Genomic DNA, 72,089 nt, shown 5'->3' with positions numbered 1-72,089 from the left:
TCCGAAACGCATTGAGTCTTTTAATAAATTTTATATATACAATTTATACAAATTTTTTAGTTTTATTATTTTTTGTTGGACCTGCGCCCTCACACCCATGTGTTTGTGGGTGGAGGAATCGTTGCTCTGTTGATCCCTGGAGGATATCGGGAGTGGCTGCGGTCTGTCTCACATGTGCTTCTGAGTATTGTGCCACCTAGCTAGCACAACCTTACCAGGTGAGGGTTACCTTGTTTTTTCCTCCCCTTCGTTTTATCTGGTTGATCCTTGCCATGGAGCGCTGTCTCCTTCTTCTTCTTTTTTATCTTTTTAAACAGGCTTATAGAGTTCTTTAATTTGGTCAACATCTCCCATACCCCTTTCCGTCAAGCATTTAGACCTGCAGCATGCAGGCATTGGTTGGTGACTAGTTCACCCACCACTACCTGCACTGTCCTAATATGGCTGAACCAAAGTAACAATGAAGCATTTTTGCCCCTCTGCCTTTCGTCTCCACTCTCTCCTCATGGTCTGTAAACTCTTGTGAGCAGGGCCCTTACTCTTCATGGATGGTTTTATCAATGCATGTGTATGTCTGTAATGTCTGATTTTTGTCTATGTATGTCCCCCCAGAAAAGTGCTACAGAATCTGTTGGCGCTATATAAATAAAAAATATTATGATGATGATGATGATAATTATTATTATAGCAGCCTGAGGCAAAGATTCAGAGCTAAGTAGGAGAGGCTCCATATCACTGTCACATTGCCTGACTGCCAAGTCTGAGTATACTGTCCCAAGACCAGGATAAAATAATAATAATAATAATAATAATAATAATAATAATAATAATAATAATAATAATAATAATAATAATAATAGTTCGGCTGTCCTCCCATTTCTTTCAGCCCTAATAATCCATCTTTGGGGTGGTAGGGTCTTCCCAATAATTATTCCCCACTCTGTTATTCAGAACCATGGCTAAAGATCCGAGAGAATGTGAAGATCAGTATGTGGTGTTCTACTGGTAACGGTGACGCCTTTTCTGTGGTGGTTGGTAGTGTGGTACAGCTCTGCCAGTGATGGCAATGTTGTGATGCCAGTGCTAGTTTAGCACACAGGTTGGGTAGTATACCTGCTTTTATGTTGTGGCTGGCTGTACTGTTCCCCAATGGTCGTGACCTGCCGGTCTGTGATGGGTCCCTTGGCCTCTTGTCACTGTGGTCCGAAGTGGGGAGATGACCTACCCGGACTGTAGGTACTGCCACCGACAGAAAGGGGAAAATGACCCAAGGAGAATATAGCCGATAGGTGTAGGTGCTGGTGCAATGCTGACCGAGTTCCAGTTAAAATAAATATAATGGCTTTACTAGACAGTCTGTTAGGATACAAGATAGGTTGGCAATAGATTAGGTAGAGACCTGTGATTAGGTAGAGACTTGTGTTCGCTGGATCTGTGTTGGGAGATATGTTAAGTGCTGAGGTAGAAGAATAGTAGATATAGCGGTGCTTGCGTAGCTTAGTGTTGAGCAGTAAAGTGAAGAGTATAGGAGTTTGTTGGGGGGGTCCTAACCAAAGGTAGTTTTGTGCTCTGCTGGAACTTTGGAATAAAGAATACTTGAGAGATACCTGAGGGATACTTGTGCCCGTGTTTCGACTATACTGTTGCTGAACCACCTTCTGCCCTGCAGTGTCAGGGTACCCATCCTGTCAGGGTGACACAAGCCGCAGTCTTGGTTACCTGAGAGAAGCTAAGTGTCCTAAATTATCCAGTGTCACCTGCCAGGCCCTGGCTAGCTTCAGCAGGGATGCCTCTTCTGTGTGTGTCCTCTTCCCCAGAGAATCAGAAGGAAACTAAACTTACACTTCCCCCTGTGTTTGAATGGTGGTTTAACCTCATGGAGAAAATACAAAAGTATGAAAAAATATTAGCTGGGGCAAGGGATAAACCCAGGAAAAAATATTTGAAAACCTGGGGGAAATGGTCTGAGGACTAAAGGAGTTGTATGTTTTTTTTTGTTTTTTTTCCCCTCTCTTGCCAGTCTCAGGGGTGGGGGGGATTTATAGTACTTTGGATTAGTAGGTATTTGTACTCCCTGCGAAAAAAACAAAAAAACCCCCAAAAACTTACACTTCCTACCAGGGTGTGTAAGAACCATTGTGAGTGGTGGAGAAGAAAGTGTGCCAAGAGAAAAGTATTGGAGTATCCTCATTGGTCCACAAGATCACATAAGACAAGAAAACAGTAACCCTGTGTTCACTACAGCTGTGCAACATATATATACAGGATCACATACAAAATACTGACATTTGGTGGTGACACCACTAATTGCCTTCATCACCACCTTACTTTTGAGCGGAGGGCTATTGCGACAGGTGCCATATAAGAAACACCTTGGGTGCGACACTACAAGTGCATTAATACCCTTTGATGTCAATGTCATGTTTTACAAGTGTTCAGTGAGTTGTGCCCAGGTAATAGTGCAGGGGTCCCAGCAGATTGCACATGCCCCTTAGGATCTACCCACTGAAAAGGTGATATTATTAAATAGCACCTGGCCGGGCTGAAACATTGAACACGGGCCAGCCCACCCCCCTAGTGGGAGGAAACCCCTTCCGCTCTATGACGCGGCTCTATTAGGATCAATGGAGCTGCACCATAGAGAGGCGGGGTTTGCTCCCACTGGAGTACTAGTGCTTTTGCCTGGGCCAGTGCTCTATAATACAACGGCTGCGTGCTCAGGAATTGGGCCGCCATACAAAAACTGGCTTCCCGGCATTGGCGCTGTTCTATCCATGTGCAATAGTTAAAGCGAATGTACTTCATGGTACATTCGCTTTAAAATCTTAATAGAGAAGAAACTGGTAAATTGACCTTATATACAGAATGGTCTTCTCTGCACCTATTGTACCATATTACAGTCTGTAGTGAGCGGCCCCACCCCAGCCATGTCCCGTTTCGCAGTCCATTAATACTGTACTATTTCTCCGTTGTTAGAAATGAATCCAATGGGAACAATTTCAACTTTTGGCCATTTTCACACATTTCACCATAAAAGGAGTGAGCGCGGTTTACGAGCACTGTTCACACTGAGCCCAATTAAACTTACTGTTTCCAATCACTTCTCACACTGAGTGCAGCCGTCTCTACAAGAGAACAGGGAAATTTGTCAGTAGTAATGAGGGAGACAAACAGGATGTTCTACTAATGCAAAACAAATGCACCAGACAAAGCTCAGCCTGAAGATGCCATTGTGGAGTCTGTGGGAGTTGGGGGAATATATGGGATGGGGGGGGGGACTTTCACTATCAGACTCAACCTTTTCCAGTAGATGATGTAAAACTGTAAAACAAGAGTTTCTTTTATTATTTAAAAGCTGCCAGAACGTCTGTGTACACCAGGGGAGATTGTCATCTCCAGACCACCCAGCGGACAAGACCACTCTGCAGCGATTCTGCTCCGAGATAAAAGCGCCACAGGGAATTATGAAGATGATTTTCTTATAATGGGTCAAGATGTTAGATGACGTCTCTGAGGAGCTGGAGTAATAAGAATCTTACATTCCTCTATACGACTGCTTCGTCTTATTGAACTTCTGCCAGATACTGTCACTGAAGTTCTGCAACTTCATAACAGACTTTGTATTTCATTTATTCCCCATTTTTAAGATTTCTGCTTGCTGTCATTGAGTGGGAACATGCTGCCTTACACCCAGACTCCGCTTAGGACTTATTTTAACCTTTGCATATAGGCAAGAATGTTTCCATTTGCAGAAGCCCAGTGGGAGTGCAAATGTAAGGAGAATAGGGTGGACTTGTAGGTGGATGATGAGGGCTGTAGTCCTCAGCAGACATGGTCTGGTCACAGTAAGGGCCCTATTACACCAACATGTACATGTTTGACAGATTTTTTCAGCCAAAGCCAGGAATGGATTTGAAAGGAGAAAAAATCTCAGTCTTTCCTTTACAACCTGTTCTCTGTTTATAGTCTATTCCTGGCTTTGGCTCCAAAAATCTGTCAGATAATCTGCCAAACATCTGTTGGTGTAATAGTGCCCTAAGGCACACAGTAGTCAGAGTGGTTGTAGTGATGCCACAAAACCTTGCAAACTCCTTGGTCTGGTGCAGTAACAAAGGGGGTACGCTAAGATAATGCTGTTAGTAGTTCACTGGGGCACTTCTGGTATGTATGAGACTCCTAGCTTATGTAGGTTGGGGTGCCCTTGATGGTAACATGGAGATAACTAGCCATAGACAGGGGTAAACTCATCTCTACTATCAGACTATGTTCACACTGTAAAATCAAAACATGCTCATTAGGTACCACCTGCTTTTGCAAAATACAGATTTTTTTTATTTATTTCTTTACATCAACTGGTTTCATGAAGTTATATAGATTTGTAGTTTACTTCTATTTAAAAATCTCCAGTCTTCCCAAAGTTATCAGCTGCTGTATGTCCTGCAGGAAAAGTTGCTCTCTGCTGACATCTCTGACATGAACTCTCCAGAGCAGCAGAAAATTCCCATAGAAAACCTTTTCTACTCTGGACGGTTCCTGTCTTGGGCAGAAATGTAAGCAGAGAGCACAGTGTCAAACTAAAAAGAAAAAAAAAATCCTGAGGACATACAGCAGCTGATAAGTATGGGAAGACTTGAGATTTCTAAATAGTAGTAAAGTACTAAGCAGTAAAAAGTAGAAGTAAATTACAAATCTATATAACTTTCTGAAACCACTTGATTTGAAAGGAAAAGATTTTCGCGGGGCAAGCCCTTTAATTGCAAACCACACCTGAACTGGAAACAAGAGTTGTGTTATTACTACTATGTTATCATAGACAGCAACATTTCCAGAATGGGGCAATGTTAGGCTTACTTATTTATTTTGTAGGTTTCAAGTGTCAAAATAAAAGCTACATGAATTGGGTATCATTGTAATAGTACTGAAGAATGCACAGAAAATATGAATTGTCAAACGTTTTTCTTTTGTTTTTTTTCAGTATATTTTATGGATAAATTGTGTGTGATTACAAGTAGTGATAAGCGAACATCCTGATGTTCGGTTCGGATCCCAAACATGAACATAAAAAAAAATGATCGTGATCGGTTTGTGTTCGTGTTCACCGAACATTCACGAACAAAAGCGAATGTACAGTAGAAGCGTATGTTTCTGTCTACGCACATGCATACAGCTTCTCAGACGCAAAGCGAAAATTACGCAGTTGCGTATGTTCGCAAGTTCAAATATGTTTGAAAATGAACTTTATAACCATTCCGATCATCTAACAAATTCGTAAAATGTTCGTACGAACATACAAACCTACGAACATGTTCGCTCATCACTAATTATAAGTACAATTGGTGTTGCAAAGCAAACAAACGCATACGGGTTTGTAGATAAAAGAAATTCCAAAAAAACTAAAATTGGCTGCGACATGAAGGGGTTAAAATCAACTGGGTGATCAGACAGGGGAAAGGCAGTGGGGCCAGGTCATAGCTGTGAGAGGGCAGGGATCCAGGGAAGACAGGATAGAATTCTCCAGTCTTCCCTCCTGAGAATGGGAGATGTAGGGAGTGAATGCAGGAAGTGTTGGAAGAACAATACACCAGGGAGATAAGTCCAGGTCTGAGGATGAGGTCTGATGTGCTGGGAATGACAGGACAAGAAGCCAGATCTCTGATCTGGATCATTAATTCAGAGGAATGTGCCAGACATTACAGGTAGAGGGTGTGTAAAAAGAGTTTTATTACCACTGCCTCCTATAACCCTGGGTATAATATCCTCACATACCCTTGCTAAAATCTTTGCAATCCCTATCTATCTTGGTGAAGGTTTATGTAGACTGCAGTGAGAACTTCCCAAATCCTATAAACCGAAGGGTAAAAGGGGGCCCAGCCATTATCAATAACCACACACAAAATTCTTACTTTTGATGGACGGGGTCGGCCACAGCTATATTAACCGTAACTGTGCATAACATCACCGACCCTGGAGGTGATACCACGGGGGGGGGGGGGGGGGGGGGGTGCCGGCAGCGGCCATCAACAGGCACTTCTGTAATGGCCCAGAACGGTATTTATTGTCAGGCGTCTGGAAATGTATTGTTGCTATTGGCAACCTTAGACAGTCTGTATTAGGATCTATGTATTTGCTGCTCTTCCTTAGCTTTCTTCTAGTGGTATTGTTTTCTGCTATGTTGAGCTTGATCAGTGCTCCTCCCCTGCAACCTATCACACTCTAGTGATTGGCCAGGGGAAAGTTGGCTCCGCCCACCTCCTACCCAGAGGGGCTGTGCGGTCTCCTTAGTGACAGTTGGTAGTCTGGCATTGCCAGAGTCACATCTAACCTCCCTACATCACCTCACTAATCCTGTCAGACTCCATCTTCAACCCCCTAACCTGTTTCCAGTCAGCCATAAGGACTAATACATGTCTTCAAAGTCTCAGCAGGACATCCTCTGTATTTATTAGTGCCTGCTGTCAGATTGGTGAAGTGATAGAGGGTCTCCCATTCACCGTCCACATCTTCCTGGCTTCCAAGTCAGTGTGTCCATGCGTCTTCCTTCTACATGATAGCGAGCGTCGACAGCATCAAGTCTCTTCAGTAACTTCAAGTATCTATTCAACGTACCTTATAAAGGAGGAAAGCTATAAAGTCTCTGGAACAGGTCTGTCTCTTTGAAATCCTATTTATTCACCAAGTCTAAGCTATAGTAACCAAGGTAACCCTCCCCCTGAAGCAAAGGACTCTGATCAAGCCAACAGTTTGCCATCATCAGATGCCCCTGTATTGGATTGTATATAATTATCCTTCAAGTAAAGTCTTGATATACTTTCACCGTTATTGTGTGAAGACTTTTATTAAAAATTATATGTCCCTGCATGTATGCTGAAGAAGACAAGGGCCCCAGCAGCCTCGGACCCCACCGTGACAGGAAGGTTTCAGAAGGTGAGCCCTAAGGTTGCACTACACCACCCAGCAACACAATACCCTCAGCATATTACAATAATACCACCAAAGGGACATTGTAATTTTTCTTGGCGTCATGCAAAGGACACTGTACTTCCACCTACCATCCTCCTGATAAATTCCTTGTCCACCGTCAGCTGTGATTAAAACAATGAAGTAAATGAACAAATAGCAACAAACAAGGGAGGGAGGGAAGAAGGGACCGTTCCTGTCTGAAAGAGCGGGCTGAAAGAACTAGCCCGCCAAAGCCACTGCTTTAGGTACTGGTAGGCGGAGCTACCAACCCTGACCACCAATGATATCCCAACACCACCCCTACAGCTATACTAATGTCATGAAACAGGGGTGGGGAACATACCACTTTGCTGAGCCCACACCTAGAGTGTTAACCCCTTCCTACCCCCCCCCCCCTCCAGTCAGGAACACCAGTCCTTATACAGGCTGGTGTTCACCATTCTGAATGGAGAGTTTGTGAGAGCACAATGATTGGGCAGTAGCAGTTAAAAAAAAAGTCTGCGGCCCCGGCATCCCTGTGCCGATCTTTTCATGTAAAAGAAAAAGTGGTACATTCGCTTTAAGTTGTTTTTGTAGGATGTGATGGTGGATGCAGGGTTGCTTCATCCATGAGGCAGGATGAAGTCCCTACCTCAGGTGGTGCTTCCCCTCAGGAAGAGAGGAAAACTGAGAGATATAAGTGCTGTATCTATTTGTGTGTTTATGTACTATACTCGTGTGTGTGAGTGTGTGTATGTAGTGTATATATGCGTGTTTTAATATGTGTGTGTGTGTGTGTGTGTGTATGTATATATCTGTGTGTGTGCATGTATGTACTATATCTATGTAAGTGTCAATGTGTGTGGGTGGGTGTAGAGGTGCAGGGTGTAGCAAAAGTTGAAAATGTTTGCACAAACCGCAGGAAAGGAGAAAATGTTTGAGCAAGTGAGCGATTGTTAAGAAAATTGCAACAATTTTACACCAAAACATACACAAATAAACATAAGGGGTGATTTATCAGACTAGCAACCTATCAGATTCCACCTTTCATTTTCCAAACAGTCTGTGAGGAAGGAAAAGTGGAATCTGATTGGTTGCTAGGGGCAACTGAGTCAGCTTCATTTTACATCATGTTTGATAAATCTCCCCCATAGTGTCTACATTGTTAGTACAGTTAACGTATGTACAGCTGCTTTTATGGGTTCAAACTCATAGCATTGTTAAAGGGGTCCTTTTGCGGTGCCTTCAGGTCCTCCTCTAAAAGCTACCACTGCCACTTCTGAGATGGACTCATATCTGCAGTTACAGCCACTGTACTCTCAATCAAATGGCTGTCACTGCAGAGATGAATTTAACTTTAGCGGGGACCCAAAGACACTACAGGAGGACCCTGGGCTAGCACATTGAGGTAAAATTAGCATGTTTATGATATTGTATACAAGGGCAGCATTATATAAAATGTTAAAGTGCCAGAGTACCCCTTTAAGTACCCCATTTAAGTATTCAAAATTATGCATTGAGTAATAACACTTAACACTTTCCTAATTGAAAAATACCACGTGCAACAGCTAGGAATAACAATGCAGATACAACTACAATAAAATATACAGACAAGGCAACAATTAAAATTAAGTCGAAAAATTGTCATATTACAGAAGAGGAGCAAACTTGTTAAGACCAGCTGGAGTCATCCTCAACATTACAATCCAATGGTCTTCCTTTTAGGCAAGAATCCTCCTTACATTGCCCCTGCTAATGCCACTGAAGGCAATAGAATGCTGTCTATTTCCCTCACCTTAAGTCTACGTTCACACGTAGCAAAACTAGCGGAAATCCGTGGGGAATTGTCCGCCGCGGAATGCTGTTAGCCTCCCTCTCATAATTGGAGTCTGTAGGAGGCGCGTGCTGCTGTTCATTCTTCAGCGCGGAGAGACGCTGCGAGAACAGCAGTGCGCGCCTCACATAGATTCCCATTATGAGAGGGAGGCTAACGGCATTCCGCAGCGGAATTCCGCTAGTTTTGCTACGTGTGAATGTAGCCTTAAGGGGTTATCCAGTTAGGTAAAATATATATTGAATCCCCCCCCCACTAACAATTGAATCCATTTATGTTATTATCTTTTCAGTCTTCTTCTTCCGGTTCAGAGCTGCTGCTTTGTGCTGAAGACACAAAAAGCTGTATGTGAGCTGCTCTCTCTGTCTCCCTCTCTCCCCCCCCCCCTTCTAAGACTGCTCATGTAAACAACATCCCTGGCTAGCTGAATATACTCTGTGTGAAGATGGGAGGGTAATGCAAGGTCAAGTTACTTGTGACCTTAGGCCAGTTTTACACGTACAGTATCGCAACAGATTTCACGCTGTGAGTTCTGCAGCGAAATTCACTGTGATACCCGGTACTGCGAGGATGTAAAGAATGATGTAAAGCCATAGAAAACTACAGTACTGGGTATTGCAGCAGATTTTGCTGCGCACCTTGCAGCATGAAATCTGCTGCGATATGGTACGTGTAAAACTGCCCTTAGGGTGCGTTCACACAATGGAATCCAGGAGGATAACCCACCGTGGATTCCACCGCTTTCCCCTGCGCATTTATACCCGTGCCATAGGCTCCATTCTATGCACAGGCGGATTCCGCCGTCACTACATTGTGCATTACAGTGCATTACATTGAAGTCAGTTAAACTGTAGCAATAAAGGACGTTTTTTAAATAGAAAAAGCATTAGGGAGCTTACAGTCTACCGAATCAGGGCTGAGAAGCTCCTACAGATTCTGCAGCTCGTCCCCGCGTGCTCCTGCTCGCATCTCACCCTATGCCATAGACTCCATTGTATGGTTGGACGGATTCCGCTGGCCGCCCAAAGCATTGACATGTCTAGCGATGTTAGTTGCAGAATAACAGCTGTTGTTATGAAAGATGGACATTAGAGATGAGCGAGTAGTGAAATATTCGACTTTCGAGAATTTGAATCGAATAGTGACCAAGATTTGATTATTCGAACGAATAATAGTCTATGGGAAAAAAATTCTCAGCACTTGGAAATCCAAATTCGACCACTTGGAGGTCACCAAGTCCCTCATAAAACCTCCCTAAACGATGCCAACACTTAAGGAATGACACTGGGACATTAGGGGGAGCATGTCTGGGTGCACCCAACACTCAAAAATTGCAGTATAATGCCACTCTCGCAGTTGTGAAGGAAAAATATTTGCGAACGCTTTACGAACGTTTACGGCAATGTTCACACATTTCCTTCGTATTTCTTGCGCAGCGTTACATACATGATTCCAATGTGCGTCCGTAGAGTGTCATGTTATTCGCGCATATCACGCGTCATGCTATACGAACATTACTGGAACAGTATGTATCACATGCCCTTAGTGGGCTACTGGAACAGTATGTATCACGTGCCCTTAGTGGGCTACTGGAACAGTATGTATCACGTGCCCTTAGTGGGCTACTGGAACAGTATGTATCACGTGCCTTTTACTGGGCTACTGGAACAGTATATATCAGGTGCCCTTAGTGGGCTACTGGAACAGTATATATCTGGTGCCCTCAGTGGGCTACTGTAACAGTATATATAACGTGCCCTTAGTGGGCTAAACCAGGGACACTATAAGTCACTTGTACACACAGGGTACTGGAATGAATACACCTGCTGATGATGCTGATGCTGATGTTATATCATCTATTTCTTAGCACTGAGAAGTGCTTTGGATTCAGAGATGACTGGATCTTAGCCCTGAAAAGGACTTTTGGGTTCTGTAGTAAGCCTGCCTAACCAAAACACTACTAAAACCTCTCTCTCCCTGCTCCAAGATCACTCCCTGGCTAGGTTGAAAGCGCATCTGTGATCGAGAAGCGGGAGCCAAGTATTAAAGATTCGAGGTCATGTGGTTCAGCCATCCAATGAGGGTAGACGCCGTTTTCGCGCTGCGTGCGTACTCCAAGGATCCCTCATCACCTCCCTGCCTGGTGATTGGATTAAAAAAAGCGCCAAGTGCGATGGGAGGGCTTTTGAATGTTTCCAGCGTATTCGCCTCACTATTCAATTGAATTTTAATCTTTCGAATACCGCAATATTCGATCGAGTATTCGCTCATCTCTAATGGACATCATTTTTACATAGCATGATTGTACAGGCAGCTGCTTTTTCATTGACTTTAATGTAGCACACTATTAGATTCAGAATGTTTTATACCTTTTTTACTGTATTTATTTTAGTGTCTGAACTAAGAAGTTGTTCACCAAAAAATGATTTCTTTTAAATCAACTGGTGCCAGAAAGTGACAGAAATTTGTAATTTACTTCTATTAGAAAATCCAAAGTCTTCAATTACTTATCAACTGCTGTATGTCCTACAGGAAGTGGTGTATTCTTCCAGTCTGACACAGTGCTCTCTGCTGCCACCTCTGTCAGGAACTGTCCAGACCAGTAGCAAATCCCCATAGAAAACCTCTGCTCTCCAGACTGGAAAGAATACACCACTTCCTGCAGGACATCAAGCAGCTGATAAGAACTGGAAGACTTGAGATTTTTTAATAGAAGTAAATTACAAATTTCTGGCACCAGTTGATTTGAAAGAATATTTTTTGTGTACTATTGCTTTAAGTAGTGTGATTGACAGATCCATAATTATTTTATTTAGAGATTTTATACAGACAGGAGGATCTGTTCCTCTAGACTGATGCATAGCAAATGTCCTGATCATATTCAAAAATGGATCAAAAACTGATACCTACTCTGTTTTATTCACTGTTACTTGTGTTTCACAACGGGGGCAGTATTTGGCTGTATTATCTTTAATATATTTATTAATAACCATGGAGGGATCAGCAATTGTTGCAGATGATACTAAACTGTGTATGGAAGGTAACAAGATAGATGACAAAGACAATTCTCTCCATTCTATTGGTAGCATATTTGAATATCTGACATTTATACCATGTTTTAAGGTGATATTATAAATTACTGTTTTTCTACCTATGTTTTTGGTAAGACTATGTTGTATTGTATATGATAATATGTCTTTTAAGGTTATTACAAAGGCTCATAGTATCTGTATGATATTGTAAACATACAACCCTTTGTTGCCTGTGAGCGACTTTCTTTTTGAATATGTAATGAATTTTCAATATGTATGTTCAAATATTACATAAGCCACTAATAAAATATTGTTTAAAAAAAAAAAAACAAGATAGATGACTTTATACAAGATTGCAAATGGGCTTGGGCTGACAAGTGACAAATGAGGTTTAGCACTGATAAATGTAAGGTTGGGCACATGAGAAGGAAAATCTATGGCACGGGGCTGCCAGTTTAAAAGTTGTTTTTTAGGACAATAACTGCATCACCCGCCGAACAGACCCCAGGACAGATCTTGGATTAAAATCAGCTATCCGAAGGTAAAAGTGGTTCGGGGGGGGGGGGGGGGGGGGGGTTGGGGGGGGGGGCAGATTGTGGGTACAGAGTCACTTTAAAGGGTTATATAGGGAGCAGAAAATGGCCTATGCCTTCTACTCACTAACACTTTGATTCTCCCCATATACCTTCCAAGACATAAGGGGGAAGGTGTTCTATATTCTTGCTGATCTTACAGTAAACAATCCCTTTTATATCCTTGAATCTCTTGTTTCCTTCTTACAAATAAAGCCCTGGACAAAAATACCATGAGAGACATCTTTGATATACAGATTTAACCAAATAAAATTTACCCCTCTGGTCCCCTAACTAGAGTGAAAAGTGAAAAAGGGGACGCTTCAGATGGTGCACATGCCCTCATGCTCCAAATGTTAAATATGTGCCCCATGGTTTTCAACAAGGTTCTCCATTTGCAAAACCAGTGAGTCAGCTTTATTTAATAAAAGATTTCAACAAATGCTGGCCTTTAGATGTGACACTAAAGCAGGTCGGTCACGGCAGACCTGGTCCATCGAAAGCCTTATAACTCATATCCTCGTGAGATCAGGTGAGAAAAGAGGCCAAGCTGTTAAGAAATAACAGCTGATCATCAAGTGCGTGGTTTTGGCTGCATGCAATGATCAGGACTTACACCCACCCCCTTAAATGTCAAAAGGTATATTACCAAGAGAGACCAGTGGCAGTAACCCTCTTGGAACAAAAGGCATGAGCTGTTTTCTGTTCCCTGTAAACACAACTAGTCTAACTGCACATGGAATATTGTGTACAGTCGTACAAATGGAATGAATAGACTAAAATACTAAAATGTAATAAATAGACTAAAATGTAATAAATCGAATGGATCGACTACAATACCCAGAAAGATGGTCAAAATTTAGTATTTAGTGTAGAAAAAAGAAGCCTTATGGGTGACCTAATAACCAAGTATAGGTATGGGTTTAAATAAAATTCCCCAATTCAGAGTACTTTGGGGGACATTCTTATGCTCTCAAAGAGAAGAAAATTAGTGTCACTTTGGATAATGTGCTCACCATTTATTAAATTAAAAAAATTGTTAAAAAAGCTGCTGATAGTTGGCTCTGGAGCAGTAACATGATTTTAATTTCATATATTGAGACTTTCATACAGGTGATCAGCTGTTATTTCCCAACAGCGTGGCCTTCAGGTTATAAGTTCTGAGGTTTCTTGAAGGACCAGGTCTGCCATGACAGATCCGCTTTAGTGTCAGATCTAAAGGCCAGCATTTGTCGTAATCTTTTATTAAATACAGCTGACTCACTGGTTTTGCAAATAGAGAACCTTGTTGAAAACCAAGGGGCACACATTTAACATTTGGAGCATGAGGGCATGTGCGCCACCTGAAGTGCCCCTTTATCACTTTTCACTCTATTTGGGGGACCAGAGAGGTAAATTTTATTTGGTTATATCAAAATCTAATATATCAAAGATGTCTCTCATGGTATTTTTGCCCAGGGCTTTATCTGTAATAAAAGGACAAGAGATTCAAGGATATAAAAGGAATTCTTTTCTGTAAGAGCAGCAAGAATATAGAACACTCTATCAGAGGAAGTTCAAAATTGGCCTGGATACATTTCTGGAGTGTAGTAATATTACAGGTTGTAGTTCCAGATTCTAGAGAACAGTGTTTAACAGACGCAACTGGAGCATGATAGAATCTGATGGTTCGGCAATTGAATGCCGGTGGCTAAAGAAGTTGGATGCAGTCCTAAGCAGTCCTAAAAAACATGGATACAGCCATAGGCCATAGATAGACTGGCTGTAGATAGGTCATGTTTTTTAGGACTCCCTAGGGCTGCATCCAACTTCTTAAGCCACTGGTGATCAAATGCCCAATGATCGGACTTGAGCATGTTCAGTTGCACTCATCTCTGCTGGTTAAGCCAAGATTTGTTCTGATTGCCAGAATTGCAGTTGAGGATGAGAATAATTAGCTACTAACATAGGTCATGTGGTTTCTTGCCTTTCTCTGGACCAACGCTGCAGAATAACAAGATTGGATTAGATGGTAGTAAAGTATATATTTTTTCAGCCTTATAAACTATGTTGCTAGTACCCAAACAATACTGCCTTACCAAGTAAAATGACTACTATACTGCTATACTGTGTGAAAATAATACTGTTATACAATGCTCCAGGTATACTGATATCTAGTGTAAATCGCCAACAATATTCCAAACATTGGTTAAAGCGAATGTCCCATCAGGTACATCACTTTAAGATTTTTACATGAATAGACCAGAGCTTGCGCAGGGATGCCGGTGCTCTGGTCCTTTTTTGGAACTGCAGATGATTCTAATGGAGCCGCGTCACAGAGGGGAGGGCAGATCGTCACACTGGGGTCCGGAGGGCCCGCCTCCAGTGCTTCAGGCTGGGCTGGTGCCCGGGAATAGACCAGCGCCGTGCACAGGAATCGGGCAACGGTCTAAAAAAGGACCAGGCAGTGGCATCCCTGTGATGGCCCCAGTCTATTCATGTAAAGATCTTAAAGCGATGGTACATTTGCTTTAAATAATACTGCTATACTGAGACACATAAGTTAGTAAAAATTTCTGACTTGATGTTTTGTCCACAGCTTTTTTTTTTGTCTATGATGACACTGCTGAGCTCCGATAGAGAGCAACGGTAACGTATAATGTTTATCCTCGCACGACTCCAGCAGACAACAGGTTAAAAGGCCTCAGTGTTGTAGAGCGACTGGGTTCTCCGGTGTTTTTGCTCTTGCCAGGTATCGGGTTTCATGACTCGCTCACATTTATTTGACTTTGCACATTATTCTGCTAGTTCAACTTTCCTACATTTTTTTCCCTGCATTTTATTAGGTTAATAAAACATTGGATTGGGAGCGCCAGGCACCTCAGGTGGGTCATTACACGTCAAATATAGTAGACGCCTGATGAAGAGGCTACAAGTGTCTCACCCGATCTTCCCTCCTGAGGAGGATACTGTTAGATTTTTCAATAAGGTCAGGAATTCCTAGTTTTCGTGGGGGAGGAGCAGATGTCAGTGGCATCAAATGCTGCACAAAATGGCGTAAAAACCTCTTTTCCATTTCTGTAACTTGGTAAGATACACTGATAAATATGGTGCATGTTCTGAGCTCCATTTTTACAGATTTATATGCCCACCCCTTCTTTTTAGACTTAAGTTTCTTTTGTTAAGTCCAGAACTCACCACAGCAAACACAATATTAACAGCCCTTAATTACTCCATTATAACAAGGTGGACGCAGCACAGGGACTTTATTGGTCACATTAAAGTGTCACTGCAGATATAAAGTATATAAACTCGCTGTGTGGAAGACAAGTTTACGAGGCCTTAAAGTCACAGAGGCTCAGCTTTCCCTGTGTAAATCAGGTTTCCCCGCACTGCTACACCCCAGGGTTGTCAATGTTCTCCGTTAACCCCTACAGTTTATAAGGGAACAGCAAAGTGACTGCATCATGGAGGGACTGGGGTATAGGGATAACATCATATATATGTATAATGATTACTTCTGCAACATACTATAACAATCACTGCCATGGCTTCTGCTGAGGGAGTGGAAAATATTCTTTAAAATAAGAGCATCATTGAAATGTGAAAATGCTTTCCCTATGTTATTGCTTTTTATCCAGGTCTGTGCACCTGCAGTAGAAAATATGGATGAACCACAAAGCCCAACCACGGGCTTCACAGAAACAATCTGATGAAATAATGCTAAAAGCACTGCTTGGTCTCCACTAGGGCAGAGGTCCATTTTCTTTCACCTATCTGGGGCAATGTCTTCTGGATCTCCTCCATATCACACACTATCACCAATTATGTTTCTGAGGTCACGGAAGGCTTAAGCGAAACACTGAGATGCTGGAGACTGAGAGTTTGGTCAACACTCAGGACATGGGGTCACTTTAGCACTTGCCCGGTGAATAGACTGTAGAAAGAATGCTGTGTTGTACTGTGAGGTCCAGTAGGGGTTGGAGCAGAGATGTGTTGTCAGTGGCACCAAATCCAAGTGAGTTGAGACCTTCCCTATGAGGCCAGTGTCATAATAACAAACCAAGCCTGTTATGCAAGAAGAACATCAACACAAGCTCTCCATGAGGTTATCACAGCCGCCTTCATGTTCGTTACTTTATTAATCCAACCGAGCGGCACAGGAATCCAACCAGTTCGAAAATAAACAGTAAAATATGCTATGTAAACAGCAGCTAACATACACAGCAATAACTGATCAGGAACAGCGTCAGATCCAGATGCCGCTGCCACATCATTCCAAGGGAAAACACCATATTTATTATTTCTAAGCTTATTAAAAAATATTTAACATTCGTACAATATCATTCATAACAATAAACTATAAAAATGTTAACAAATTCAATTAAAGTTAACATACAAGTTTTACAAAGGAAATCTGATCTTCGCGACTATAGACAAAATCTTCGAGAAGATCTTATAATGTCATGAATCTTAACATCAGAACATCTTATATAGGTAAAAATCTAAATTTACCATTTATGAGATGCCAAGTACAACACATTGGAAATTTGGTTGAATATTTTTGAATTCTTCCTGGACCAGTGGAAAATCCTCTGCTGAAATAATGACAGCGTTCTCTTATTATGCAGAGCCTCCTCCGTGTGTTATATGATTATGTGGTAATGGTAAATCGCTGCCACTAATAAAGTACAATTTAGGTTTGGAAGAGGCCACGTAAAAATATTGGTTTGATTTATTTTGTTTTCTTTTTAAATATATTTAGAGTTTTGCTGTTTCCAGAACTGATCTTCATCACTTTTTCCCCCTGAAAACTGCAATGGCTGGAGATCTCTAGTGACAGACACATAGGGTTTCAATAAACTCATTTAGATCCTATAAATGTTATGAGCCATAAACCCATCTTTACCCCTTAACCCCCTGCCCCCCTTTAATTTTGCTCTGTGTGGCCTCGGAGGTTTCTGGTGGTGAAATGAGTATTAGCTCTGCTAGATGAATGGACACATTGAGTGGAATGTTATCAGTTCTCAGAATTTGTCCCATCTGGGAGGAGAAAAATAAACAATAAAGTCTCATGGTTGGATGTTTTTTATTAAAGAACAAATCACTTTTTAAGGTAAATATAAGAATTCTAGTAGAAAAAAATCCCTCTGCAACTAAATGTCATCAGGTTGTAATGCTGCGGGGAAGGAAAAAAACTGCTAATAAAATTGCAGACGGGAATCTAATAGTAAAGGAAAAACGTACAGAACTAAACAACAATAATGAGTCAGCGCAAGGCTTTTAGTTTACATTACTTGACTTGTAATATAAAATTCCCCAAATTTCCTGTACCCTCCGTTGTTGTATTGATCTTGGTTCTTAGCAATTTTAACTTTATTTAAACTATTAAAATGTTGAAAAATGAATAATTACCAAATTGTCAATGTAGTATGATCTTTTTAAATGCTTTTTTTCTTCTTTTTATCTATTTACTGTAGTTCACAGAAAAAATAGTAAAGCAGCATAAATAGTAAACAAATAGTAAAACAACCAAGTCAAAATGTATATTATAAGAGAAATGTATTGGTTAAAATTATTATTATTATTATTATTATTAGTTTATTTTATTTAGCTATCACTGCACTCACACCTGAAATTTTTTATGCAGTTTTTTTCAGACCAAGCAAAGTAGTAGAATGCACTTTTGTTACTCAAGTGACTGCACCAAAAACAGCATTAATACTGCAACAAAAACCGCCTGTGTGAATCCACTCTGCTAGATGACTGTTATACTTACAGTCTGGGCATCATTGACCAATAATCAACAAACCCAAAGTGTATGTCAATTATATAAAACCTTTACATGTCACAATACTAGTATAAGTTATTTAAACTGCAGGCATGTTTATAATATGTAGTATATGAATAAGTGTATTTTTTTATAATAATGTAAATTATTATTTTATCACAATGCTTATGTTCTTAAAACTGTGTGCGTGTGTGTATGTGTAGTGTTGGTGGGGGGTGGGCAGGATAAGAATGGGGGCTCATGTAGACCCTGCCTGTGTCTATCCACATTCCCCTAGACTGGCAGTTGGAGAGGGTGTGTTGGGGGGGGGGGGGGATATATTTTCCTAGTAAAGTGGAAAGGTTTTTTTCTCTTATTTTTCTAACACAACTGAACTGTTTACAATGTAAATAATAAAGCTGGAAACATAACACAATCTTTGCTTCATCAGGAAATGTAAACACAAAACTTCCAGATTTTGTTTGTTTTCCTCATTATTTCATTTCACTCTCAGGCTCTCATGTAAGAGGCGAATTATTACTGAGTCGCTGCCTCTCTGAGTTCTGCGTATTCACTCAGCTCCTCGGCTGCTGCAAGAGAGGAAAAAAGTCTTCAAACTTTCAACTTTCTAAATCTACAAATACAAAGAAAGAGAAGAGACAACGTTACACAGTGTGTAAGTCTTCTGCTCGCTTCTATACGCCTTTCGAGTTTATTTTATTTAATATTGTATGTATTCATTTTAATTTTCAAAATGATTTTTTAATAATTTTCAAAAATGCTTTTAAAATGATTTCTGATTTATATGTACACATCAACATATGATGATTGTGATCCTGTCTCTTCTGTTTTATTAATAATAATTAATTAAGAATTAAGAATTTAATTAAGAATAATAGAGCAAAATAGGGGTAATAATAATATTAATAAAAATAATGATCACCATCATCATAACAACAGCTACTATAATCCTGTGGAGTATCTGTCTGATACATTTTTGCAAGAAATAAAATAATGTATGTGACACAAAAACAACATGAATGACAATTCCTAGTATTTGACTTGTACTTTTTTTCAGTATATAGATAACATAAAGGAATACTAGTAAAAGTATAAATCTTTCTCTAATAACATAACATTGTAATTCCATCTAAATATAACACGTATGGTGATTGTGTCATTTCTCTGTATGACTTATGTTTAGGTATTTTCTATTACAATCCAGCAACAGACTCCTCTATTTGGGTATTCAGGGCTCATACATTAAGTGTGCTTTGTGATATTTAATGACTTGCATAGTACACATTACACATACGTTTCTGGTGTATATAATAATTTATTAATTAATTTCCTGTTTTACGGAATGTTTTTTGCCTCCCTTGTTATGAAAATCTTTAAAGACTGTATATAATCTAGCCATAGAAAGACTTATTGAGTCCCTTTTTTTACTTGTCTTTTATACTTCATGTTTTTCTTTGGATAATTAAAAAATACTGTTGTACAATTACGTTATTATTATTCACTATTACAGTAATATTCTACAACCTGTGGTAGCATCAGAATATCTGAAGAAGCTTGTATCTACTGTATGTACTCTGTATGTACATAAAACCTACCTATGATGCTTCTCCTTGTGAAGCTAGTTCCTCATTCTGAATAAAATTATAATATAAATTTGATATCTACATGTTTCTACAATTTTCCCAGATTTGTTCATCTTTATTCTAAACAGGTATGTAGAAGGTTAAGTCCTGAAAGCTGAGCCACCAACTCTAGCGTCTCAGTATCCAGAGCCCCATCTGCCCTCACACTGCACCTCTGGCATCTCCTCAAAAGTTTTAATGAACTTTAAAAAAAATAATAATAAAGCAAAGCAGCTTTACTATGAAACTGCTGTAATGTGACCACCAGGAGGTGACGCATGTTTACTGATCTTGGGTGGCTGTGACATCAGGTTTTTTAGGGAATTTTATGAATATTGTCTATTATTCCAACTCTGTTCAGCAGATGGCGCTCACACTACTGGAGACAGGCGGGTTCTGCATAGTACCTGCAGTCAGTGTGTGGTTACTGGTGTGCAGAGCTGACAGATCGCCTGTAAATCATACAGAAATATTATGGCAATTATGTACGCAGAAGTAGAAGTGAAATAATAATAGTTATTGTAATAATAATAATAATAATAATAATAATAATAGTAATAATAATAAATTGTAAAACAATTCTTATAATATGTTAATATAATGAAATCTAATAAATATGATAATTTAATAGAATGTAGTATTTACTACAATAATAATTTATAAATAAATTAAAAAATTAAAAAATTTGAATAATATTATTAAAAATATATTAGAATAATAAATATACCATAAAATATTGTCGTCGTCATCATCATCATCATCATCAGTAAGTGGGCTAATGTTTGATGCATTGTTCTATACAGACCTGCACATAGCAGAAGCTTCTAAGTGTTTCTGTCATAGTGGTGTGTTCACACTACTGCTGTTTATGTTCTACAAATGTGTAAACCCACATACTTTTATGTTTTTAGAGTCTTATCTAGCAATTGTCTTGAATTCATTGTCTATTGGTGACATTGCTAATAAATAATTTTTTATGAATGTTGTGGACCCTGTGAATGTGATTGATAGGCTATAGCATCCCATACAGTTTTTCCAGGAGTTTTTCTTTTAGTAAGTACATAATAAAAGGGTACTAAAAAGTATTAAAAACAAACTAAAAGCCATTTGGGAATTTATTGATATTGCCTAATATTCCCTTTGCCCCATTTTTTCAGTCATTCTTTGTATTTAGTTTATTTTTTATTTTTTGCCACATTTTTTCAGGCTGGACAAAAGTCCATGAGATAGAAGGAAATGTAGGTATTCTTAAATGGAGAACATTATACATTATATTTATACATCAAAATAATAATATGCTATGTTCACACAACGTCAAAGATAGAGAAAAGGCGGCCGCTTTTGCTTTTTAAAGAAAACGTCCGTTATTTCCACGATTTAACTGACTGCAGTGCAATGGATTGCGGTCAATGGTAAGACGGACATCCAAAGCACACAACGTATTGAATAACGAACATTATCGGTGCGGAGGTCAAAATAAAAAACATTGTGTGAAAATAGCCATAAAATTATATGATGTGTGAAGAGGTAAAGAAAGAAAAAACTTCACTTTTTAGCATAAGCAGGTAGTAAATAATGAAAATGATCATTATGTCTCCGCCTGTACTCGGTTACAGCTATTATTCTATACTGTGTGTGCCCTAATGGTCAGGTCCCCATTAACGGTAACAGGACATATTATTATATAAAAAATACGGCCGTATTTTTCGCTCATTATTATGGTCATAGTTTTTCTTTGATTTTACTGGGTAAGCCTATTAATAATAAAAACACAGTTATCCTCATTGTTATCTTCATGCTGACATCTTCATGACTATTATATTCTGTCCCTAGTATTTATTATTTATTTAAATAATTATTTATTATTATTATTTATTATTATAATATTATTATAGGGTTATTTACCACGTATCATTCCTCTGCCATACTTGAGTATCTGACCCTTCTTCTGGTCTGTTTCTTGCTCCTCAGGGTGGAGTTGTCAGTAGCGATGTAATTTCAGGCCGCTCCTTGCTCCAGTCTGAGTAGCCTTCTCTGTGTAGCCGAATCAGTGGCAATTATCTTCAATTACTGTCTGACTGGTGAAGGTCATCTCTACGTGTCCTGAGCTGCCGGCAGATTTATACAGGAATCTTCTAAATATATCCTTCAATGCTATTTCTCACCACAGCTTTTATTTTTAAATAAGAAATCTTGTGGTGCCAGTGAAAATTTAGTGTCACCGAGTGCTCTGTGATTTATTGTTTGTGCCTTAAAGAACTGTGGGTGCAGGTGTCGGATCTTCTTAAAGTATTACTGTCACTTACAGTAAGTTTTGTCATCAGACATATCAGAAGTTACTGATCACACTGGGTTTCACTCCTGAGACCTGCTTTGATCCGGAGACATGTCAAGTTACTGCAAATGACAGTGTGTAATAGATACAAGACAATTCTCCATAGATAGTTCTAGAACTGTATATACTTATCTTGTGATTTACATCATATCTTGAACTCTAGTCGCATCCAGAGCTGCACTCTTTCTTCTGCTGGGACATACCTAAGGCTACATTTGCACGTCTGTAGTGCAACCATTACCGCAGACCCACGGCCCGCACTTCGAAGGTGCATCTGTAGTGTTCCGTGCTTTATGGAGCACTATATTGCCACCTCATTAGCATAACCATCCGTGCTGAAAAATACATTGGTGTTAGGGCCACGGCGGCGTCCCGTGCTCCGGACCGCCGCCGCACCCTCTCTCCCGCATCTGCAGCAGCCAGTGTCCCTAGACAGGGACCCGGCGCTGCTGTTGCTTCGGCCCCGGGGGGCGCCTCACCTCACTGCGCTCCTGTCCGTCGCTGTGCCGGCTGGCGCGCGTCCCCACCTCCTAGGGCGCGCACGCGCCGGCTGTCTCAGATTTAAAGGGGCAGTGCGCTCCTAATTGGCCTGTATGTCAATCACTCCCCTATAAGTTCCAGCCATGCCTCCTTCCAGGTGTTGGAGCCTCTACATGCTTCCCATAGCGTTTGGCCCAGCTCCCTGTTGTTCCTGATTCCTGTCCGCTACCTGGTCCCTAGTCCTTGTTCCTGATTCCTGTCCGCTGCCTGGTCCCTAGTCCTTGTTCCTGGTTCCTGCTCCTCTGTTACACTATTGCTCCTGTGTTCAGCCTGTCACTTGCGGTTACGCCTACAGACCTCTGCTAGCACCATCTCCTGCCTACTGCTCCTGCCACGCCTCGCCTGCCGTCACTAGCAACCAAGCCAGGGGTAGCGACCTGGGGGTCGCCTGCCGCAGCAAGTCCATCCCGCCTTGCGGCGGGCTCTGGTGAAAATCAGCGGCCCCTTAGACTCCGCTCCCTGGTGCGGTTAGTGCCATCGCTGGTGACGGTCCAGTGGATCCACTACTCCAGGCGTTACAATTGGTCCTATGTTCTGTCCTTAATTGCGTGCCTGCAATTGCGGACAGAACAACAATCATTTGAATGTAGCCTGAGGCCGCAAATCAATGCTTTTCAGGGAGGTCAGTGCTATTTTGCAAAACCTTTACCTGACTCAATCATGCAGCAGGCCACATACATAATCTTGCTGTGCTGCACATGTTTTCTAAACCTTTGATGGAATAAAACTTTTCTCACATTTTAAAAGTTATCCGTTCTGCCGTGGAATATATTTGGACTATTGAAGTGGAGTCCGGGGTCGGCACTTATCTACAGGCACCGGGCCAACACCTCGACTGTTGGAGTGCTGCTCTACGATTATCTTGTGCTATAGATATATATATATATATATATATACAGTATATATATACAGTGTCGGACTGGAGTGCCTTGGCCCACCAGGGGAAATCATTCTTGGGGCCCACCCTTCTGCCACCGCACTTATCTATGGTAACATTAATAAGGGTCCATTAACACGGCGTGATATGGGGCAGCATAGGGCTGCAAATGATTGCTAATCAGCAGGGCAGGTGATGTGCAGCCGACAGCAATGATCTTAGCCGCACAAAAGATCAAATCAGTCGACTATGGGACATTTGCTTGCATGTCAGCAGATCTCTGGCACTTTTACATGGGCCGATCATCGGCTGAATAGACTTCCTAGGAGCACCGATTATTGGCCGGTGTAATCGCGCTATAAGACAATTTTTTTGTATGATACTACTGTATGCTACCAATAACACCAGTATATAAAGAGCAAATATCCCCACACATATTACCGCTATATAGTAACTGACCAAATCCTGTCTATCAAGACCGATATTACCAATAAACCAGTATACAGGAGGGAAATAGTATCACCATACATATTACCGCTATACTGTTACTGACCAAATCCTGTATACTGAGACCAATAATACCAGTACACAAGGAGGGAAATATTACCGCCACACCACAACCATCACCACCATATTGTTACTGACCAAATCTGGTATACTAAGACCAATGAACACCGCACCAGATTACAAGTAACAAATAATACCCCCACATACTGACTAACACCACCACATACTGACTAACACCACCAAATACTGACTAACACCACCGCTGCTACTGAATAAAATCCTCTGAACAAAAGATCAATATCCCCTCATACAGTCATATAGAGGTAGCCCCAGCTCTACACCATATACTTTACAGTGCACATAGATTTAGTGACTCACAGGGGACGTCTTCTCTGATCGGAGTTCTTCCCTTTTCATCTTCTTCTCTATCTGCCCTGGGCCCTTATGAGAACTTCTCCGAGCCACGAATCCACAGAATCTGCCAGAGAAATATATTAGGCTCCTCACTCTGTCACCATCCTCATCTCTCTACAAACTGCACATCTGTACTGTCCCCTTTACACCTTCTCTCAGTGATTAGCCCTGACTATTTGTAGCGTGTGTGTATGTGTGTGTGTGTATATATATATATATATATATATATATATATATATATATATATATATATATATATATATTATATATATATAGTGTACACACCTTCTAGATGGCCCCTTGTTCAGTTCTCCATATAGATGGCCCTGTGTGCCTCTACTATAGTAGAGATCCCCCTCTGTGTAATCCCCTTACAGTAGATGACAACCTCTGTGCATTCCCTATATCAGGGGTAGGGAACTTCTCCAGCTGTTGCAAAACTACAACTCCCATCATGCCTGGACAGCCACAGCTAAAGCTGTAGTTTTGCAACAGCTGGAGAGCCAAGGTTCCCTATTCCTGCCCTATAGTATATGGCCCCCTCTGTGTAGTCCCCTTATAGATGACCCCTCTGTGTAGTCCACTAAAGTAGATGCCCCTCTCTGTGCATGCCCTATTGTATACACACCGCACCCAGTATAGTTACCCTTATACATTGTTGTCCCCCTCTGTGTAGTGCCCTTTATAGATGCCTCCTCAGTGTTGTCCTCCTTATAAATTGCCCCCAACCAGTGTCCCTTATAGATGGCTCCCTGTGTTATCCCCCTTATAACTGGCCCGCTTGTGTTATCCATCCCCCCATATAGATAGCCCCCTTATGTTGGCCATCCCTACCCCCCATATAGCTCCTTATGTTGTCTATTCCCCCGTATAGCCCCCTTAGGTTGTCCTTGCCCCATATAGCCCCTTATGTTGTCCTTCCCCTGTATATAGCCCCCCTTATGTTGTCCTTTCCTGTATACAGCCCCCCTTATATTGTCCTTTCCTGTATATAGCCCCTTATGTTATCCTCCCCCTGTATACAGCCCCCCTTATGTTGTCCTCCCCTGTATATAGCCCCCCTTATGTTGTCTTCCCCTGTATAAAGCCCCCCTTATGTTGTCCTCCCCTGTATATAGCCCCCCTTCTGTTGTCCCCCCCATGTATAAAGTCCCCCTTATGTTGTCCTCCCCTGTATACAGCCCCCTTCTGTTGTCCTCCCCTGTATATAGCCCCCCTTCTGTTGTCCTCCCCTGTATATAGCCCCTTCTGTTGTCCTCCCCCTGTATATAGCCCCTTATGCTGTCCTCCCCGCTGTATATAGCCCCTTATGTTGTCCCCCCTGTATACAGCCCCCCTAATGTTGTCCTCCAACCTGTATACAGCCCCCCTTATGTTGTCCTCCACCCTGTATACAGCCCCCCTTATGTTGTCCTCCCCTGTATACAGCCCCCCTTATGTTGTCCTCCACCCTGTATACAGCCCCCCTTATGTTGTCCTCCCCTGTATACAGCCCCCCTTATGTTGTCCTCCACCCTGTATACAGCCCCCCTTATGTTCTCCTCCCCTGTATACAGCCCCCCTTATGTTGTCCTCCCCTGTATACAGCCCCCCTTATGTTGTCCTCCCCTGTATACAGCCCCCCTTATGTTGTCCTCCCCTGTATACAGCCCCCCTTATGTTGTTCTCCCCCTGTATACAGCCCCCTTATGTTATCCTCCCCCTGTATACAGCCCCTGTTATGTTGTCCTCCCCCTGTATATAGCCCCCCTTATGTTGTCCTCCCCCTGTATACAGCCCCCCTTATGTTGTCCCCCCCTGTATAAAGCCCCCCTTATGTTGTCATCCCCTGTATATAGCCCCCCTTATGTTGTCCCCCCCTGTATAAAGCCCCCCTTATGTTGTCCTCCCCTGTATATAGCCCCCCTTATGTTGTCCTCCCCTGTATAAAGCCCCCCTTATGTTGTCCTCCCCTGTATATAGCCCCCCTATGTTGTCCTCCCCCTGTATATAACCCCCCTTATGTTGTCCTCCCCTGTATATAGCCCCCCTTCTGTTGTCCCCCCCCCTGTATAAAGTCCCCCTTATGTTGTCCTCCCCTGTATACAGCCCCCTTCTGTTGTCCTCCCCTGTATATAGCCCCCCTTCTGTTGTCCTCCCCTGTATATAGCCCCTTATGTTGTCCTCCCCCCTATATATAGCCCCTTATGTTGTCCCCCCTGTATACAGCCCCCCTAATGTTGTCCTCCAACCTGTATACAGCCCCCCTTATGTTGTCCTCCCCCTGTATATACCCCCCTATGTTGTCCTCCCCCTGTATACAGCCCCCCCCTTATCTTACCCCCTCTGATAAAAAAAACAAAACACAAGACTACTCACCTAACCACACGATCCCCCGTCGGACGCCGGCCTCCTCTTCTCTCTTCTCCTGACAGGTGAGCAGCTCCGTTGCGAAGTGCCGCCAGCGCCATCACTGACCTCAGTGTGCGCCGCGGTGGCTGGGACTTCCGGTATTCGCTCCATGAACCGGAAGTCCTAGCCGCCGCGGCGCACACTGAGGTCAGTGATGATGCTGCCGGGACTTCGCAACGGAGCTTGCGACACTCTTGTGATCGCAAGCAAATCTCTGCTTGCGGTCACAAGAGTGATTGACAGGGCGGGAAGCCTAGGGCTTCCCGCTTTGTCAATCAGAACACTTCCTTACATTTAACTGGAAGCGATTGTTGCGATCGCTTCCAGTTAAAAAGGGAGGCGCGGCCCCCGGCCCCCCTAGGAGCGGGGGGGCCCACTCCAGCTCGGGGCCCACCGGGGGTTTCCCCGGCCCCCCGGTGGCCCAGTCCGAGCCTGTATATATATATATATATATATATATATATACAGTATATCCCCCAGTACAGTAAAGCAGAGCACCATCCATTAGAAGATTTTTCTGGCTGTATTTTGAAAATACAGGTAAAGGCTAGGTTCACACTATGTAACTGTGCGGCTGTATTTTTTATGCGGCTGTAAATGTGCGGATGAAACTACGGCCGTGGGAAAAAATAGACATGCGGCTGAAAACATACGGTCATTTACTTGGAAATCTGGTTCAACTAAAAATAACAAATAAAATCTTAAGAAAGTGATGCAAACACCTCTGGATGCATCTGGGAAAGCAGGGAAACAGTTTACATGAATTGCTATTACCGGTATTTGCGATCCTCTGCAGTATGCCGCTGCCGATGTCTCTCATGGTTAATATATTAAAATAATAAAACACATTTTCGTTGTAATAAAGTCCCTTTCGTTGTTCAATAATTAAATTTAAACGATTCCATCATTTTGCAATTAAATATACTGTTAAAATAAATATATATATAAATAAATGTATATTTATATATATATTTATTTTTTGACAGTATATTTAATTGAACAATGATGGATTCATTAGAATTAAATTATTGAATAATGAAACTGAATTTTTTTCAACGAAAATGTGTTTTATTCATTAAATATTAATTAGTACAGGAAGCTCCATAAGCCGTTAATTCATATTGCCGGCAAAAGAGCTTTCTGTACTAATCATCACTTTACTTTAATGAAAACATCAAATGTTTCTTCTAATTATGTTATCACAATAGCATTATTAGAAGAAACATTTAGAATTATATGTGCGCTCAGCTGATTGGCTGATCGGCTGAGCGCACATATAATTAGCGGGTCCGCAGCACAGTGACTTCATTGTGCTGCGAACCAGCGAAGAGAACACATCGGGGTGAGTATAGAGCTCTCCCCACCCCCTCCCCAGCACTGCACCCCTCCCAGCAAGGAAGGGGGGTCACTTAACCCCTTCCTTGCTGGGATGGGTGCAGTCTGACATCAGTCTGGCCCTCAAGGGGTTAAGGGGGATGCAATACATCCTCCCTTAACCCCTTGGGGGCCAGACTGTAAGCAGCGATCTGTAAAGATGCTGCATACTGTAAGGAGCACAACACCGTTCACAATGATGGGTGTTGTGCTCCTGTTTGTGTGTTTTTTGTGTGTTTCTCCCTTTTTGTTTTTCAGATATCGGTATCCTGGGGATTACGTCGGATTCCGTGGACTACGTCGATGACCAGCGTTTTTTTGTTGTTTTTTTTTAATAAAATGGTCAATGAGGGGTGTGGGGGTGTTTTTATTTGAATAAAAAATTTTTTTAACTCGTGTCTTCTTTTTATTTCTTTACTTTATAGACTTAGTAGTGGAAGCCGTCTAATAGACGGAATCCATTACTAAGTTGGGGCCTAGTGTTAGCCGGTATAAAATGGCTAACACTAACCCCCCATTATTACCCCAGTACCCAATGCCACCAGGGGTACTGGGAAGAGCCGGGTGCCAGTGGTCCCGGAGCGTCAAAATTGGCGCTCCTGGACCGGGCGGCAGCAGGCTGGTAAGATTTAGGCTGGGGAGGGCCTAAACCAATGGCTCTTCCCACCCTGGTGTTACCAGGCTGCTGTCGTTTGGTTTTTAACCCGGCTGGTTATAAAAATAGGGGGGGCCCTATGCGTTTTTTTATTATTATTTATTTAAAAAAAAAAAACGCATAGGGTCCCCCCTATTTTTATAACCAGCCGGGTTAAAAACCAAACGACAGCAGCCTGGTAACACCAGGGTGGGAAGAGCCATTGGTTTAGGCCCTCCCCAGCCTAAATCTTACCAGCCTGCTGCCGCCCGGTCCAGGAGCGCCAATTTTGACGCTCCGGGACCACTGGCACCCGGTTCTTCCCAGTACCCCTGGTGGTATTGGGTACTGGAGTAATAATGGGGGGTTAGTGTTAGCCATTTTATACCGGCTAACACTAGGCCCCAACTTAGTAATGGATTCCGTCTATTAGACGGCTTCCACTACTAAGTCTATAAAGTAAAGAAATAAAGAGAAGACAAAAGTTAAACATTTTTTTTATTCTAATAAACCCCCCCCCCCCCACACCCCTCATTGACCATTTTATTAAAAAAAAAAAAAAAAAAACGCTGGTCATCGACGTAGTCCACGGAATCCGACGTAATCCCCAGGATACCGATATCTGAAAAACAAAAAGGGAGAAACACACAAAAAACACACAAACAGGAGCACAACACCCATCATTGTGAACGCATCTTTACAGATCGCTGCTTACAGTCTGGCCCCCAAGGGGTTAAGGGAGGATGTATTGCATCCCCCTTAACCCCTTGGGGGCCAGACTGATGTCAGACTGCACCCATCCCAGCAAGGAAGGGGTTAAGTGACCCCCCTTCCTTGCTGGGAGGGGTGCAGTGCTGGGGAGGGGGTGGGGAGAGCTCTATACTCACCCCGATGTGTTCTCTTCGCTGGTCCGCAGCACAATGAAGTCACTGTGCTGCGGACCCGCTAATTATATGTGCGCTCAGCCGATCAGCCAATCAGCTGAGCGCACATATAATTCTAAATGTTTCTTCTAATAATGCTATTGTGATAACATAATTAGAAGAAACATTTGATGTTTTCATTAAAGTAAAGTGATGATTAGTACAGAATGCTCTTTTGCCGGCAATATGAATTAACGGCTTATGGAGCTTCCTGTACTAATTAATATTTAATGAATAAAACACATTTTCGTTGAAATAAATTCAGTTTTGTTGTTCAATAATTTAATTCTAACGAATCCATCATTGTGCAATTAAATATACTGTCAAAAAATTTATATATATAAATATACATTTATTTATATATATATTTATTTTAACAGTATATTTAATTGCAAAATGATGGATTCGTTAGAATTAAATTATTGAACAACGAAAGGGACTTTATTACAAAGAAAATGTGTTTTATTAATTTAATATATTAACTATTAGAGGCATCGGCATTCGGCATCATTGCCGGCTATTTTTGAAGTACTCCGTACGGACCGCCTGTCAATCCACGGCCGCGTTTCCAGCCGCAAACAATGGTCTTGTTCATTTTTTACGGGTCCGTTTACGATAGGGCCGTAGATTCATACATAGTGTGCACTGTGCAGCCGTATATCGTATACTTTCCAGCGTACGCATGAACCACCAAAAATACCGCTGCACAATTACAGCCGCAAACACACTTACATAGTCTGAACCTGGCCAAAGGCTATGTTCACATATAGAATTTTGGCCAGAGTTTTTGCCAGTATTTTGGTCTGTATTTGTATCCAGAATCAGAAGAAGTAACAGAGAAAAACTACAATGGAAAGATTTGCCCGCTTTCTGTGTTTTCAACCCACTCCTGGTTTTGGTTGAACAAATACTGACCAAAATACTAAGAGAAAAACTGTGTGTGAAGATAGCTGAACACTCAGCATGTTCATTATTTTGACGGTCATAATCAGTTACGGACACTATTCTATAGGCATTGTTGACACAACGTATGAGAAAGAAAGCAGCCAGCTCACCGTTCTCTGAACAATTCAGCACACGGTCCACCTCTCCACTGGGGTTAAGATGCATCCAAATAAGCAAAGCCGGATCAGCGCTTACTTGCAAAGTCCAGTGTACTTTATTGTAGTCAGCCCATAAGCAGCAGTAGTTCCAATGCACACCTACTGTACGTACACTCATGGCTCCATGACCATGTTCACACCTTGTAAGAGACCCGCCGTTTCGTGACCCAGCTGGTTGATCTTTAGCGCCGCTTAGTTCTGACGCATGGACGCGCCCGCATCAGAACTCTCCACTGCACACAATGGAGCGTACGGCCTGAGCCGCACGCTCCATAGTGTGCACTGACATGTCAGTTTCTCGCAGCGCCGCTAGGGATCCCGGCCAGAGTGTATACCATGTGTATACCAGCGTTGCTCATTAAACCAATTTTATGAATAATACTGGAGAGTACGTCTTGCAAGTCCTGCGCCGAGGCTATATCAGCTATCTACAGTCTATCTTGTATACACATTTGGCAAGTATCGGCATCTAGACGGGGGCCGACTACTACCACTGTTTGCCTGACTGCGGACTTCTGTGTTAATTTGGGCTTTGCTAGTGTTTTGCCTATCGTACGCACAACACGAGAAGGTTAGTCTATAACTTGCTTTTTATATTGAAAATTCCACTCCATTGAGCTACTACACTACATGAGCGCCCCTCTCTGTTCATGTTTGTCCGTTCTTCTATGTCCCAAAAGTATTTCGCCAAACAGCCAAAAAAGAGAGGTTGTGTGGTCCTGGTCATGGAGCGCATTATTATATTGAAAATACAGGTGCATTTTTATCTTAACATTATGGCCATACTTTAGGATGTGAGAACATAGCCTAAATCTCTAAATGATTTTCTAGCTAAGTATATAAAGCACACATTCAGAGATGTCTGCACATTCAGATATATGGGTACAATAAGCTAGAATCCACATTATCTGAGCAGCATACATTTTGGTAGAGCTGTCAGGCTGCAAGAACCCAATCCTGTCTGCTAAACCCCAACCACTTTCTTTGAAAAAGTGTAGAGAATGGGGAGGAATTAAAAATAAGTCAAATTTTTTTCTTCAGGCAGTTGCCAAAATCTGCGATATTTTCTCCCAAAACATCCCTATAACCTATTATACAGATGCAGAAGTTTCCATGACATAATAGAACAGCCTTTTAGTTATTACTAGAGATGAGCGAACCTCGAGCATGCTCGAGTTCATCCGAACCCGATCGTTCGGCATTTGATTAGCGGTGGCTGCTGAAGTTGGATAAAGCTCTAAGGTTGTCTGGAAAACATGGATACAGCCAATAACTATATCCATGATTTCCACATAGCCTTAGGGCCCTATTCCATTGGACAATTATCGTTCGCATAATCATTAACGATCTCAAATGACCGCTATTGCAAAAGGCCTGAAAACGTTCACTCATTTCCATGGAACGATAATCGTTACTTATGATCGTATTTGCGATCGTTTTTTCTTCGCCATTTCTTCGCTATTGCGTTCGTATGTACTGCGAACGACCGAACAACGTCTTATTCAATGCGACCGATTTGCGAACGTTTTGCGAACGAGCTATGATAAAAATAGGTCCAGGTCTTATAAAGCGATCAACGATTTCTCGTTCGGTCGTTAATCGTTAACTGCTATTCAAACGAACGATTATTGTTTAGATTCAAACGATTTAACGATAATCTGAATGATAATCGTCCGGTGGAATAGGGCCCTTAGAGCTTTATCCAACTTCAGCAGCCACCACTAATCAAATGCCAAAAGTTCGGGTTTGGATGGACTCAAGCATGCTCGAGGTTCGCTCATCTCTAGTTATTACTGATAAGCTTCTGGTTCTATAACACAATCAATCTTGTTACATACTAGGGGAGCAGGAACCAGGAACAAGGACTAGGGACCAGGTAGCGGATAGGAATCAGGAACAACAGGGGGCTGGGCCAAACGCTATGGGAAGCATGTAGAGGCTCCAACACCTGTAGTGGGGCAGGGCTGGAATTTATAGGGAGTGATAGACAAGTGGACCAATTAGGAGCTCACTGCCCCTTTAAATCTGAGACAGCCGGCGCGTGCACGCCCTAGGCGGCGGGGATGCGCGCGCCGGCCGGCACAAACGGAGACAGGAGCAGAGGAGAGGTGAGGCGCCCCCAGGGGCCGAACTAGCAGCAGCGCCGGGTCCCTGCACAAGGACTCCGGCGGCTGCATGGGGCAGGAGGAGGTCACGGCGGCGGCCCGGAACACGGGACGCCGCCGCGGCCGTGGCAGTACCCCCCCCCCTTTGGCCTCCCCCTCTTTCTTGCCTGCAGATGGAGGCATCAGGCAAGTCTTGGTATTCCGCCGGTAGGCCGGACAAAGGCTTGGCGGGCTCGGGTGACAACATAGAGTACTTGGGCTGAGGTGACCTCAGACACTGGTTGGAACAGTCCTGACCCCAACTAAGAATCTTCCCGGTTCTCCAGTCCAGCTTAGGGGCATGTAATTGCAGCCAAGGGAGTCCCAGGAGGATGGTGGAAGAAGAATGGGGCAGGACGTAGAAGGAGATCTTTTCCAGATGTGAAGTGCCCACCTGGAGGACCAGAGGTGCGGTCTGGTAGTGCACATGGTCGGTAAGAATCTCGCCCGTGACCGAGGAGATAGTCAGGGGTCTGGCTAGTGGGGTCACGGGTAGCCGCCATCTCTGGACCAATGTAGCTGCAATAAAATTGCCTGCTGACCCAGAATCGAGAAAGGCAGTAGTCTGGTGAGTTTGTCCTGAGGGGGTCTGGATGGAAACTGGCACAGACAATCTTGGAGAGGTGGCATTCACACTTAGGGAGACCTCTCCCACCGGACCTAGGTGCTGGCGTTTCCCAGACGCTTGAGGACGTTGGGGACATCTCAGCCGAAAGTGATCCAAACCACCGCAGTAGAGGCAGAGATTCAGCTCCAGACGACGAATTCTTTCATCAGGCGTCAGGTGAGCCCGTTCCACCTGCATAGGAATCTCAGGAGTTGACTGGGACACCGGAACGTTAGGATTCTGGAAGGCGGGATGGACTTGCTGCGGCAGGCGACCCCCAGGTCGCTACCCCTGGCTTGGTTGCTAGCGACGGCAGGCGAGGCGTGGCAGGAGCAGTAGGCAGGAGATGGTGCTGGCAGAGGTCTGTAGACGTAACCGCAGGTGACAGGCTGAACACAGGAGCAATGGAGTGACAGGGGAGCAGGAACCAGGAACAAGGACTAGGGACCAGGTAGCGGATAGGAATCAGGAACAACAGGGGGCTGGGCCAAACGCTATGGGAAGCATGTAGAGGCTCCAACACCTGTAGTGGGGCAGGGCTGGAATTTATAGGGAGTGATAGACAAGTGGACCAATTAGGAGCTCACTGCCCCTTTAAATCTGAGACAGCCGGTGCGCGCGCGCCCTAGGCGGCGGGGATGCGCGCGCCGGCACAGACGGAGACAGGAGCGGAGGAGAGGTGAGGCGCCCCCAGGGGCCGAACTAGCAGCAGCGCCGGGTCCCTGCACAAGGACTCCGGCGGCTGCATGGGGCAGGAGAAGGTCGCGGCGGCGGCCCGGAATACGGGACGCCGCCGCGGCCGTGACAAGTACAGTAGTGCCTTGGATTACGAGCATAATTCGTTCTGGGACTGTGCTTGTAATCCAAATTCACTCTTAAACCAAAGCAAATTTTCCCATAAGAAATCATAGAAATACAGACAATTGGTTCCACACCCCAAAAATAATGATTTATTATTCTGAATAACATGTAAAACAGATGAAACATACAATGAGAAACAACAGAATATGTAATATTATAAGTTACTGTACTGTAATGGAAACACAAGGGCTGACAGTGACTGCAGGGAGCATGAAGGAATGAGCTGGGTAAATGTGGGCACATACTTGCAACACTCTCTGTCCGGGGAGAGGGGTTACAGCTATAAGGAGATTAGCTCAACTGTCCTGTCCCCTGATGTAAGCCCCAGCCTGAAGTGGATCTGCTATGATTTGGAAGGTGAGGGAGACTTCCTGGGTCAGAGTACAGGGCTGTAGACCCCGCTATGCAGGCCATGACCCTCCTCCACTCGTGCTCCCACCAAGTACTGGGAACTCTTAAACCGAAGCAATGCTCTTAAACCAAGTCACAATTTTGAAAAACTGTGAGCTCTTAAACCAAAATGCTCTTAAACCAAGTTGCTGTTAAACCAAGGTACCACTTGTACTTTTTTTTTTTCACCGTCCTTTGTATTAAAATCAATGGAACTTTTAATTGAAGACACATCCTAAAGGGCCATCTTTGACTTTAGACTAGAATAATGCTCCAACACAGCCATCATTGCAATGACAGCTGTTGGAACATGCTACACCACAGCTGTTGTTTGATACACAAAACAACGGCCAATATTTTGAGTATCAAATAACGGCCGTAGAGAACCTTTGTGTGAACTTAGTATTCCTGTACAAGGCTATGTTCACACAACGTAGAATATACGTTGCATTGCTGTTTATGGGATCCCAGCCGGAGCGTATACACATAGTATACGCTCCAGCCGGGATCCCTAGAGGCGCCGCAAACAACTGACATGTCAGTTTTCTGCGGCCGCTATTCATTAAATAGCGGCCGTAGAAAACCATGTCAGTGCACACTGTGGAGCAAGCGGAGTTCTGAGCATAAAGATCATCTGGCTGGTACAGCAGTATCGGCCGGGATCATCTTTTCAGAGACCGGCCGTTCCGTGACCCGGCTGGGTCTTTTTCAACGTGTGAACATAGCCCAAAGATGAGAGGTAGAGGCAGAATGTGCCAGTCAGATCTCTATGCAGCCCTGGCCTCATAGACAATGTTCCCACTCCAGGACATTAGCCATTCTTATATTTTTAACATTCATACTTCAGTAACATCCAGCTGCAACCAGAATACTATTAGCTGTCAGACTGCAGCAACAGCCAGTTGTGCCCTTCTGGTTCAGTGTCTGTACACAGATTGCACTGCTGTGGTGCATTGTGGGACATGTAGTGAATTGTAGTGTGGGAAAGTCTGATGAGATAAATGTATATCCTCTAAGCAGCACTATTATTACTTGTTTGTGACATTTACTGAAAATAATGCAACAATAGATCTAGAGTGGCTGTAGTGTGAGAATGTATGGAGGATTTCTGGCACTTTCCATGCCGCAGGGCAGAACATATTCTCCACTCATATTCTCTATTTTTGGCTTTTTGCTTCTTTCCCATTTTCTCCTTGTAGATCTCCAGTGCATCGCCCTGTGCTTGTGAAGCAGTGCCTGAGAGCAGGGTCAGGGTTCACTCCTCCGCCCGATGGATTTCAATGAGGCGTTCAGTACAGCCATGCCCCGCCATTCATACGAAGCAGCGCTCCTAATCACTCCCAGGTGGCTGCATCTCCTCTGGCTCCACATGAGGGTTACATTCCCACAGGACATGATTCACATTGAGCAGCTTAGCCTATTCCTCCATGATCTGGAGGCTACACCAGTCCACCAGCACTCAGCTGCTGGGATTCTGGGATCCTTAAAGAAGTTTTGGGAATAAATTAGAAAATTCACTCACGGAATTGTATGAAAGTTTGTTTCATGAAATTGAATTTTTCTCTAGGCCCAATGGGCACAATTTCATCTTTATAATTCATCTTCAACCTCAATGATAATGGCTATTATTCGCCCTTATTTGCACATTGTGGCAACCTGGCCTAAAGCTGACTGCTGTATAAACTAGAGAGCCATCATTCTAGTTTTTCCTGTGAACGGGCTGTTATACTTACTTATTGGGAAGAAGAGTTTAGAAGGGGTTGTCTGTGGGGCAGAGAGGTTTTGCCTGTTCTTCTCCCTGACGCTCTCCACCCGCTTGTCTCTGAAGTATACCTTTTCGAGACCAGAGAGGGCAGGTACAAAGTCGGGATCATTATGTGTGGGCGAAACTAAACCCGCACAGTGTCCAATAGCTGGTTGTGACTTGGTATCCGCTCTTTCTATTCTCAGAAGGAATACTTCCAAGATGTGCTGAAGTTAGAAGTGGAGCACTAGGGGCAGAACAAGGCCGGGTTAACAGAGTGCGTTTTGTGCAGTCCATTTTTGCATCCGTTTTTTCATCTAGGCGTAACCCAGCCTAATACTTTTTCTGCCCCCCAAACAACCTATTTAATTTCTTATATTTTACTGTATTTCCCTTTTTTTTTATCCACTACTGGCTGTGGTTCAAAAGACTGAATAAAAAACTGCCACAAGAAACGTCACACGTCACATTTTTCTGAAGAAATTGCAATAAAAGTGGCATATTCTCCCACATGAAATTTTTTTGGCTAAAAAATTTGCAGCCAAATGTTAGCTGTGAGTCAGTATCTGAAATACCACACCCATATGGTTTTTTCCGTGTTTTTTTCCCCATTTCTTCAATAGAAAACCTTGATTCACATGATGATATAATCACATGACTTAAGTGACAAATTAAAGAAATGTCTATACACACTAAATAAAAAAAAAGAAAAGAAATAAAAAAAAAATAAGGATTCCTCAGGTTATGGTTACTTGGTAATTCCCAGTTGTGTGACCAGAAACCAATGTGTTGCACTGCCGATGCTCCATCCCCCATACAAGAAATTCAGGTAGCATTGTGGGTGCTTTCTGCTGGATCTCTCATTCAGCTCCACATGTGACATTCAGGGATCTTGGAATGGTTCTGTTATAAGGTTCTGTCATAGTGAATTGCAGCAGATTTCAATGTCATTTTGAATATGGTTACATACTCGCAGAGGAATTTTTATTCTGTTGTGAGTATGTAAATGCTGGCCCCTATAACCTGCGGTGGCCCAATGCATACATTACCTGGTCTGCGCTCCGACCTCCTTCTGTGGCTCCTGGCATCCTGCTCAGCAAAATATTGCGCTGTCCTGCTGCAGTCACTGATTGGCTAAGCGGGACGCTGGGAGGGGGGGGGGGGGCGCGGGAGCCAAAGGAGGAGGCCGGAGTATGGACCAGATAACGTAGGTAAGGGGGAAAGCGTTTACATACATGAAAATTCCACTGCGAGTATGTAACCCTGTTCAAAATGACAGTGCCTGGAACCACAACGGATTTTGCTGTAAACTCGCAGCGTGAAATCTGTGTGAAATCCGTCTAAAATTATAATAAACAGTTGCAATAAAGTTTATAAACAGATTTTTGGGAATTTTTCTGTTACTGTTCTGCCAATCCATTCAGGTAGTATTTGTCTGTGCTGCACTGGCTCTGCTCTATCTGCTGTTATTGGTAACTTAAGTGATGCAGACAGGAGTCATTTGACTATATATATGCTACTGACCGGGTAAAATTTCATGTACAATGCTGCCCCCTGTGTGTTTCCCAGGCGACAGTGACCCAGACTGGTCCGGTTCATGCATTCATACAGTACAGGTGGATTCAGACGTCCTGAGGTTACACCCAAGAAGCTTATTACATCTGTGAGGAAGAAGCATCTGGTCACCATTTGGTAACTGAGATTGTAATTGCCCCATTTGGCTCAGGAATTAGGAGAACCTGCTGGCCTGAACCGTGACATAGACATATAGGAGGGAGTGGGGGTATGTCCAAAATAGAATGCAGCCTGTAACCCCTGGGGTGACATATATGTAAGTGAGGTGATGAGTGTAAGATCTCACAATAAGCCCCTTACTATGTTATCATGTTGTGTTGTAATACTTTGTGGATGAAAATGTTAGCTTGTCTTTAATAGTGGTGTGCTGTAATGAATGTAATGTATTGTTTATGTCATTTGTACCTAACACAGTCTGCTCATCTCCTGACAAATAGAGTAGCAGCTTCCAATACCTTTGGGGGAGTTTACTTATACTGGCTCATTCTAAGGCTGTGCAAACTAAGGGCCCTATTCCACGGGACGATTATCGTTCGCATAATCGTTGACGATAAACGATTCAAACAACCGCTATTGCGAAAGACCTGAAATCGTTCACCCATTTACATGCAACAATAATCGTTACTTATTATCGTTCTTGAGGTCGTCTTGTCGTCGCTATTGCGTTCGTCACTACTGCGAACTACGATTTGCGAACGCGCAATGATAAAAATAGGTCCAGGTCTTATTAAATGATCAACGATTTCTCGTTCGGTCGTTAATCGTTAACTGCTATTCAAACGAACGATTATCATTTAGATTCGAACAATTTAAGGATAATCTGAACGATAATCTTCCCGTGGAATAGGGCCCTAAAGCTACATTCAGGTTACATAGTTTTGTGCATAACTGCGGATCCACAATTACAGCCCACTGATTTCAATTGAGCTGTTCATACTGTCCCTATATTTACGGATCCACAATCTGCAAAAATTGCATCTGCAAAAATTACTGACAAGCTCTAGTATGGACTGTAATTGCAGCACAGATTGTTCCATAGAAGTATAAGGGAGCGCCTTAAATATTTGCGGATCCATAATTTTTACGGATGAAATGTCCGTAATGTCCGCAAATCCGTAAAAAATACAGATGAGTAATCATTTCAAACCATTCCCACTTATTTAACTATCACCTTCTACTTTTTTGTTAATCCGCAAAAAATATGAATTACAGATTTAAGCTGGGTTCACACTACGTATATTTCAGTCAGTATTGTGGTCCTCATATTGCAACCAAAACCAGGGGTGGATTAAAAACACAGAAAGGCTCTGTCCACACAATGGTGAAATTGAGTGGATGGCCACCATATAACAGTAAATAACGGCCATTATTTCAATACAACAGCCGTTGTTCTAAAATAACAGCAAATATTTGCCATTAAATGGAGGCCATCCACTCAATTTCACCATTGTGTGAACAGATCCTTTCTGTGTTTTTAATCCACTCCTGGTTTTGGTTGCAATATGAGGACCACAATACTGACTGAAATATACGTAGTGTGAACCCAGCCTAATTAATACATAGCATACGTAGCCATAGGGTCCTATCAGACAAAGCGATTTTTAACCATTACTAATTAATGATTTTTGGGAACAACCTGTTCACCATAATATACAGATCAATAGTCATTAGTTACAATCATTCACTCCCTCTGATCCCAGCAAAAGAATGAACAATGTGTACATTTAGCAAATATTAAAGCATACTATCCAGCACTACAAAACAATGGCCACTTTTCCCCCTCTCTTGTCTCCAGTTTAGGTGCGGTTTGCAATTAAGCAATATTCACACGGGCGGGCTCGCAGCGAGATTCTCGCTGCGAGCCCGGCAGGTCCTGTCAGTTCCCATAAACTACATACTTGCTGCGGTCTAAACGACCGCAGCGAGTATGTAATTATACCGCGCTTAACCCCTTCTACTCCCGCCGGCTGTAAGCAGCATACATTACCTGTCCTCGCTGCACGGGTCCGGCGTCCTGCTCTCCCGTCCGGCCAATTAGTGTGTTGCCCAGCCGCAGCCACTGATTGGCCGGGCGGGAGAGCAGGACGCCAGACCCGTGCAGCAAGGACAGGTAATGTATGCTGCTTACAGCGGGGGAGCCGGCGGGAGTAGAAGGGGTTAAGCGCGGTATAATTACATACTCGCTGCGGTCGTTTAGACCGCAGCAAGTATGTAGTTTATGGGAACTGACAGGACCTGCCGGGCTCGCAGCGAGAATCTCGCTGCGAGCCCGCCCGTGTGAATATACCCTTAAGTGGAGATTTAGTAAACAATTACAGATGATTTTAGGGCCCTAGTACATGGGACAATTATCGTGTGAAAAATCGTTAGATCAATCAAATTGAAACGATAATTGTTTTGTGTGTATGTAGGCAACGATCGAAAAATCGTTGATTGCATCTTTTAAACTGACCATAAAATTATTGCTAATTATAGCATTGTTCACTAAATGCTCACTAGATGTTCGTTAAGGGTCCTTTTACACATAGCGATAAATCGCTTGTTTAGCAAATGACAAGCGATGAGTTTTCTTTAAATCGGCATTTAGACGAGAAGATAAATCCCTATGAAATGTCCCTAATGTGACTATAAATACGAGCGTAATTGTGTTCGTATCTATATACTGTGGATGACGAAGAAGATTACTGCTTAAATTCGAATGGTTTAACAATTTTTTGCATGATAATCAGCCTGTGTAAAAGGCCATTGTTAATTCTTACGCTGGGATCAGAAGGAGTATACGATCGTAGAAATGATCATAACTAACGATTATTGTTCTGTATCGTGAACGATTTCAGGTTATTCCCAAAAGCTCTTGTTTACAATTGTTTATCATTAATTGCTACAAATTGCTTCATCTAATAGGACCCTTATGGTCAGCTTCAAAGATGTGATCAATGACACACAATTTTTTGATTGTTGCCTGCATACATACGAAATGATTATCGTTTAAATTTGAAAGACATAAAGATTTTTCACACGCTAATCGCCCTGTGTAATAGGACCCTAAGACAGACAGTCTACAAATACACCAAATCTATCACAGTGGTTCAGGCTGTGAAATCTGGCACATCTGTAGATGGTCTAGTCTAAAGGCCCTATTCCACGGAACGATTATCGCCCGTATTCGGCTGATATCGGCCGCTACGGACGATAATCGTCCCTTGGAACAGAGTGCAACGATGAGCGTCGAATAGGAGCGTCGGCAGAAGACCGCTGCTATATCCTATGGGCTGCCCGGACGATCAGCGATCACCCGGGCAGCCCCCCCCGCCGCTCCCCGCCGCCCCTCCCGCACTCACCCGCTCATTGCTGCCGCCAAGGGGTGCCTCCTAGTGGGGAGAGCACCCCTTGGCGACGGGCTTCCTTCTCTGGAGAGAGGGATATCTGGCTATTCCCGTGTTTTGAGACTCGCAACTGAGGTCCACAGTCCCCTTCTTTGCATATTCAAATTTTGTAGGCGGCAATCAGTGGAGACTCGTAAATGAGTACTCCATTGGATTTTTTCGCTGTTCTCCCTGAGCTCAGTGATTGTTGTGTTTTGTTAGTCTAAGGTTAGACCAACTATAAGTCGGCTTTTTAAATCATCATCATTATTATTTCTTATTTTTATTACACCCTTGCTTCCAGAGTATGGTGGTTAAAATACAAATCATAAATAAAGTCAAGTAAAAAAAAAAAGTAAAATGAATGGCAGACTCATACATAGGGAGAGCACCCTCTCCCCACATAGACTTACAATCTACAAGGTGAGGGAAGAGAGTTAAAGTAGCAGTTCAAAAAATTTTTTATCTAGTGTGGATACTCACCTGAGGTGATTGGTGTCCCGCGAAGCCGTTCAAATCCGATAAAAAATTGCTTCTTTAAAGGGGTACTCCAGTGCAGTGTCCTAGAACCCTGCTTGCCACTGCTGCTACATGTGAATATACAGTATGGCTCCAATCCGCAGCGCAACAGACACCAACAGTGCCAGACCCCATTAACTTGAAGTACGATCCATTTGGTTTCTAGCTACTGTCAGTCATTTTACTGGATTTTAACAAAAAACTAATTAGTGTTGACTACATTTTTTGTCTGGTTATTTGAATGGATTAAAATTTTAAAATCAAGAGAGGTCCAAGGCAATAAATCCAAAAGTTATATTTCTTATTTGTGATATATATATGGCACAGTGTACCAATTTTCATTTACTAACACACCTGTACAAAACAGGCAAATTAAGTAACAGTTCTGTTATGGGATATCATGAAATTCTCTATGGGTTTATTTAATGGTTGCTATGTCTGTGGTTTTAGAGTGTGTCCAGTCCATACAGGCCCAGCATACAGACGTATGGACACATAAAGCTGTCATCACACCGGAGCCTTTATGTCCTGGTCTCAGCCTGACCGCTGACCTGATGACTGTCACTGAGGGTATGAACAAACACTTCACCCATCTGTCTGTTATCTCTGGGAGATTCAGGACATGGTTGGATGCGCCAATCATGTTTCCGGGTCAGACCCTTCCATGGCAATGAGTCAGGTTTTCTTCTCTGTCATCACACCACAACCTGCTCTGGGATGGGACAGAAACACTTTGGGAAAGAGCTGAGCATGGAACGGGGGCCAGGTCCAGTGCCAGCGGTCAGTCTGCAGGCTTCCCCTGAATTACCGCAGGCCGGGCTCTGATTGGTTGCTGACATTCCATTTGCTGCATTGTGACGGCTGTGACTGTGGGAATTTTGTAAAGAAATGAGGACGATGCCAAGTGTGTAAATAAATAAGAGGGAAGAATTTTGGCAATTTGACCATGATGTAGGCATCCTGGAGATCTGCCTGGAGTGCAACCCCTGTCAGAGTCTACAAGGCAAGTTATCTACCAGGATAAAAACAAAGCATGTAGTTGTGGCAAGTAAAAACAATGAGGTTGGTTTATACATTGCTGATTTCTAGAAAACCAACCACAGGACAGTCATGTGACTAGCTGTGCCCAATTGGGCCAACACCCCAATATTTCCCAAATGGATCACCAAGTAGCATCACAGTTTTCAGTTTCATTCATCAACATCTGTCATGGGTCCTGTCACACAACAAACGGGATCTACTATGTTATGACATAGTGTGGGAGAAGGTACAGTAGACTGAACAGGAGTTTACAAGGGGCTATTTGAGCAGGAAAGAAACAAACAACAGCAGAAAGGATCATAGAAAGCAAGGGGGTGAACTGGCGATACTAATGAAGGGGATGCATTACATTTAGGAGACATGGCGGGAGATTTATTGTGCTGTCTCATAGTAAGATTCTCTTTGTTGGCCAAAGCAATTTGCTGTTCTTTCTCATATTGCTCTGGTAAGATGAAAGAGTGTGTACATAGAATAAAAGTATTTACACCAAACAGCTGCCTAGAACTTTTAGATTGGTGAGAGATAAGAGAGAAGCCTTGCTTTACCCTTCAGATCCCGTGTAGACCATCTGAAGGGGACACACAGGCTTAAGATTTCAGATGTACAGATTTTCAGGTTCTCCTTTACATAGTAGTAGGCAAGCTCCATCCCTATTTCCTGTGTCCGTCTTGGTCTTTTTACTCCTAGATACAGAATTCCCCCAACAACAGGGAGCGGACAGCAGTTTGCAGAGAAATGAGACACACAATGTGGCCAAGACTTAGGCTGCATTCACACATTCCGTGTTCCACACGGAACACGGACATGGAAGGCCTGTAATGGTTTTTCCTCCTGCACAGGCCGCATCTCTGATGCTGAGAGCAGGGGAACTGTATGGATATGCGCTTCGCATGATGTTGGCTGATCATTGCCTTTCATTGTCTTTCAACATGTTGAAAGACAAACGACGGGATAGCAACAATCTGCTGCCATTGCTCCATGTAATAGGTGCAGCGGCGGAAGACCACCCCTATCTCCTATAAGCTCCCAGGGTGATCTAGAGGGAGCACCCCTGCAGCTGTGTCATAGATAGGAAAGGTCGCTCTTGATTAGAAAAATAATATTTTTCTTTTTTTGAAAAAACAGCACCACATCGGTCTTCAGGTTGTGTGTGGTACTAAGATTCAGCTTTATCAACTTTATCAACTTTAACAGAACTGAGCTGCAAAACCCTCACCCAAACTATGGAAGAGAATGGTGCTGTTTCTAAAACAAATCAGCCATGTTTTTCTATGTCTGAACAACCCTTTTAAAAGAAAAGAGGATGTCTAGATCCATCTTCTAAAAATTATGTTAATATCCAGCGACAGTGCAGAGATGATTTATTGCATCTTTACATCTCACCACCCCATCGCTATAGTTCATTTATGTAATGTCCTGTGCTGTTGAGCCAATGGCCTCAGCCTCCACATATTTGGATAAAAACATGCATATTTATTAAGGGATCGCACGTTCTTAAATTACTTCCACTTAGTGGCCAATATCAGCATGAATGCACATGGTGGGTGGGAAGAGAATGCAGCAGAGACAAGTGCTGGGTGTCTGGCAAGGAGAGACCAACATATTCTGCAGGGAACAACCACTGCAACCCTGCTCTGTCTATGATTAACCCATTAGGGGAGACTAAAAAAATAAAAAACAAAAAAAAAGTTGTTTCCTTACCCTAGCTCTCTGGTGCTGCCCCCCTGCAAGGTGCTGCCCTAGGCACCAGACAAAGGGTGCCTAGTGGTAAATACACCTCTACTCCTATATATCAATAAACATTACTGGTTACCACAGTGCAATGTGCTGTGAAGCCAATATACTTCCTCCAGCATTTAATAATTCTGCAGCGGTTGCTAGTATTTTAATTAGAGATATGTGGATTGCAATCAAGCCGGCGGCCTTTCAGCACTGCTCCGCTCCCTGCCGCTCCACCCCGGGTGCCAGAAAAAAGCTGGATCCAATCCTGGGAAATTTCTCCCAGCAGCATATTGCCTATGCACACTTTGCCAGGTTAAAGGGGTTATGCCGAATTAAAAAAAAAAAGGCATAGATACTTTCTTACAAAAACAATACCACTCCTGTTGTGTATGGCATTGCAATTTGAAATCCAAAACCACACCCAAAATACAAAGGTGGTTCTGTTTTTGCAATAAAGTGGCCATGGATAACCCTGGATGATCCCTTTAAGCATGCATGTGCATGGAGGGGTCAGAAATAAAAGCTGTCTGCAGGAAAAGGTGTTTAGCCACCTCCAGGTTGATCTTGGTGTTCTTTGTTTTCCTTTGGAGCAACCAACTGGGACAGGAGAGAACCTTCCAAACAAGCCTGGCGCAGGTGTAGGGAAATACAGTATATTTCCCTACACCTGCGCCAGGCTCGTTTGGAAGGTTCTCTCCTGTCCCAGTTGGTTGCTGCTGGGAATTTGCTCTACTGCTACTGTCTTCACCTCTTGGTTTATCCGTGAGGCACCTGTAGCTGGCTGCGGTGTAATATTGAGCTACTGATAGTGTTGTGCCTACATATGAACAACCTGTACAGGTGAGCATACACCCTGCTCACCTCTTCTGCTTATTTTAAGCTGACCTTAATTACTGCACTAGAAGGCGCCCCGCTTCTGTCTTTGTGTTTTTTGTTTTCCTTTGGTCATGGTGTACTGTAAAATTACACTATGCAATTAAGTAAAAGCCTATTAGGAGCGGAGCGATACAGAGACCTATAGAAACGTAAATGTGATTGTTGGGTGTCTCAGAGAGTAAACTGGGGGGGGGGGGGAAGCAGTCGTCACTCGTCAGGGGTGTAGTTATATGTATCTTGGGATAGTTTTACATGTTAGGGTTAGTAAGAAACCTGACTGAAATGAACTATCTTGTGGTAGATTTCTTTGGCTGAGGATCAATATTGTTTTCTTTCATTTATTCATTTATTTATTATTATTATTATTTATTTATAAAGCGCCCTTAATTTCAGAGCGCTATACAATAGATAGGGGTAACAAACAGGAACAGTACAAGATCAGGACACATTACATGAAGGCACATGGGGGAAGAGGACCCTGCCTGTGAGGGCTTACAATCTATAAGGTATGGGGAGAGAAACAGGAAGTACAGTGGAGCCAGTCAAGTGTGATGCAGAGTTATAGGTTGTAGCCTAGTTTGAAGAGATGGGTTTTCAGGTTACTTTTGAAGGACTTGATGGTGGATGAGAGCCGCATGTGTCAGGGTAGTGAGTTCCAGAGTATGGGGGAGGCTCGGGCAATGTCTAGGAGGTGGTTGTGCGAGGTACAAACAAGGGGGGAGTGCAGACTGAGGTCACTGGAGGATCGAAGGTTGCGTGAGGGACGGTAGCGGGATATCAGGTCAGAGATGTACGGAGGGGACAGGTTGCAGATGGCCTTGTACGTCATGGTCAACAATTTAATATGTGAATACGTTGGACAATGGGGAGCCAGTGAAGGGATTGGCAGAGGGGAGAGATAAAGGCAAAGCGAGGGGAAAGGTGGATTAGTCGGGCAGCAGAGTTAAGGATAGACTGGAGGGGATGAAGGGAGTTAGATGGAAGGACAGAAAGGAGGATGTTACAGTAGTCAAAGCAGGAAATAATGAGAACATGGACCAGCAGTTTGGTGGAGTCAGGGGTGAGAAAAGAGCGGATTCTGGTAATGTTTTTGAGGTGAAGGCGGCAGAAGGTGGTCAGGGCCTGAATATGTGGTTTAAAGGACAGGGCAGAGTCAAAGGTGACCCCAAGGCAGTGGACTTGTTCTAGTTAGATTGTTAGTCCCTTCCTTGCCAGGGCTCAGGTTCATTTTAATTGTTAATATATTCATTCTTCAAAAATAACTTGTGCGTGTGTGTGTTGGGGGGGGGGGGGGGCGTCAATTCTACCAGTTTTTAACCCTTAGGATACCTTTTAACATGTTTGGTGTTAAAAGATGGGCCAGTAAAACCACCTCAGTCAGTGCCGTGACCACCCCTCTGCCGGCTGCCACAACAGAAGGACACACAGTCAGCACTAGCAAAACACCCTCTGACCAAAGTATTTATTTATTTTTTTACTTAAAATCAACTGTCTTTTTTACAGATCCATTTTTATCAAAATTTGCTCTTTTCATAGGTCATAAAGTCAATTGCAAGTTTTATTAAGAAATAAATGGATGTCAATCAGGATGGTTCAGCAGGCCCAAACAGGGACTTTAAAACCAATGAATCAGTTAATGGAAAAAAATTCAAATGGAACATTTTAATAGATTAGATAACGGAAATCAGAATGAAAATGTTTGCAAACCCATTATATTAGAATACAATATTTATAAAACCATACTAAAATGTAATCAGATACTTACAATATGGTGATGTTCTGTATGTATTTTTACCACTGCCATATTAGATACGGTAAGTGGAACTAACATGTCAAAAGTTAAGATCAGTTGGGATCTTAGTGCTGAAACCTCCTACAATTGTTGGTTATAGTTGGGCGAGGTGCACAGCAGTGCCATTCACTATCTAGCTTGACACCCAGCGCCATGCTTCTATCCCTGGCTCTGCGCACAGGCTGGTACATTACAGGAGTTGGGCTCTATAGACCATCTCCTGTAATGGAGATCTATTAGCCCTCTATTAACACTATAAGAATAACACAATATGATGTGCTGCTGACAAAGATATTCATGTCTAAATTAAAGAGGAGATGAAACATCAGTCCCCATCTTTGCCCAGTGCAACTAGCAACAAGCTGTTATAAGCTCAATTGTCGGCTCATTTCCTAACTTTTCTACTTGGAAATGAAGTGGTTAATCATCTCTCTTCCACCCTTCCAGGGTCGCGGTTTAAATTTTTAATTTCAGAACCAATCTTTCAGACATGGCAGATTTGGTGGCTGCGGGTTCACCTCGGATTTCCCTTCACTCCGAGTCAGCCCTGCCTTTCTCCTAAACATCTTGTAAAGTTTTTCCAGAGTTTGCAGAAACCTTCAGCTTAGTAATTTGGGGGAAGTGTAGATGAGGGGCAGGGCCCGGCAGGTGCTGGCGGAGTGTGGCTGAGGGGGTTCTGTACTCACTGCTGATATTCTATCCACTATATTGTGCCCTGTACAAACCCCCAGTCAGTAAATCCTGATTTATGATATTTTACAGACTTCCTGTCACTCTACACGGTTGAACTCCCAGCACCCACCCTTTCCATTGAGTCAGCAGCATCTGGTTCACCCAGTGGCCACCGCGATTCAGGCTTACTTTCCTCTCTTATTGCAAATGCAGATTAGCAGATTATTCGCTACAATGTTGCTTCAGCATGTGTTCACATATTCAATTCATGAATTGCAATAAAAGCCAGCAATGGATTTGAAAAGATGTTTTAGCCTGTTCTTTATAAGTGTCCTCCATGTATGATCTGCTCCTGGCTTTGTATTCAATAATAGCAATTAAAACCCCAAATGTGTGAAGATATCCATAAGAAGAATTTATTTATAGTACCAGTTTCCCAGTGGTAATTGTTAGTCATTGTACTGTATAAAAGTTCTTTATAGACTTTGAATATTCCTATTGTCACAGACTAGCTTGTCACGCATTATGCTTCTCTTCTTTTCTCTTACAGGTAAAAGAGATGTTGGAGGAATTTACAGTATTATTCCCTCTACTCCAAGCCTCAAGTTTTTCATCCTTATTTTGATCTTTAGTCGTGCCACTGATGTTTCAACGTCAATCTGTGTTCTTCTGATACATATGCAGTCAAGTAGAACAACAAAGTGGGGAACTAACTCCCCTGCTCTGCTGTCTAGGGCTGGCGTTAGGCAGAAGAGGGGAGCAGGCTTACTACAGGGCCAATTACCTACAATGGGAATACAATTTACCGGGTGGGGGGCGGGGGGGGGGGTTCGGTGTTACTACTATCGGACTGACTGCAGACAGGATGCCTACATGGGTGACACAACCTATCTACTGCGTGAATACACAGAAGAGGCCTAACTACTATATGGATGCACAGAGGGGACCTGACAACTTTATGGAGTCATGGATTGTTCTAATACGATATAAGGGCACAGTGGGATTTAACTACAATATGGGGGCACAAGAGGGACAGAAGGGTCTGTAAAAGTAAACACCATTGATAGAAAACGTCACTTGTGAGTCACTGGATGTAAGTGCACAATATTCATTTGTTAGGTCACTGTATACCTGTGTATGGTGCCTAAGAAGCCTACAGCTGCTCTAAACAGTAGGCTGGAGCTTGTCTACCCTGTGGGAGATAGTGATGCTTTAGTGGCTGACCACTGGTGGATATCAGCAAGGTCTTTAGAATTACATTAGACCTGCACAGAATTTGTAGTTTAGGTCAACTTCATTACCACTGGGGTCATGTTTCATAAGATGTATTTTGAGGGGTCATTTGCCTAGTGTCATGGAAGAAGATGGTGAATGTCCGGCGAAAATTTTTATTAAAGTATTGTATTGTCCCCAAAAGTTATACAAATCACCATTATACACTTATTACAGGAAATGCTTATAAAGTGCTTTTTTCCCTGCACTTACTACTGCATCAAGGCTTCACTTCCTGGATAAAATGGTGATGTCAAGACTCGACTCCCAGAGCTGTACGGGCTGTGGCTGCTGGAGAGGATGATGGCAGGGGGATGCTCAGTGTCCCTCCAGTGCCCTGTGTCCCTTAGTGTCCCCCTGCCATCATCCTCTCCGGCAGCCACAGCCCGCACAGCTCTGGGAGTCGGGTCGTGACATCACCATTTCATCCAGGAAGTGAAGCCTTGATGCAGTAGTAAGTGCAGGGAAAAAAGCACTTTATAAGCATTTTCTGTAACAAGTGTATATTGGTGATTTGTATACATTTTCGGGGGCAATACAATACTTTAATAAAAATTTCCACCGGACTTCTTCTTTAAGCAGATGAGGCTGATTATTTTTTCATCCTAATAAAGTGGCCAGTTTTGAATTTTTGAGCTTTGATTTTTGTTGGGGATGGAGGGGAGTGTCCTGAGACCAGAAGGTACCTACAAGTTGCTCTGTGTAAACATCTAATTAATAAAACAAATCCCCAGAAAGGTTATCCCAAAGCTGACAGATGCATAAAACACTGAAAAAATCTGTTTTGGGGAAAATATAAATTGCTTTATTAATACATGAAAATAAAATACCTAGACATTGTTGGGTCAGTTACACACAACATGAACACAGTACAGACACAACACAGCCTGGACCCCTGGAAAGCAACCATATGCAGTGCAGTATTCTCCATATATGCAGTAAATGATGGACATGCAAATATTACAGGTATATCTTGTCTATAAAGTGTGCATAAATACATATTAAAAAAATTGTAGAGAGAATGTTAAAATACCTCAAAGTTACAGACAAAATAAATACAGTACATGTAGGGAGAGAGAAAGACAGGAGAACAGGTCAGCCAGGTAGATAGCAGTATAATGACTGCTTTGCTCAAGCCAACTACAGACCTGCAGGCAAATAATGATGCAGTAGCAAGGGGTCTGGGGTCACAAACCCAACGCACGTTTCGCAGCTTCTTCCAGGGCATGGCAACTTCTTCCCCAGGAGAAGAAATGTGCATCGGGTTTGTACTGTGTTCATGTTGTGCGTCAATGACCCAACAATGTCTGGGTATTTTATTGTCATGTATTAATAAAGCAATTTATATTTTTCCAAAAACATATTTTTTCTGTGCTTTATGTATCTGTATAAAAATCTGCCAAATGAAGTTGTGGAAATGGCATAGAGGAGAGAAGAAATAATTGGAGGATAGACCATATCATACAAATAGTGACCTTCTATTCTGTTATTTCATTCCTTACTTTTGTGTTACTTTAGTGCCCCCCCCCCCCCCCCCCCCGTTTTCCGATGCATGATGATTTTAAAGATTATCATCCTGCTGCAGGGGCATAGCTAGGATTCATGGGGCCCCATAGCAAAAAACTGTATGGGGCCCCCCTCCCCTACACACTATAACATATATAACATAACATATATATATATATATACAGCAGGCTGGATCCGCGGTTATGCAGTGCGAGATGCACAGTCCTCACTGGGTTTGGCCAGCACCCCAATTGTATTCAAGAAAAAGAAGCGGAGGACAGCATCTCTTCATAAAGTGCTTAATTCTTTATTGTGCCAGTTTGCTTAGAAAGTGCAACGTTTCAGCTCCATGAGCCTTTGTCAAGCATAAATGCTTGACAAAGGCTCATGGAGCTGAAACGTTGCACTTTCTAAGCAAACTGGCACAATAAAGAATTAAGCACTTTATGAAGAGATGCTGTCCTCCGCTCCTTTTTCATATATATATATATATATATATATATATATATATATATATATTTGGTGATGTGGCCAAAAAAAATCTCTTGTGACCAGAGGCAGAATCCTGCATGCAGCCACAACAGTGACTGGCAGAGCAGAAAGCCAAAGTCTGCTTGTTCAGTCCATCCACTGTATTTAACTATAACAGCCTATTATGAGCCTCATGGTTATATACATAGGTGCAGGAGCAGATATCTTCTGCTTAACCCCTTTACTGCAGTGTGTAACTGACCCAGTGTTCTCTTACATGCTGCAACACAAAAATGGCTTAATACAGAAGACAATTAGCTCTCTGCTTCACTACTCCTGCACTGATAACCCCTGACCTCTGCAGGAGCTCAGAGAACAAAGGTCAGAGGTTATCAGAGCAGTGAAGCAGAAACCTAATTGTCTTGAGCTTATTAACCCTTTTTTGTGTCGCAGCATGTAAGAGAACACTGGGTCACTTACACACTGCAGTACATAAGGGGTTAAGCAAAAGGACACAGGAGGCTCTTATCTTCCCTGTGCATCCCTGGGCCCCCTCCCTCCAAGGGCCCCATAGCAACCGCCTTCCCTGTCTCTATGGTAGCTACGCCACTGTCCTGCTGATCTATGTATGGTAAGACCTACCTAATATGATCAGTGTCCCTTCAATAATTAAAGTGCTGTATCCTCCCAGATGAAGTATTAACAATTTCATTATGAGGATAAATTTTAAATGTTACGAAGTTGCTATACCCTCGCCCCCCACCCCACCATAAATGTTCATCATGTATTTTTACAACTTCCTGCTGATAAATAATCTTTGAATGAGTAATAATGAGAAGAATGTCTGACAATTACAGATCTCTGCACTTAACCCCTGCCAGCGCAGGAACAGGTCATCTGATGGCACCTGCCTTATCTCAGCCTGACAAGTGTTGATGTTGTGAATCCAGATTAATGCAGATAAATGCTCCTCTTATGAGTTTGGCACCAGGTACCCATGTTGTATACTTGAAGAGGAGAGTGGAGTTTTCAGTGGAATAAACATTCACAAAACACCTTGTAACAGCGCCTGCAGTACCTGGACTATGTGATTTTATGACTTCAGCTGAAGCTCCTCATTACCCTTTATTGTCATACATATAAAAACAGCTTCAAGTGGTGCTGAAAGTGCTGTCATCTCCCTGTAAATCAAAGTCTATGATAAAATGCAGATGTATATGAGCTGAGTGTGTCGTAAGGCAAACTTCTTGGTGATTTCATAATGTAAAGGCCCTATTACACTGAGCGATTATTGTTTATAGAAATCACTATAACGACTAAAAATGAGCGATTATCTGTCAGTGTAATAACACCTACTGGTCAAACCATGAATGAAAAAGCATACAGTCAAAAAATTATTGTTGGTAATTCGCCGATTGTCGCTCAACATTCGCTCAAGTCGTTTGCAAATAAAACATGATGCGTCACCCCCGAGGAACGATTAACGGCAGCAAAATAATCGTTTATAACAGCAATTGGTGAATGTAATAACATCAGAATCCTTTACTATAAAATTGCTAGTTATCGCCAGTGATTGATCGCTATAGCGAATCTTTAAACTAATTTAAAATAATTGTTTCGTGTAATACGCCTTTTAGTCATAGTATTACATATGACTGCATTAACTCTTAGGTTACAAACCCACTTGCCGGATCTGCAGCGAGTCTCCTTGCTGCGTTTTTGCAGGGAGACTCGCTGCAGATCCCGGCCCTATACTTTCAATAGCAGAGAAACTCGCAGCAGGGATGTACATCCCTGCTGCGATTTTGTCTGCAGCCCGCCCCATTAACCCCCCGGCCGCCGGACATTATACATTACCCGTTCCCCGTTCCTGCTTGCTTCGGGGCTCCCGGTGTCTTCACGGCCCGCCCGGCCAATCAGTGCGCTGCGGCGGGGCAGCGCACTGATTGGCCGGCCGGAACGTGCCGGGAGCCACTGAAGCAAGCAGGAGCCGGGATCAGGTAATGTATATCCTGCCCGCCCCCCTGCAGCCCCCATCGCCCCCAGCCCCCGGCCGCACGATGGCCCCCAGCCCCGCAGCCCCCGGCTGCACGATCGCCCCCAGCCCCCGGCCGCACGATCGCCCCCAGCCCCCGGCCGCACGGTCGCCCCCAGCCCCGCAGCCCCCGGCCGCACGATCACTCCCAGCCCCGCAGCCCCCGGCCGCACGATCGCCCCCAGCCCCGCAGCCCCCGGCCGCACGATCGCCCGCAGCCCCCGGACGCACGATCGCCCCCAGCCCCCGGCCGCACGATCGCCTGCAGCCCCGCAGCCCCCGGCCGCATGCGGGGCTGGGGGCGATCGTGCGGCCGGGGGCTGCGGGGCTGGGGGCGATCGTGCGGCCAGGGGCTGGGGGCGATCGGGGCTGCAGTGGGGCGGGCAGGATATACATTACCTGATCCCGGCTCCTGCTGGCTTCAGCGGCTCCCGTCACGTTCCGCCCGGCCAATCAGTGCGCTGCCCCGCCGCAGCGCACTGATTGGCCGGGCGGGCCGTGAAGACACCGGGAGCCCCGAGCAAGCAGGAACGGGGACCGGGTAATGTATAATGTCTGGCGGCCGGGGGGTTAATGGGGCGGGCTGCAGACAAAATCGCAGCAGGGATGTACATCCCTGCTGCGAGTTTCTCTGCTATTGAAAGTATAGGGCCGGGATCTGCAGCGAGTCTCCCTGCAAAAACGCAGCAAGGAGACTCGCTGCAGATCCGGCAAGTGGGTTTGTAACCTTAAGCAATATGGAATCATTGATTGTATTGCACAATTGCACTTCTGTAATTACATCATCGCTATATGCACCATATTCCTTCTGAGCTTGGGCTTACAGACAATCTGAGAAAGCAGGGCTGCAGCTTAAAGCATAGGGGTGGGACAAAAATAATTCTCTGATACAACAAGAGATACAGTTCAGAGATAAATCAAAAGAATCAAGCACTGGGATAAGTTATACTACCTACTATAAATGGCAGCCATGTCTCTGTGTCTTTCTAAACTCTTGTGTTGTATGCATTTATGCAATATATACTGTCCATACACCATATTCATATCTAATATATATGCATTCATACATAGAACCTGACGTTTCCTGCAGCTTGTCAATGGAAAATGTGAAATTACAGCTCTAAAGAATGACCCTGAAACTGTATCTGTAATAGTGCAATGTTGTGAATATCCTGAATCTCCAGGGCGCAGAGCGGTCAGCTCACAGGTAGGATAATAACGGCCACATATGTAGCGGCTCCTCATCTCTCGCTCAGTAATTATGGGCTGCCACGCACTGGAGTCTACCAGGACGATTAATTATCCCTAATATGAAAGCCAGATGTGAACGCTTACACACAAACCACAGGGGCCACCATCTTGCCGCTTTTTCTGGTTGGCTCAATTCAAATCTCATTGGCCACCCAGAAAAGAAAAATTGCCACAGGAAGAAGGAAAATATCTGCAGTAAATCATTTTCCGTGGACATGAATAGACATAGAAGTCAAGCCGAACACCCCCAGCCCCCCCCCCCCCCCCCCCCGGCCGCTGTCTAGTGCATAGAATATGTTATTGGCTGTCATGTTTATGTCGCCTGATGCATCTCTGTCATCAGTCTTGGAGGTCATTCTTGTACTGCAGAGAATGATGTTAAATATTACAGGGAAATGCTGCCATGTATACTGCCTGAAGTGCAAGCTGATGTAAAAATACCCCTGGCATCAAGACCCCTTACATGAATGAGGCCCAAAGGGTCCCGCAGACATAACACTCATTTGCTAATTGCCTAATTGTTTCCTGAGGTCTGGCAAACCTCACACCTTCTCACAGCAAGTGCACTAAGTTTTTTCACTTCTGACACTATAGGCCACATCAAAAGGCATGAGGAGCTGCTCAGGAGGCAAACTGGGATCTGGGAGGGGGCTGGTGGTTGGGGTGGGTGGATGCTGCTGCTTTTCCATTTGGTCACAAAGTGTTACCATGGAATTCACAATTAAGACCCCGTTCCTGTCAAAGCATTACAAAAGAGGTATTTGTTGGGAGTATTCCCCAATGTGAACCACCGTATAGCCATATAATTATGCCACTGTTTTGCCATATAGTGACATATGCTGCTCATTGGCTGCAGGGTTATATAAAACTACTGCACTTTTTTTGGCATAGCCATCTGTACAGGAAAATATAGTCTTCTGCCCTTTCCTATAGACTAAAAAGTAGGCCAGTGCATACAACTTTCACAAGGGGACCTTTTTTGGCCCCCTTCATATGAGGACATATGGTCACATTCGGCATATGCATTAGGAGTCTTCCAAGTTCACTTAAAGTGATGACATATCACATGACCAGCCCTGGCCTTAGGTTGCATGGTGACCTGTACAAGCTTGTCCACTGGTGTCCCCCTACGGACAGAATTCTGTGATGTTGGAGTGCAGTAGCTATGGGGGTGATCTTATAGGTCTGGTTTCCCTCTAAGTGCAGAAGAAATTTTATATTTTTTCTGACTTCTCACCATATTTGACTGTAAACATGTTCTTAGGATGCACATGCAGTTAAGAGCCACTGTATGAGAGAGTCATTGGCTCCTTGTCTTGTAAGCTATTGGCAACTGTACCTATTGCCTACATGAGGCCAGGAGCATCTTGGCATGATGATGTCACTCGCTGTGTGCCCTGCAGCATAGTAGAGAAGGAGGAAAAGACTCAGGAGTACTTTGTGGCAGCAGGGAGAAGATGAGTATGTTTTATTTTTCTATGTTGGTAAGGGAGTACCTGTCTATATATTGGAGGCTACTACCTACATACTTTCTTGGGGCACTTGTCCACCTAATGGTGAAAACTATCTACCAACATAGTGGTGAACCTGTCTACTTACTAGGAGACCCATCTACCTACAATGAGGATCTACTTAATGGGGAAACATAAGTACCTTTTCTTTTTGGGTAGCATTGGACATTGGTGGATCAGCAGCTTAAAATGATGCTTTCTCCCAGGACAGCAGTGGACATTGGTGGATCAGCGGCGTCAAATAAAGTTTTCTCCTAAGACAGCAGTGGATGTTGGTGGATCAGTGGTGTATACTTACCTTTTCTCTATGGACAGCATTGGACACCAGTGGATCAGCTGTGTAAAATGATGTTTTCTCCCAGGACAGCAGTAGCAGTGTCACTTTTATAGACCAGAGTGCCTAAAACATAAACAAATCCAAATCAAGAAGATATCCGTAGCACTCAGTCCCATAAAATCATCCTTTATTATTCAAAAATAAATATAAATCCACTTAAAAGAAAATGTGTACAGCTGTACACATTTTATTTTAAGTGGATTTATATGTACTTGTGAATAATAAAGGATTGTGATTTTATGGGACTGAGTGCGATGGATATCTTCTTGATTTGGATTAGTTTACCTTATAACCAGCAAGCTCATGGGTTTCATCTGCACCTCCCTTTATTTCTAAGGACACATTCTGGACAGGTATGCACCATCATGGATCCAGAGCATGATTATAGTTGAGTGGTGAACCTACTCTATTTGGATTTGTTTGTATGCCTAGAACATACTCTGGAAGGTGGCGGTGGCAGCACTTGGACTTTCTTCAACTATGAGGGGCCTAGAGAAAACACAAGGAGGTGGCAGTGGCAGCACTCAGACTCTCTTCAACCATGAGGGGCCTAGAACATAGAATTGGAGGTGGCAGCAGCAACACTCGGACTCTCATTGACCATGAGGGACCTAGCACAGACAGTTGAAGGTGATAACTGTAGCACTGCTTTCTTTTTTCTTTAAAACATGCAAAAAAAAGAAAGACCCCACTGAATATACACACACAGATATCTTTCTTTTTATGTCAAATAAACTTAATGTTTTTCAACAGTTGAGCTGAATGAGCCATCCAACTGCCAAAAAATGGAAATGAATACCTAGTCTTTTCGGACACACTTGAAGTTTAATCTCTCCATGCGTGGCAATGAGAAGGGCGGGAGGTAGTCATCTGGGCGGCTCCTTGCCGATGTCTAGTCAGCTCGGCAGGGATGAGTGAGGGATGAGGCAGAGAGGCCTGTTTCTGCCATCTCTACCTGTCTCTCATCCCGCTCAGTGCACTAACAGAGAGAGAGCGGTGACTAGATACGGGCGGGGAGCCCCCAGATGACTACCTCCCGCCCCTCTGCCTGCCGCACGCCCAGGAATTAAAACTTAATTTCCTCGGGTATAAAGCTGCTGTTGCAGCCATGGCCGATGGACGAGAGCTGCACGGGAGCTTTATAGAGTGCTCATCAGCCTAATTGGGCTGATTTGTTCCCTTTGAATAGACCGTAAAACTCACCCGCAAAAGCATGTACCATGTGATGGAGAATGGGATAGAGAAAAACCCAGATTCAAGAAGACTTTACACTGATTGTATTAAAAAAAAAGCGTGGCAAATTTTACAAGATTTTCCCACTGTACTGTAACTTCTAAAAAATAAAAAAATGTGTCCCAAAAACCACCAAGTGACAGTGCTGTTACTTAACATGTACATCTGTCATGTTTAGCAAATTTGTTAACGAATCCCATGAAATTCGCTTTGCAAAAAAACAAAGTTAACAGTGCGGTTTTCAGTGAATCTTGCTCCACTCATGTCTAATTATAACACATCCCTTGTTATGGTCTCTTGTCACTATGGCCCCCCAATAAAATTTCTGGGTGCACCCATGCAGGTGTGTAATCCTAAAAAGGCTGGGGTACATGAAGATTTATTATCTCCATGTTAAAGTTTAGACAAAGGCAGAACACGTTTTCATATCAAGTCGCAAAAAATGTGCCCCTAGTGGTTTAGGAATGACAAAGCAAAGAGAGAGAACTAATGTCACCCCAGACCAGATCCACACCCTATACAGGCTCTAGATCAGAACCCAAGATTCTGAGACCCTACCGCATCCATAAATGATAAAGCCCTGGACCCCTAAATTATACTCCATTAGAGCTGATGTATGGATCCTGCCCGGTCCAGGACAGTTAAGGGTGTAATTTCTTTTTTCTGTCTGTGACAGTAAAGGTGTAGGTGTCAGCATCCCTGGTGGTCTATGGTTGACTTATAATGATATATCTCACATTCTGCTGCAGCATCCATTGTTATGACAGGAAGAATAGTACTGCCTTGTGCACTATTCTTCCTGAGAAATATGACAGAATAGGTGACAAAGGCTGACGACAGTAGTGTGAACAGAGCCTTAACATGTACCAGGGGGAGCCATTATTGTGATCATTAACTTAGCACTATGGAGGCATTAAATTACCATCCCCTTTGTTATTTTCCCTTTACTGGTCTACAGTGTCCCCTTCTGCCCTATTGGCGCTTTCTGCCCTCTTAGTGCACCTCTGTTCCGCGCTGTCTTGGTGCCCATTTGCCATTCATTGCTGTTTATGACCCTTCTTTCTCAGAAGGACAGTACATAGGCCATTAAATGAACAGAAAGAAACTAAAAGGGAAAAAGGTACTGAGCTCTGTTTAGGTCTCTTCAGTGCCTGGTGCCCCAATTTGATAACATGAAATAAAATAGTAATGTGCGCTGCTCTCTACCCCAATACTGCCAGTGGGGTTTGCAGATGAAGAGAGGATTCCTATATGTTGCCCCTGCAACACATGTGGGTGGCAGTGCCAGAGCCAGAGAGGTAAGTGGATGTAATTGTTTTCACCCCTTACCTGGGCATTGCCAAAAAGGGGTCTGTACCCTTTTAACATTGGGACATATATCATATTTAACATGTGACACAATGTACTGTATATGGGATACCGTGCCACTAAATGACACATCTGAAGGTGAGCAGAGAGATTTTGAGTGGTTCAGTCTCATTGTTTTAGGAAGTGGTAAAGATCTTAGATCTTTGACTCCTTGCCTATTTTTCAAATATAAGAATTTACATTTAGGTGAAATAAGCCTTAAAATAAGATTATATGAATTCAGTGATACCACTAACAGGGGCAGGGCCTCAATCTCCTACTCTAATCTCTTACATGGTTTGGTCAGCCAAGTGCTTATTTTATTTGTGGATATGATCAGGGATCTATTTAGTGCCCGCAACAAAACCAAGATAGATGCCTTTATAAATGAAGGATAAGCATTGTAACAATATTGTGGTGTCCCACCACGGGTGTTTCTACTCTGAACACCCCTGGCAAAAGCCTGGTATCTCAAAACTAAAGTGTTAATGAAGTAATGTATAAGTTTTGCCACTAGATCTCACTATGTGTATTTATGTACTGTATTTTCCGGCATATAAGACGACTTTTTAACCACAAAAAATCTTCATAGAAGTCGGCGGTCGTCTTATACACCGAGTATGGTCTCCCCATACGGTGTGGGGGGGCTAAAATTGTTAAACAAACATTTAACTCACCTGGGGCCTTTTCCTGGCATGGGCGCACCTCCCTTACCATTCCCGGCGCAGGCAGTGTGACGTACACTACCTGCGCCAGAGACAGAGATTGCCGGACCTCTCCTGGGCAACCAAGCTTCACATCGGAGAGGCTCGGAGATGCTCATCTGCTGGGGGAGCTTCGGGAGAATGAGAGAGGTACCGGAAGTTCCAGAAGCCCCTCTCATTCTCCCGAAGCTCTCCCAGCAGCTAAGCGTCTCCGATGAGGCGCTCGGATGCCCGGGAGAGGTTTGGCGATCCCCGCGCAGGTAGTGTACATAACACTTTGAACACAGTTGAATGTTTGTTTGTTTTTTAATACAGTAAATATGTTGCACAGCTGTAGTCATGTAAGGGTTACTGTATTGTATGATTCTGTTCACCAATAAGAGAGACTCTTTCCTTCTACTTATCTCTATCCTCCTTTCTTCTCGCACTCTCTTCTGCACCAGTCACAGGAGCTGTTACAAACACCCTGTAGGGAGTTGTCACATGGGGAGAGGAAGTGTAGACCCACACTGTGGTCCGTGACAGACCAGCTGTAGTGTACAGGCAGTTATGGAGAAAACAGAGACTTTCTTTAAAGCAACACTTATCCTCAAGATGATTTGCTAAACACCTAAAGAGAGAACAAGTCAGGGATCACCCCAACCCACGCGGTGAACATCTCAGCACAGTGCAGGACAGTATCCTAAAGCAGAGGAACTGATTTGAATAGAGAAAAGCAGCCAAGAGCCTACGTATTTTATCTCGCAGTGCAGGTGACACCAGATCATTTTGGACACTTAGTTCAACTCAGGTAACTAGGACTGGGGCTTGGGTCACCCTGATAGGACGGGTACCCCCACACTGCAGGGCAAAAGGTGATATAGCAAAAAAGGTCAAAACACAGGCACAAGTATTCTTCTTCTTTCAAGTATTCTCTTCAAGTATCCTTTTTCTTCTTTTAAAGTTTCGACAGAGCACAGTACTACATTGGGTTAGGACTGTCATGACCTACTCCTCTCCACTCTGAACTCTCTTCACTCTTCTTAGCATGCAACCAAGTCAGCACTGTTACTCTACTCTCTACCTCAACAACTCTCAGTACAGATCTGGGGAAGTTACGTTTGTATCAGTCACGTATCATTCATCTGTATTCTAAAAGATTTATCAGTAAAGAAAGAGTTTTTTTATTCTATTGGGACTCAGTGATCATTGCACCAGCACCTACACACAGGCTACACCATCCTTGGGTCATCTCCCTTTTCTTTGGATGGTGGTACCGACAGTCCGGGTGGGTCATAACTCCACTCCAGATCACAGTGATAGGCGTCCAAGGGACCCATCACAACCTGGCAGGTCACAGACCATTGAGGAAAAGTATAGCCAGCCACACATTAAAAGCAAGTGTTCCTTCATACCTGTGGTGCTGAGTTAGCACTGGCGTCACAACAACCTACCACCTGGCTGAGCTATACTCCACCGACCAACCACCACAGTAATGGAGTCACACAGTACCATCTAGCAAGTGACTAGTCGCAGCTGCAACTGAGCAGCCCACCACAATATGGTACTCAAGAAATGTTGCAGAAGATACAGTGTCATGATAGTGTTCTATAATGTACAGCCCTATCATGTGATTTTCATAAGCCTTCAACACCTTCCAAAGCCCTACCCCATGCAGATCCATGAGATTGACCTGAAGACCATCTGATGTGCCCACTGCCTCTATATTAACCTAATAATGATCTAGTAGCCAAGAAGATGGAATGGATTGCTACTTTAATAAATCTTAATGGGATTATGGTATTTTTGTGATTTGATGACCTGCATCCACCACACATGGAGTCAATGAAGTTAACTTTGAGGTAAGTTCAAGAGATCGAGGACGAGGTCACTGGAGTCATCATATGTTATAGATTTAGCATGACTGGTGTCTATCAAAGCTGCCAGCTCGGCTGCTCTGAAGCCCACCTCTCAATACAATCTAATTAAGATGCCGTATGTGTCACACATATTCCTGGGATTATTCAAGCAGCACCAGCCCTCGCTCGGGGGCGACCTAACTGGAGGCGAAGGATAAAGGTGAAACATTCAGGGGGAATTTATGAACACCAGTGACTTATACACCGGTGTTAAGTAATAGTCTCTTGGTGTAAGATGTGCCAGATATATTAAAAGACACAAGTTTTCTAATCTAAGTGTGGCACACAGACAGTGGATTACTGCCATAACTTGTGCTAATTTCTTTCCTAAATCATGTTGAATGAATCAGGCAGCCAGAGACCACATCCCTTCCATAAGCCTTATCCACTTTTCAGAAATGTGGTGTGACCAACTTGTGCAAGAAATCCAGCTTTTGTGCACTAGAAAACTGGTGTACAACCTTAATAATTTCCTCAGTTTATTCTCCATGTAAAGGACAATGTCTAACCGCAGCATAAAGAGGGGCAGAATATGACCGGATGAGCAGTGCAGAAATTGCACCCCATAATTAGAAATGTATCAAATAGATTAATCAGTGTATTACAGTGGTACCCCGGTTCTCTGAATTAATTGGTTCCGGAGGGCAGTTTGAGAAAAGAGCAGCTTGAGATCCGAGCAGTGTCTTCCCATAGTAAATAATGTAAATGTGTTTAATTGGTTACAGCACCCACCAATAATTACCTACAGTACCCATATACAGTATTACATTGAAACATGCCCAGTTTAATCTCTACAGTACATTACAAAACAGCACTATACAGTACAATACATTATACACAAGAAACATTCAACAAAACCAGCAATTATAGTACAGTAGTCTCTAACTCCTCACTCATCCTTTACTGTATAGTGCCCGAAAAGTGTTTGGGAACCGAGCAAGAGTTTGAGAACCAAAGCAAACTTTCCTTGAAAATTCAGTTTGAGTTCCAAGCAGTTTGAGAACCGAGGTACCACTGTATATGGTGGAACAACACCATCGCAATGTATAAAGCTACTAATTCAGTTAGAGTATTTGTGCCAAACATTAGCATACTGCTCAAACTAGCATCAAGGTTTTTCCTACTGGATATGACCATTAACCTTATCATTTTTTACATGGTAGAATACATTATTTTGTGCAGAAGCAAAGTGGAAACCTGACAGAATGGAGGTAAAAGGGGCACTCTGGAGCTAGATGGGAGGGGAAAAAAGCCATCATAGTGCTTGTTGTTGTCCTTCAATATATTTAACTGTCTTCCAAAAACCACACAGTTTCTGGATCCTGGAGACCTCCATTACCGATGTCACTTCCTGGTTTTTGATCAGCATGCGCTCCCAAAGTTCTGTCCATCCCATCATCCCCTCTGTTACATTGCTCACTCACCCATAATACCGCCCCTCCTTCTAATCCCCTCCCCACATCCATTACTATACTACCTGTCCCTACTACTACACACTATATTTCAACTCTCTAATTAACAAACATATATTGGTAAATAAAGCTATTTTACTACATCTCTGTGGCCTTATGCTTTATGTTTTCCTTCTGTTTTTAAAGCAAATTTTCTTCCCTGCTATCTTTAATAGCCCACTTTTCTGTCTAGTATACATCTTGTTCCAGTGTACACTGTAGCTGGGAATTTAGCAAACTCTATTTCCCTCCCACAGATATAATGAAGAAGTGTAGTGGGATATATTTGGCTGAATTTCTGGCTACAGTGTACAGAGAAACAGGAAGTCAGTACAGGATATATACTAGACAGGAAGTTGGGCTAATGAACAGAATAGAGTAGTATACATTAAAAGCAAAAGGAAAGCATAAAAGATTACCACAAAAAGGTATTTAAATAACCTTTGTAACCATAGGTGACCCCTTTTTCTTAACATCTTAACTTTTTATTCTATTACCTGTATTTATTTTGTATCCTTTGGTTTTTTTTTTTATCCTTCAACTCAATCACTTTTTGCTTGGTTGTTTTGCCCAGATGTGGTATAAATGCAGCCCACGGTCAAATAGTTTCTCTTTTCCATCTCCTTTGAGTACATGGCTGTGCAGGTGTGGATGCAGGAGTGCCAGTCGGCTGTATAGGGCCTTCCTGGTAACGGCTCATTACTCGCTTACCTTGTACCTGGAGAACATTCAGTCCAGACAGGAAATAGCTGATAGAAGTTCCTGGTTTCTTGTTCTGGCTGAATCCGCAGTGTGGATACCTGAGCTGCTTCCAGAGGCGTTTACCCCATCCTCTGACATTTACAGTCTCCCTCTTTTTAGTCTTTTGGGCCCCGTGTCACCCATAGGGCCCAACAAATTGTAGTGAATTTTCCTTTATTTTAATCCATCCCCTCATAAACAAACGACCCTGACCAAGAAGTTTCCGCAAAAGGTGCAGAGTCATAAATTCAGGGAATAACATAAACAGAACATTGAATTAGTCGCAGTGCGGAGGACGTGTTCCATGCTCTTGGCTGCTGAAAATATGTCTTAAGAAGCTGCTGCCAAAATCTAAATATGGAGAAACCTTCACAAACACGAGATGTGTTACAGAGCTGCAGACATCCATCTACAGCCTCAGCATGGGACAACTGGCAGAGAACGCTCAGACGTGGGCACCAACATCTGGCATGCCACCCGTGACCTAACTCATTAAAGTGTTTCTTATTTATAGGAAAGTTCATTAAATATATTATTATTTCATGGCTGTCACTGTGGCAGGAAATAGATCATCAGACATTTGGTTGTGTCTGTTGCCCTGGTTTATAACATAATGCTCCCTTCCACTAAAGATCACCCAGTGGGGAGGTAATGTGATCTAAATTGTATCCCAGGGCTTTACAGCATTGCCTGTTGCCACCTACTATCTCATTAGAGGCTCGGGCTTCTCATCTGCCCTTCCCCTGTGCTTTACACTGCTGTTCTGCCCCATGAAGGCACAGCTGAGATTATACCAACCATGGCATTGGGAGCTCTGGCTACTTTGCCTTACATTACATAATTACACTAAGGACACAATATTAAAACTATAAGCAACCTTGAATAAAGAGGGGTTTTTTTTTATTTATTTTTTTTTATTTTCTGTACTGAGCTGTGGTGTATGTTGGTGACACATAATTGATGGATAAATAAATCTTAGTCCCATCATGGTTCATCAGCCCAGGTTTCCTCTGCACCCCTTACAACCCCCCCCACGTACCCTCCCCAATGTCTGGCCTCAGAATTGCTGCCTGTGCTGAAAATGTCGGCTTTTCCCAGGAGCGGTGTAATATCATTAATGGGAAGACGGGAAAAAGGAAATGTTTCACTAACATGGAGAATTTCTGGCCTGCGTCCTCTATGAGGCCTGTTTGTCAGAGGGGAAAGGTAACTGGTGAAATGTGAGCTTCATGCAGCTGCAAAGTCAGGAAAAAAGGGTCTGAATACACCTATAGACAAGGCATACGGGGTTAATGTCTCACCTTTATATAAGAAATACCTGCAAATCAGTTTGGGTATAAATGACACACAGCATATCTGTCACTTAAGGTACAGGCTTTGCCCATGTTGTCACATGATTCATAACAAACTAAATAAGGTAACAAGGTAAATAAATCAAAGAAATGATGAGACTTGTAGTACCTAAGTAGTGGTTCCAAATTTACAATCTACTTCTTGGAGTCCACTCCAATTATATAAAGTCATGGCAAAAGGGATTATGAGTTCAGTGCCACTCATCTTTCATAAAGTACATGCCCGCCCTTAAAGGAGTGTGCCAATGTATTAGTAGTGTTAATTAAGGCCGGGTTTACATATCTGCGTCGGAGCGGCGGCGTTTCCCTCCGGCGCAGGAGAAAAGCGCCAGAGGGAAACGCATCACTGAACTGATCCCATTCTTTTGAATGGGACAGTTCAAAATATGCGGCGGTGAACTAGTGGTCGGCGCATCGCCGGACCGTCGGTGCGTCAGGACGTGTCTTGCAGCGTCCTAACGCACCGCCGCTCCGGTGATGCGGCGCCGCACTCATTCAAACAAATAGAGCGGCGGATGCCTCGCCCGGCAGGACGCATGCCGTTCGGCTTTGGCATCCGGCTTTCAGCCAAAGAGTAGCACAGCACATATTTCTCCCCCTGTGTGCTCTCCCCCTCCCCTATAGCCCCCCCTGTTGCTTTCCCAGTAGTATATAGCCCCCCTGTTGCTCCTACAGTAGTATATAGCCCCCCCTGTTGCTCCCCCAGTAGTATTTAGCCCCCCTGTGCGCTCTCCCCCAGTAGTATATAGCCCTGCTGTGTGCTCTCCCCCAGTAGTATATAGCCCCCCATGTGCGCTCTCCCCCTCCCAATTAGCCCCCCTGTGCGCTCTCCCCCTCCCAATTAGCCCCCCTGTGCGCTCTCCCCCTCCCATATAGGCCCCCTGTGAGCTCCCCCAATTAGTATATAGCCTCCCTGTGCACTCTCCCCCTCCCAATTAGCCCCCCTGTGTGCTCTCCCCCTCCCATATAGCCCCCTTGTGAGCTCTCCCCTTGTAGTATATAGCCCCCTGTGAGCTGCCCCAATTAGTATATAGCCCCCCTGTGCGCTCCCCCGCAAATCCCATTGAAAATGACAGGAAAACATACTGGGGAAAAAAATGTCAACTGATGAGAGCAACTTGTGATAACTGATGGCAACTGATGGCAACTGATGGAAACTGATGGTTTTTAATGAAAAGAAGGATAGAAAAACTGTTGTGGTCAGTTTTTAGAAAAAAAATGCAACTGATGCAAACTTATATATGTAAACCCAGTCTAATGTGTTCAACAGATAAAGGTGAATATATTTAACTTACTAGTATATACCGTCTACAAAGGTTTTTCTCTGTTTTTGAAGCCATTCCCTTTCGTTAGCTAAGCCACTGCACACCGCTCCCATCCAGAAAATGTCCAAAAGATAGAGGAGTATGTGACAAGTCCATTAATACAGTCTCCTCTATTGAAACCCCACTGCATCCACTAGTTTCCTGGACATTTAGGACAGATCAGTGCTTGGCCTAATATTTTCTTCTGTGCTTTCCCAGGCTCTGGGTGTCCAGAAAGCCAGTGTAGTAGTAGTTTGCTTCATTTATATGATATCTCATCCCTCCATCTCTCAGCATTTTCTGAATGGGATGGACATGTAGTTTGGAGAGATGTCTTGGCATGAGAGTGTGGCTTTACAGGTAGAGGGAACAGTGCAATAGTTGAAGACATATATGCTACTATTAAAGGACAACTCTGGCAATTTTTATTTATTGTTCTCTATCTTTGTTTCAGGGATTGTTGTATAACTCTGCAGCTAATAATAGTATGGACTCACCTACTATTAATCATCTCCTGGTGTCTTTGAGAGGGCAGACATTTTGGGGGAGATTTATGACAGCAACCAATCACAGCTCAGCTTTCAGCTCTGGTAGAATAAAAGAGGATCTGTGATTGGTTGCTGTGGGCAGTTTACACCAGTACTATATTTACACCCTTTCATAAATATCCCCCTTCATCTCCAGCAGTATTCTGTGCATGGGGAAACATCCAGGATAACAAAGAGGGTGGAGCTGCCAGGAGAGATCTGAAAAGTCATGCCGTAATCCTGTAGTTGGTAACACAGGAGAGACTGACGCCGTCAGCACATTAGTACATGTAATTTATTGGCTGCCAGACTAAGATCACATGACCCAACTACAGTAATGAAATGTGTCCAAGCAGATGAGCTGGGATGAAACAGATGGTACTGCAAGTTGAGATGGCATGGCATCAGGATAAAAAATAAAAAATAAAAGAAAACCCAGAAATGTTATTTATTTATCATTAGACATAATGGGGGGATTTATGTAGAAGTACGCCGGTCTTATATTAGGCCCTGCCCCCTTTTCCCCGGCAGGTGTAGATTTAGATCATGATTTACACCTGCAAGCAAGTGTAAATCATAATAAATAAGGCGCGGAAGGAGTCCACGCCTCCTCTTCGCCTTGTCAGGCCCCCCCCAAGCTCCCCCAGCCTGCCCATCGGGTGAGCGGGGCATACGGCAGGCTACGGCAGGGGAAAACGGCAAATCTGCACCTTGTCCCTGGCATATGCCTCAGGCGGACGCTTCATAAATGTGTCCACATTTTTTTTTAAGATCTTTGCTTGCTGTATCATTGTGGTGGGTGTGCACTGTAAGATAAGCAGGTGCAGGTAAGGTACAACCTATAATAAAGCTGTTTAGCTCACAGAGGATTTTCTATACTGAAACACTGATTTTCTATACTATCATTGTAACAAAGTCTCAGCTTTGAGAATTATTAGGTCAGGGCAGACTTTTATTTACAATAATCATAGATATTAAAAACTGAAGAAAAGTTACAGAACTTTTCATTAACAATGAAGCTTCATAACCATAAGACAGGGCACCGGCCCTTTAATGAAAGAACCATTTTCATTAGAATTTTGATTTGGTTGTGCATTGGAGTTGGTGAGCCCTTGTGCCCTAGGATTGAATATTTGGCTTGTGAACTGTATTTTTTTATGTGAGTTGGTTCTGTGTCAAAGCAAATGATTCTCACAAGGTGATGCGTGGGAGAGACTGACATTGCCCTCCCGGGGTCATTACAATTGCAGGTTCTATTTTACTTCTGGATTAGTATAAGAATTCACTGACTGCTACAGAGGAAATCTGTTCATGTGGACAAGAAATGGGGAATCAAAGTAGAGCAGAATGGCTAAAGGCTCCATTAAACAAAGCGATTATTGGCCGTAATTGGTCATTATGGCCGTTAATCGCTTCCTATAGTAGAAGGCAACGAACAGCTGACATGAACCACATCGACTGATCATTGTCTGTTGTAGTCTTTCAACGTGGTGAAAGACAAACGACTAACATAGCAACGAGCTGCTGCCGTCGTTCTGTGTAACAGGAGCGGTGGCAGTTGATCGACTCTATTTCTTATGTGCTCCCTAGACAATCCAAAGATCATCCAGGGAGCCCCCTTCGCGCGCAGCTCCCCCAAGCTCCCTCCCAGCACTTACCCGATCATTGTGGGCACATGTATTAGCGCTGGCAACAAGCGGGGAACCAGGAGCATGTGATCGCTGACCTGACAGGTCGGCGCTCACATGCTCCCAGAGATCACCCCATGTAATAGGGGCTGCGCCATAGCCACTGACTGGCTGGGTGGGCCAGCAACGTCATGACCGCCCCTTTACCGCCACTTTATTACAAAGTAATATAACTTTACTAAAGAAATATATTAGCTAAAACAACTTTGAGTAGCCGGGTACCCCTTTTATAATTGGGCACTCTCCAGTTTGGATTTTCTTACTTCATGGAACTGTCACTTTACTGAGTTGTTGACTGGAGTTCCCCAATCACCCCCATGATCAGAATGATGGTGTGGGCCTTGGTGATAACCAATCATTTCCATTTTTGGAAATAAATTATCACATGGAATCTAGTGCAATTAATGGCCCATCCATGTAACATATGGACAGGCTTGCTACCTGCCACTCTACTAGAGGGAGTCACTAATGAATAAGATGATGGTTGTGAGCACTATGAGGTCATCAGAAGAAAACTGAGGAGTCCCAGAACCTGAGTTGTGGTTGTCACCATTATGTGTCCTTCACTCATTGATCCACTGTTCTTCCTAGTAGCACAATTCTTCCTGCTTCTTCCACACAGAAGTGACTCTAGACCCCAGTGGTGAATTCATGAATAATTATCTGAGCTGCTGGCGCCTTGAGCCGCTTTGCTTTGAACCGAGCCGTTTGGAGTCGTCGTCGCCCTGTCAGTGTAATGGAGAATGTTGACCTTTCTTTTCTTGGCTTCAGTTCAAACCATTGTTTTGCCCCCTGCCAATTTGAGAAACTTAAATTTTTATTTAATCATTTGATACTTTTTGTTTTTTGATCGAGCTCCATTACTAACACCTGAAATGCAAATATCAGCAGAATCCCCCATCCCCTAGCACAAATGGTGATATTATTTTTTAAAGGTTTTTATACAACTGATTTCAGAAAAGCATTACAAGACACCCTTAGCTGAAGTATAGCAATCACCCAGGATGTAATGATTAATCAGAACACAGCCATCAACCAGGACACTATGATCATCCAAGGCATAGCAAGGTCTGGTGCCATGTGCTTCCATCACTCTTTGGCTGTCAATTACAAAGGTTAAACCAATCCACTCCCAATTGATACCTATAGGGAACTTACAGCCAAAGGTGTCAAATATCCCTGTTAATATATTTTGGTTTTTATATTATGAGTAGAGATGAGCAAGCACTCTCTAATGAGTATAGTACATGCTCTAGTATCAGGCTACTTAAAAGTACTTGAGACTCATGTTAATACTGCATACTGCTCGGGTGGTTGTTAACAAGTTTTAAGGCTGCGGAAGTGCAAAATGGATTAAGCGGGGAAATTATACTTACTGCTCCAGTCTTCTACCGCTTCAGTCTTTGCTATCACTGCTCAGTCAATCAGCGGCTGAGGCGGGACACCACTAAAGCCACTAATTGGCTGAGCGGAGACTCCACTCAGCCAATCAGCGGCTGCAGCAGTGTCTTGCCTCAGTCGCTGATTGGCTGAGCGGCGATAGCAAAGACTGAAGCGGTAGAAGACTGGAGTGGAAAGTATAATTTCCCTGCACTACTCATTATGCATTTTCCGATTCTTTTATTGTTTTCAATGGGGGATCATTAATCGAGTTGAGCATTGAAAAATTCTCAGCTTAAGTGACAAGCACTCAAGTATTTTTGTGCTTGCTCATGTCAGTGGCATTTGTCCTGAATGTACATTGGACACACACATTGGGGAGTTCCCTCGATGTGTATGCCTGATGGACATTGCTTAACAGAGTGAAAGGACCCTTATACTCCCATCACATCCCGAGCTGCATTCACAAATCTGTTGGTTTCCTGTTAGCTTTCGAGCTCCAAGTTTTCCATTTTCAATGGTTCCCACTGTATAATAGATGGCTTGTCAGCTTAGATCATGATGAGTTAAACAGCTATGGTGGGGGGACATGACCCCTCCCTGTAACATCTCAGTCTCTCAGCACATTCTATATTTAAGCAATTATTTTTCCGGAGGGTTTCCCTCATTGACAGAAATGTCAGTTCTGTGGCACAGTGACAACTTCATTGTAGGGAAAAGCCTCCCCTGACCCCTCATTTATACTTTTTACAAATTCCTGATTTCCGTGGCTCTAGGGAGACGGTGATAGTTTTATTTTTCTGTAACAGGGTCAGACAAGCTTAGAGTGATACCGGAAATATAGCACTCTGGTACTACAAATGACAACTATGGATCTAAACATACATACAGGACATCCCAGAGCAGCTGTGCAGACCTTAACCCAAGTGACAGTGCATTGTATCCCAGGTGTTAGTGTGTCATTGTCCTCTCACCCAAGAGTAAGGCTTGATTCACACAGAGCAAAATTCTGAATCCCGCCAGCCTCCCTGTCATAATGGGAGTCTATAGGAGGCTTGTGCGCCTCCTCTCTCCACACTGGCAGAATTCCACCAGTTTTGCTCCATGTGAATGGAGCCTAAGTGTGTAATTGTCCTCTCCCCCAAGGGTTTTTGTGTCACTATCCTGTCCCCCAAGTGTACTCAGAATTCTGTACCCCACAATTCTGTACCCCACAATTCAGTGTATCAATTACCTGTACCCCAATCCACCTCAACCATTAGTATGTCATCCTTCAGGGTTCAGTGTGCCATTATCCAGTACCCCGAATGTCAGCATGCTATTCAACTCTACCCCAATGGTCAGTGTATCACTATTCTTTTCCTGAAATATTAGCATGCCCTTGTACTGTACCCCAGATATCAGTGTATCACTATCCTTTCCCTGACATATTAGCATGCCAGTGTACTGTACCCCAGGTATCAGTGTGTCATTATCCTGTGCCTCAAGTATCAATGTGTCTACAGAGAAAATCAGTACAAAATTCTATTTTTCTGCCACCACACCCCTGACCTCCTCCACTGTCTCTACCCAGTGACCCCTCGGGAGTGCTGGTAATGTGTATCAGCAGAAGGGTCTCTTCCACATATTTTTTAGGAGTGTTATATATTAAAGCCCTACTAGGAGGGTGTCTAACGTCTGATAGATGCAGTACTTGGTCAAATGACTTTGTTAGATCCACTCACATATATTTATAATGTCCCTACTAAAAATAAGCGTAAACATACGACCAGCTGCTTCTTCATTTGCCGATTGCAGCAAAATGTCTCCTAGCCAAATATTGGAAACAGAGAATCATCCCCTCAGTGGTTGAGTTGATTAACAGGATACAAGAGATCAGAATGATGGAATATCTATTTGCTTCACA

This window comes from Dendropsophus ebraccatus, chromosome 4 (assembly GCF_027789765.1).
Source record: "Dendropsophus ebraccatus isolate aDenEbr1 chromosome 4, aDenEbr1.pat, whole genome shotgun sequence".
Taxonomy (NCBI): Eukaryota; Metazoa; Chordata; class Amphibia; order Anura; family Hylidae; genus Dendropsophus; species Dendropsophus ebraccatus.
Note: the sequence above shows the minus strand (reverse complement) of the source record.